The 72,089-nt window shown below is 42.9% G+C and overlaps 3 pseudogenes; 1 reads left to right on the top strand and 2 right to left on the bottom strand.

The window, feature by feature from the left end:
- Positions 1-13,494: 13,494 nt before the first annotated feature.
- On the top strand, positions 13,495-16,168 carry LOC100357465 (AN1-type zinc finger protein 5 pseudogene; annotated as a pseudogene).
- Positions 16,169-40,823: 24,655 nt separating this feature from the next.
- Positions 40,824-41,801, bottom strand: LOC138845065 (high mobility group protein B2 pseudogene; annotated as a pseudogene).
- Positions 41,802-54,644: 12,843 nt separating this feature from the next.
- LOC138845110 (U6 spliceosomal RNA) lies at positions 54,645-54,708 on the bottom strand (annotated as a pseudogene).
- Positions 54,709-72,089: the final 17,381 nt, after the last annotated feature.

Genomic DNA, 72,089 nt, shown 5'->3' with positions numbered 1-72,089 from the left:
GAAAAAAATGCTTCAGGACATTGGATTGAGTAAGTATTTGAAGGATACGACAACAAAGCACTAGAAGAAAAAAGCAAAAATAGTCAAATGGACTTTTTTATTTATTTAACAGGTAGAGTTATAGACAGTGAGAGACAGAGACAAAGAGAAAGGTCTTCCTTCCATTGGTTCACTCCCCAAATGGCCACTATGGCTGGCGCCGTGCCAGGAGCAAAGCCAGGAGCAAGGTGTTTCCTTGTGGTCTCCCATATGGGTGCAGGGCCCAAGCACTTGGGCCATCCTCCACTGCCATTCTGGGATGCAGCAGAGAGCTGGACTGGAAGAGGAGCAACTGGGACTAGAACCCAGTGCCCATATGGAATGCCGGCACTGCAGCAAGTGAGCCACGGCACTGGCCCTGGAATTTTACCAAATTAAAAAACTTCTGCAAAGCAAACAAAATAATCAACATAACAAAGAGACAATATGAAATTGGAGAAAATATTTAGAAAATGTACACCTATTAAGGTGTATACACCCTTTAAGACATTTTAAAAACTCAATGAAAAATGAACAGATTTTAAAATTGGCATTAGATCTAAATGCTCATTTGTCAAAGAAAGGCATACAAATGGCCAAGAAGTACATGAAAAATGTTCAGCATCACTAATTAACAGGGAAATACAAATACAAATCAAAACCACAATTAGACACCAAGTTACTCCAGTTAGAATGCCTATTATCAAAGGCAAAACAGTGGCTGGTATTGTCACACAGCAGGTTAAGCCATGCTCTGTGACACTGGCATCCCATATGAGCACTAGTTCAACTCCACATCCCATCCAGCTCCCTGCTAATGTGTCTGGGGAAGCAGCAGAAGGTGACCCAAGTGCTTGGGCCCCTGTCATCCACATGGGAGACCCAGATGGAGTTCCAGGCTTCTGGCTTCAGTCTGGCACAGACCAGCCATTGTGGTCATTTTTAGAGTGAACCAGTGATGAAAGATCTGTCTCTCTGCCTCACTATGTGTCTCCCTCTTTGTAACTGTTCCTTTCAAATAAATAAATTAATCTTATAAAAAAGAAAAATACACACTTGAAGGAATTGTATGCAAATTTAACAAAAACTTGGAGAACTCAGTAACAGGAAAATAAATGCCTTCAAATTTAACTACTGCCAGAATACATAGAGACACACGTAAAATGCATAATAAAATAAACATATACGGGGCTGGCACCATGGCTCACTTGGTTAATCCTCCACTTGTAGTGCTGGCATCCCATATGGGCACAGGGTTCTAGTCCCAGTTGCTCCTCTTCCAGTCCAGCTCTCTGTTGTGGCCTGGGAGTGCAGTGGAGGATGGCCCAAGTGCTTGGGCTCTGCACCCACATCAGAGACCAGGAGGAAGCACCTGGCTCCTGGCTTCGGATCAGCATAGTTCCAGCCATTGTGGCCATTGGAGGATGCACCAATGGAAGGAAGACCTTTCTCTCTGTCTCTCTCTTTCTTTCTCACTGTCTAACTCTATCTGTCAAATAAATAAAAAAGCATATAAACCAATCTGAATATTAGAGAATTCTGAGAAAAAGAAATGTACTGTACATAAAGGAAGAGCACATTTAGACAGCAACAAGATGGATACACTGTGTATCAGGATGGTTACACTTAAAAACACACATTAAAAATGCTTTCAAAGATAGAGTAGCAGGACATCTCATTCATTCCTGGTGAGAATGCATCATGGGGTAGATGCTTTATCAGACATCTTGGCATGTTATTAGGAATCCAACACCGTGTCATACACCATACATGTTCTAATATATTTACAGAGCTGGTGTGAAAACGTATGCCTTGATAAAAGCTGACATGAAAATATATATAGCAGCTTTATTCACAATGGCTAAATCTCATAGAAAACCACATTGTTCCTCAACAGTTAACCACATAACCAAACCTTCAAAGTGCATGGAGACCCTGGGAAGAGAACAGGAGATGAAGACACATGAGATGTTTAGGGTGCAGGCATTTAGCATGGGGACACAAGAAAAAAGCCGAGGCTGAAGTCATAGGGGATCTAGAAGCCCAAGGAAGACAATGACTTCAAGCAAAGGGCAGAGAGGTATCTGAAGGCTGCCATGAGCTGAAGGCTCAGGCTATGAAGTCACTCCAGGGTAGCAGGATAATACTCCGGAGTAGAGATGCAGATAACTGATGGGAGATCACGGCTTCATGCAGAGGGGCTGGAGGACCTGACAGCTGGCTTGGGATGCAGGCACAGATGGACACTCAAGGAAAGATGTGATGGAGGGTCTGGCATTGTGGTGCAGTGGGTTACACCACTACCTATAATGTTGGCATTCCATATGGGTGCTGGTTTGTATGCTGGCTGTTCCCGTTCAGATCCAGCTCCCTGCCAAAGACCTGGGAAAGCAGTGGAAGATGGCCTTACTGTTTTGTCCTCTGCCACCCACGTAGGAGACCCAGAAGAAGCTCCAAAGGCCTGACTCCTGGCTTCAGATGGGCCCAACCCTGGCCATTGCAACCAATTGGGGAGTGAGCCAGAGGATGGAAGCCCTTTCTGTCTCTCTATGCCTCTGTCTCTCCCTCTATGTGATAAGGAAATAACTTGAGATATTAAATTTCATGGGGTTTTTTTGGACAGAGTTAGGCAGCGACAGAGAGATAAAGATCTTCCTTCCATTGATTCACACCCCAAATGGTTGCCACGGCCAGTGCATAGTGGCAATCCAAAGCCAGGAGCCAGGTGTTCCCTCCTGGTCTCCATGCGGGTGCAGGGTCCAAGTAAGTTGAGCCATCCTCCACTGCCTTCCCGGGCCACAGCAGAGAAATGGACTGGAAGAGGAGCAACCAGGACTAGAACCTAGAGTGCCAGTGCCACAGCCAGAGGATTAGCCTAGTGAGCCATGGCACTGGCCCTCTATGTAATTTTCAAATAAATCTTTTTTAAAAAGAGGTGCTGGAGACACAGGGGATGGAGACTTATGAAGGCACATGGAATAAGACTGTGTCTAGGGAGGCCATTCAGGCATCAGAATTCTACTTCTCCACTGTCTGTTTGTCATGATAAAGCCTCCCTTTGAGCAACCACCATTTAAAGATGCCACGTGACAGACTCCTTGTCTCTGAGGCTAATATGTGTCCGTAAAGCCTACTTTAGAAGTAAGAAGTACAGATAATCATAACAAAATCTGTGACTGCCTCTGGAAGACTGAGGGACCAGGGGGTGTGGAAAAACACAAAATTGGGGCCAGTGCCATGGCTCACTTGGTTAATCCTCCACATGTAGTGCCAGCATCTTATATGGGCACCGGGTTCTAGTCCTGGCTGCTCCTCTTGCAGTCCAGCTCTCTGCTGTGGCCTGGGAAGGCAGTGGAAGATGGCCGAACTGCCTGGGCCCTGCACCCATATGAGAGACCATGAGGAGGTATCTGGCAGCTGGATTTGGATCAGTGCTGCACACTGGCTGTAGCAGCCATTTGGGGGGTGAACCAATGGAAGGAAGATTTTTCTGTCTCTCTCTCACTGTCTAACTTTGCCAAAAAATAAAAATAAAAAACACAAAATTTAATATCTCAATTTATTTCCTATCCCTTCTTTTTTTTTTAATTTTCACAGCAATGTCTTGCAATCACTTGGAAACAGGTAACAACATAGGGACCTAACATATAGACTGAAAGGATTGCAGACTCAAAACACAAACCTGGTTATTCACATCGAATGCACCTTTGCTCTAGAATGACACTGACTGCTGACTGTGAGTTTCCAGCAGTTCTTAGGATGCCAAGTCTTCTGAAAACACTTTGAAACCTGTCTTCCCAGACTGAGAACCCATGGATAACAGGACTGGAGAGAGCAGTGCTCTAAGACTAGCTCAGCATCTGCTTCCACCCTTGGCAGGCACACTGAGGGGGAGTAGCTGCATTCTCTGTGCCCTCCAGCAGGCGTGTGTACTAGGGTTCACTCCCAGCCCTGGGGCCTCCAGAAACCCTGCAGCCAGCCTTCCTCCACAGCCATGTGGTGGGGTCATGGGTTGGCTCCCACAGGGTGCACGGGGCACCTGGTGGCCCTCACCCCCCACCATTCCCTGACCTCTGGTCTGGTGCCCCCACCTCCGGGTTGGAAAAATCCCAGAATCAGTTGAGAGCCACAGATAAGAAGGGAGGATTGGCACAGCACTGGCTGGGAGAGACCCTGAGGGGCCCTGTGGCACCCATGGGTTGGCCTCAAGGTCCCAGGGTGGCTGCAGCAGGGCCTGCACAGGTCACCCCTGCACTCTCCCCAGACCCAGCTATCTGGAGTTCGCAAGTACAGAGATCCTGCATCCTTCAGTGCTGGGAGCACACTTCCTCAGGGTCTCCCACAGCCAGAAGTTCACAAAGGGCCACCACTTCCTCCTGTGCATCCATTTCCTCACTCCTGAGTCAGCACCATCCATTTATGCTGAGTCATCATGAAATTTCTGCTGGGTCATCATTACCATACCTTCTGAGTCATCATGAAATTTCTGCTGACTCATCATTACCACCTACCTGGTCCCCACATGTTCTCTTTAGAAACCTGAGCCCTGTCAAGGGGTCCTGAGAGATAGGGTGGTCCCCAGCAGCTCCATCCTGGTCTCTAGCAGGTATACATTGCCCCATCTGGGTCTCCAGGCCTCCAGTCAGGTCCCCAGGTCCTCCATCCAGGCACCGGGGCCTCCATCCAGGTCTCTAGGGCTCCATCCGGGTCTCTAGCAGGTGCACAGGGATCCATACAGTCTCTAGGAGCCTCATCTGGGTTTCCATGGCTCCATCTGGTTCTCCAGTGCTCCATCTGGGTCTCCAGAGCTCAATTTGGGTTCCCAGGGGCTCCATCCTGGTTTCCAGCAGGTGCATGGGGTCCTCAGGACCTCCATCCAGTCCCAGCAGGTGCAAGGGGCCCCTCCTTCCTTCCTTGCAACCTTGGGTTAGATTTAGGGGTAGAAGCATGACTCAGCTGGCCTGGTGCCATGACTCAGCAGGTTAGGTTTGATGTCAAGGTTAGGGTGGGGATGGGATTCAGGTTAGGGTTCATGTTTGAAGCATGACTCACCAAGTTTAGAAGCACGACTCAGGAGGTCTGGAAGCATGATTCGGCAATTTTAGAAGTGCGACTCACTGGCCTAAGAGTATGACTTGGCAGGTGTAGTTGTCTACCTTTGTGGGTAAGGATGCCTGGTAGGTAATAATGACTCAGCAGGTATAAAATGGTGACTCAGCAGAAGTTTCTCAATGACTCACCAGGTCTGGGATAATGAGGATTAAGTGGGTATGTATAATGATGGCTCACGAGGTGTGTGCTAGTGATGATTCAGCAGAATTTCCTGATGACTCAGCAGGAGTCTCAGCATGACTCATCCCTTCCTTCCTTCCCTCCCCTCTTTGCATTCATTTCTGGTCCACTTTCAATTTCCTAAACCCACTTCTGGTCATTCTAGACCCACTTCCAGTCCACTTCTGCATTCCCAGAGTCAATTCCAGTCAACTTCCCGATTCCTACAGTCACTAACTTCCAGCTAATTTATGTCACTTCGGGGTTCTCAGACTCACTTTAGTCTACTTCTGGGTTCCTAAGTCACTTCCGGTCCACTTCCGGCCATTGTATACCCATTTTCAGTCACTTTGGTTCTGTTTATACCCATTTTTGGGTACTTCTGGTGTACTTCCAGGTTCTTATAGTCACTTCCCAGAGGGTCTCTGTTGGTCCCTGGGGGTCTCTGTGGGTCCCAGTTGTCTCTGGGGTTCTCTCAGTGTCTTTCAGCATCTCTGGGGGTCTCTGAGGGTCTCTGGGGGTCCCAGGGCTCTTGGCGGGGACACCTGTCCATCACCCAATCACCCTTGTCCATCACTCAGAAACCTGTCCATCACTCAGAATAGACCTGTCACTCAGGAAAAACATTTTAATTCTCATACAAGTTTCTGTCAGCAAATTGGTCCTGGGTCTGAAAGACACCTTTTCTTACAGGGACTCCCTTGAGTTTTTGTCAGAGAAAATTTGTCAGGATCCAATATGGCTATAGCTCCTGTCAAAACAATTGCCAGAATCCAAGATGGCCACCACTGACATCAGAAAACACACTGCCAGACTCCAACATGGCTGCCACTCCTGTCAGAAAAATTTGCCAGCCTCCAAGATGCCTGTCATTCCTGTCATAATGAGAATTTGCCAGGATCCAACATTCTGCTGCTGATGTCAGAACGAGAATTTGCCAGACTCCAATATGGCTGTCATCAGAAAATCTAAAAATACATTTCTTAAAAATTTCATTTAAAAATTCATTAAAAATTAAAAATTAAGTAAAAATTAAAAATGTAAAAAGACATTCAAATTCCATTTAAAAATTCATTAAAATTGGCCGGCACCGTGGCACACTAGGCTGATCCTCTGCCTTTCAGCACCAGCACACCGGGTTCTAGTCCCAGTCGGGGCACCGGATTCTGTCCCAGTTGCCCCTCTTCCAGTCCATCTCTCTGCTGTGGCCCAGGAGTGCAGTGGAGGATGGCCCAAGTGCTTGGGCCCTGCACCCCATGGGAGACCAGGAGAAGTACCTGGCACCTGCCATCGGATCAGCGTGGTGCGCCGGCCGCAGCGCGCTGGCGGCAGCAGCCATTGGAGGGTGAACCAATGGCAAAGGAAGACCTTTCTCTCTGTCTCGCTCTCTCACTGCCCACTCTGCCTGTCAAAAAATTTAAAAAAAAATTCATTAAAATTCTTTTAAAATTAATTTAAAAAATAATTAAATAATTAGTGTGCATGAGTGGGATTGCCTAGCAACTTGCTTAAGCCAGAGGCCCTGAATGCACCTTTGAGGGATTGCCTAGCAACTGGGTTAAGCCCCGCAGCCCCGGGCAAGCCTGCACGGGGTTGCCTAGCAACGAGAGAAAGCCAGAGGCGTGGAGGATGCCTTCATGGAGTTGCCTAGCCATGTTCCCACAGTCTCTGCATTTTCCACGGTTCTGGCCCAGGGGCCTTGGGGGTCCCCAGCTTTGGGGGGAGGGTTCCAGCTGGACTGGAAATGGAGCTCCTGGGGGCCCTGGGCACCTGCTGGGGACCTGGATGAAGCCCTGGGGACCCAGATGGAGGCCCGGTGCACTTGCTAGAGACCTGGATGCAACCCCTGGAGACCCAATGGAGCCCTGGAGACCTGTATGGAGCCCCTAGATACCCAGATGGAGCCCCTGGAGACCTGGATGGAGCCCTAAAGACCTGGAAGGAGCTCCTGGGAGGCCCCGGCACCTGCTAGAGACCCAGATGGAGCCTCTAGAGACCCAGATGGAGCCCCTAGAGATATGGGTAGAGCCTTGGGGACCCAGATGGAGCCTTAGAGACCTGGATGAATCCCTGGAGACCCAGATGGAGCTCCTGCAGACTCGGATGGAGCCTTAAAGACCTGGATGGAGCTCCTGGGAGCCCCAGGCACTTGCTAGAGACCCAGATGGAGCCCTAGAGACCTGGATGGAGCTCCTTGGGGCCCAATGCACCTGTTAGAGATCTGGATGGAGCCCCTAGAGACCCAGATTGAGCCCCTAGAGATATGGGTAGAGCCTTGGGGACCCAGATGGAGCCTTAGAGACCTGGATGGATCCCTGGAGACCCAGATGGAGCCCCTAGAGACTCAGATGGAGCCCCTGTGCACTTGTTAGAGACCCAGATGCAGCCCCTGGAGACCCAGATGGAGCCCTAAAGACCCAGATGGGGCTCCTGGGAGCCCCAGGCACCTGCTAGAGACTCAGATGGAGCCTCTAGAGATATGGATGGAGCCATGGGGACCCGGATGGAGCCCTGTGCACCTGTTAGAGAACTGGTTGTAGCCCCCGAGACCCAGATGGAGCCCTAGAGACCTGGATGGAGCTCCTGGTGGGCCCATGCACCTGCTAGAGACCTGGATGGAGCCTTAGAGATCTGGATGGAGCCCCTGGAGATATGGATGGAGCCATGGGGACTTGGATAGAGCTCTGGAGACCCGGATGAAGCCCTAGAGACCCGTATGGAGCCCCTGGGGACCCATATGGAGCCTTTGAGACCCAGATGGAGACCTGTATGGAGCTTTAGAGACACCAATGCAGCCCCTGGTGCAGGCTTGGGGCCTGGAAATGGGGAGGGCTATGGTGATTGATAGTCCTGATCCCCAACCCCATGTTCCCACAAGGTGTGGGTGGTGGGGAAGATGGCTCTGGAGTAGGGGACCTAGGGGTTTCTGGGAGCCAGAAGTGAGGGCGTGGCTTCTCCCAGGGGATTCTGAGCCAGACATGGGGGCCCCAAGGGCCTCTGGGAGCCAGATGTGGGAGCATTCCAGAGAGACCACAGAATCCACAGTCGTGTGCAATCAGTTTATGACATCAATGAGAAAGAGAAACTGAGAGCGAGCTGGGGACAGAGGCTTATGGGACATTCCAGAACATTCTGGAACATTCTGAAAACATCCCAGAACATTCCAGAAGCTTCCAGCAGAGATTGCAAGTGAGGGGCAGGGAGACGTTGGCTTTTTACCTGTTGGGGATGAGAAAAAAATGTGGAGCATTCTGGAAATGTCGCAGAATGCTCTGGAATGTTCCAGAATATTCCTGTTGCCTGAACATCTAGAACATTCTGGGATATTTCGGAAACACTCTAGAATGTTCCCCTGGGAAGGTGTGAGGACTGGCTGGCACCACACTGCTCACCTGGGCGTCAGCATCATCACTGGGGACAGGTGTCTGTCAGGGAGGAGAAATTGGCTGAGTCAGCACAGGATGGCCTGGTGGCTCCATGGAACATTCTAGAGTTTTCTAGATTTTTCTGGAACCCCCTGGAATGTTCCACCCAGGCCACACCCACCAGTTCATTCCCCTCCACCCAGACCACACCTGATTCTCATCCATGTCAGCCATGCCCCCAGCTCACAGCCATGCCTCCACCCTGGCCACACCCCTGGCTCACTCATGACAGCCATGCCCATCCTGGCCATGAACCCTCCACACTGGCCACACCCCCAGCTCACCCATGCTGGCCACACACTCCATGTTCTCCCGGGGATCCCGTTCTCCTTCATTAACACCAAGAACTGTGCCAGGTGCTCATCGCTCAGCTCCTGGTCCTGGGCTGTGGGTGGCGCCAGCTGTATACACTTGCCCTGTCTAGTGGGCGCTGACTGTATACAGCCAGCCAGATGCACCTCAGGCAGCATGGGCTCCGTGCTGTGTACACCGAGGGTGCCTCTGTCTAGAGGGTGCCCACTAACTACCACTGGGTCTGCACCAACTGTATACAGTCACAGTCAGGATGGCTCCTTCTAGTGTGTGATGACTGTATACAGTCAACCAAAATCACCCAGGATAGGATGGGGCTGGGATGGTTCTGTTCAGTAAGCACTGACTGTATACATTCAGCAAAACCTGCCCCAGATATCTAGTAGGTGCTGACTGTATGTGCTTGCCCCATCTAGTGGGTGCTGACTGTATACAGTCAGCCAAGCCCACCCCGGACAGGATGGGATCTACTTAGTATGCACTGACTGTATACAGCTGGCCGAGTCCCCCTCTAGGGTGTGCTGGGGTTGAGGATCTTGTATTTAGTAGGTGCTGCCTGAACACAGCCAGGGTCAGGCTCTCTCTCTAGTGTGTGCCACCAGTATACAGCTGGCCAAGCCCCTCTAGGATGCACCAGGGTCAAAGTTATTCTGCATAGTAGGCACTGACTGTATACGGTCACGGTCAGAATGTATCTCTCTCTAGTGGGTGCTAACTGTATACGGCAGGGTCAGGCTTTCAGGTTGCAATGTGTGTCTCTAGTAGGAGCCGACTGTATACACTCAGGATCCATGTATACAGTCAGGGTCAAGCTCTGGACTGGCTGCATACACTCAGGGTCTGTGTATACAGTCAGGGTCAGACTCTCTTTCTAGCAGGTGCTGGCTGTATCCACATGTGTGTGCAGGGGGCTCACCAGCAGTAAGGGTGACGCAGGTGGCAGTGCCATCGGTGCCCACATTCTGATTGAGAAAGAAGATGTGGCCATTCTCCTGCACCAGGAACTTGAAGTAGTTCTGGCCTTCAACTTCAGGGGGAGAGGTGGGCATTCAGGGTGTGCCAGGGCATGCTGGAACATGTGGAATGTTTCAGGGCATTGTGGAGCATGCTGGGACATCCTGGGGCATGCTGGGAAGTTCCAGAAGCATTTTCTAGAACATTCTGGAACATTCTAGAACATTATGGAATTTTTCTGGAACACTCTGGATGCTTCCCTAGGGCCTGCTAGAGTCTACTGGGACTGTCTGTAACATTCCGGAATGTTCTGTAATATTCTGGGGGAGAGATTCTAGAACATTCCAGAACATCCTAGAATTGTTAGAAACAAAATTGGATAGATTCTGGAACATTCTAGAACATTGTGGAATTGTCTGGATGTGTTCTAGAACATCCTGGAATATTCTGGAACATTCCAGTTGCTCCCGTAGGGCCTGCTAGAGAGTCTATTGCAATCATCTGGAACATTCTGGAACATTCTAGGACATTATGGAACATTGCACAAATGATGCGAGTGATTGATACCTGGGCACAGGCCACGCCCACCACAAGGGCAAGAATGAGAGCCTTCATCATCGTCTTTTCGTCGTCTGGAACCGGCTGCTACCAGGCATCTCTTTATAGCCAGGCCTTGGGAGAAGTGGGCAGGGCTGAGGTTGTGCAAACATCCAGGTTGGCACTGGGATGGGATGAGGTCCCGGGGCATTCCAGAATGTTCCAGGAGCTTCCAGGAGCTTCCATTATGGATTCTCTGGGGCTAGGGATTTTCCAGAATTTTCTAGAATGTTTCAAGGACACTAGGCAAGTGTTTCTCAGGTCTTAGAATATTCTAGAATTTTATGGAGTTTTTTTTAGAACTTTCTAGAATGTTCTTAGAACTTTTTCTAGAATACCTGCTGAGTGTCTTCAGGGGTCATAGAATTTACTAAAACGTTCTAGAATACACTCAGAATTTTCAAGAATGCTCTCAGAAATTTTTCCAGAATGTTTCCAGAATGTTCTTGGAATTTTTCCTGAACACCAGGTAGGCATCATTGGGGTTTTAGAAATGTTCTAGAAACAATGGTGAATATTCTCAGAATTTTCTAGAATGTTCCCAGAACATGCAGTGAAAGTCTTTGGGGGTCCTGGAATTTTTTAGAATGTTCTCAGTATTTCTAGATTTTTGTAGAATGTCCTAGAACATTCCAGATTGCCCGGTGACCATCTTGGGGGGCCGAGGACCTCTTCTGATGGGCTGGAAATTACTACGGCCCCCAGAGATCAGCACAGGATGTCCTGGAGTGGCCACACCCCATTGACTCTCCTCCCATGTGTGCAGGTGCTTAGGCTATGTGTGCTGTGTAAATGTCAGCCGGGCTGGGCACAGCACCAGGACACCCGCCGCACCTGGCTGGGGAATTTCCACTCAGACCTGCATCCCAGAATAACCCTAGGATCATTAGGTGGCATTTTGGAACATTCTGGAACATCCTACAAAATCTCTAGGACATTCTGGGAAAATTCTAGAATATTCTAGAATGCTCCAGAAGATTCCAGAATCTGGATTTTTTTTTTTCCAACTTTTTCCCTGCCAGGTGTCCAGGCATGGTCTTGTGAGCTCCGGGGAGGTCATTCTGGGTCTCTGTCTCTCAGTGAAAAAACTGGCTTGGAGCAGTTTTGCAGCATGAAATCCTTTAATCCCATTTCCTACTCCAATGACCCCAGGGTTCTGGCTGGCTCCAGCCAAAACAAACTGCCCAGGGGAACCACAGGAGTTTGTGGGGGCCCCCCTGAGAACAGGCAGTGCCGAATCTGGAAGATGCTATGGTGTTCTGGCTTGTACTCTCTTGTACAAAAGTGGTTAAAAGACATCCTCATACTTAAGAATGAGGTATGCCTCCTAAGTAGTGGTTTACCCTGCTGCACCACAATGCTCATCCTTGGCATTTTATCTGATGTTTCCCTGGCATTTGGACTTGATTACCTAAGTTCATTTGTTGGAGCCAGTGTTGTGATGCATTAGGATAATCTGTTGCCACTGATGCTGGCATCCCATATGGCCACTGTTTGTGTCTCAGCTGCTGTACTTCCCATCCAACTCTCTGCCAATGCATCTGAGAAAGCAGCAGACAACCCAAGTTCTTGAGTCCCTGCCACCCATGAGGGAGACTTGGGTGGAGTTCCAGATCCTGGCTTTGATCTGACGCAGTCCCAGCCATTGTGAGTATTTGGTGGGTTGACCTGCAGATGGAAGATCTCTCTCTCCCCCTCCCTGTCTCTCCTTCTTTATAACTCCGTCTTCCAGATAAATAAATCCTTTTCACATATTTGTTTTTCAACATTTTTTCTCCTTACTTGCTAGTATAGCATTCTCCCTTGGTGCTGCTGCTCTCTGTGGACTTGTCCTCCTCAGCCTCTGACTAGAGCACAGCCACCTCTCCAATGCTGACATCCTCTGACACATGTTTCACTCTTCTGTTCTCTCTAAACTGCAGACTCTTGGGCAACCTAAGTAACTCTCATGCATAAACTTGCATAGACACACACACTTGAGGACTACTTAGTCTTGGATTTCAGGTTGTAATTAACTTTAATTTTCAGAGGACTGGTGAAAAAACAAGTCTGGAAGCCAGGGTGCAGCCTTATGGTTCAGATGTCTGTGTCCCACATTGGAGTTTTTGGGTTTGATTCCCTGACTCCAACTTTCAGATAATGTAGACCCTGGTAGCTAGCAAGTGATGGTTCAGATTATTAGGTTCCCTGCTCCTGGGCCAGCCCTGACTGCTGTGGACATTTCAGCAGTTAACTAGAGGGTGAATACCACTTCTCTGTCTACTTGTTCATTTCTTTGCATCTCAAAGTAAAAAACAAAACAAGTATGTTTGCATGATCCATTAAAATAACTTCCTCAATGGAAAAAGTAGTGTCATTGTTATTTTTGGGGAAAAATAATGCTTCTTGGTTGTAAATGATATTTGAATAATGCATAAGTGTACATCAAACTTCCATTGTGGACAAGGAAGAGAAAGATGGAAGCAATAATTTTTACTTCTGGCTTTGGTACTTGTCATGTAACCTTGAAAAATTCATTTAAACTCATGGGGCCTGAGCGTCCTTAAAATTACAGGCTCATCTAGTTGAGGCAGGTGGTGTAAGGGGAGGTGGCAGGAAGCTGAGAGCTTTCCTTGTTTCTGTGCCAACAGAGCTAAGTGACATTAGCAAGTCATTTGACCCCTCTGGATCTTCCTCCCTTGTGAGATAAGATTGTCTTTGTAGTTAAAGGATTTATTCTACACAGTCCTATCTTATGGTAAGGTTCACATGACTGTGAAGTGTTTTATAAACTGGCAGTGTAAAAATCAAGTTGGCACCGAAGATTAAATGTTAAACAGCATAGAACTTCTAAGGCTTGTAGTTCTATTAGGAGCTACACAGAAACATTCAAGTTCAGGGGCATTTTTAAATTTAAAAACAGAAACATTGGGTCGGCCGGACCGCACAGCTGCGTGCACGGCGTCCGTGGGCTCGCTCGCTGCCGGCAGCCGCGCAGCCTCGCGGGCGGTGGCGGTGAGCGACAGGCAGCGCCATCCGCGGGCCCTCTCGGCGCCCGCCCCTCGCTGCGCTCGCCCCCTTCGTCGGCCCGGCCGGTCTCCCCGGGAGGCGTGAGGCGACGACAGGCGAGCGCCGTGAGCAGCGATCGCCGCCGCGGCCTGTGGTCCTCCCTCCGCCTCCTCCTCGGCCCCCCCCTCGCCTCCCTCCTCCTCCTCCTCCTCCTCCTCCCACTTCCCGAGCTCCGGCGTGTCCCGGCCACGCTCGGCGCTGCTGCAGGAACAAAGGAGGATCCCGCGGCGGCGGCGGCGGCGCCACCTCCGCCTGCGGCTCCAACCCGCTCCCGGCCTGCGGCGGCGGCGGCTCCAGAGCAACCCGGAAGGCTCCCTTTCCCGGCGGCCTCGACCCGGCCTCCCCGCGCCGGCGTCGCGCGCGAGCCCGGCTGCTGCGTTCGGACCCCCCGCAAGCAGGAAAATATGGCTCAGGAGACTAACCAGACTCCAGGGCCTATGCTGTGTAGCACAGGATGTGGCTTTTATGGGAATCCTAGGACAAATGGAATGTGTTCTGTTTGCTACAAAGAGCATCTTCAGAGACAGCAGAATAGTGGCAGAATGAGCCCAATGGGGACAGCTAGTGGTTCCAACAGTCCTACCTCAGACTCTGCATCTGTACAAAGAGCAGACGCTAGCTTAAACAACTGTGAAAGTGCTGCTGGTAGCACATCTGAAAAATCAAGAAATGTGCCTGTGGCTGCCTTGCCTGTAACTCAGCAAATGACAGAAATGAGCATTTCAAGAGAGGACAAAATAACTACCCCGAAAACAGAGGTGTCAGAGCCAGTTGTCACTCAGCCCAGTCCATCAGTTTCTCAGCCCAGTACTTCTCAAAGTGAAGAAAAAGCTCCTGAGTTACCCAAACCAAAGAAGAACAGATGTTTCATGTGTAGAAAGAAAGTTGGCCTTACAGGGTTTGACTGCCGATGTGGAAATTTGTTTTGTGGACTTCACCGTTATTCTGACAAGCACAACTGTCCTTATGATTATAAAGCAAAAGCTGCAGCAAAAATCAGGAAAGAGAATCCAGTTGTTGTGGCTGAAAAAATCCAGAGAATATAAATTACTACTTGTGAAGAGACTGAAACTTTGTTTTTATTTTAATATATCGTAGGAAAACATTAAAGAGCAGATGCATGGCCATTTTTCTTTGATGTTCTCCAGAGTTTTACTTTACACTTGTCTGTCTTATAATTAATATTTTAGGATGTTTGGGTGTTTGTTGCAGGCAGAATTGGATAGATACAGCCCTACAAAATGTATATGCCCTCCCTTGAATAGAATTGGATGAAAATCTACACAGCAAAATGATACACACAGATAATAGGGACAAAATTTAGTTCCCGTGTGCCAAACAACATTAACAAAATCTCTGCATGTTTGCAGCATATCTGCCTTTTGGGAATGTAATCAAGGTATAGTCTTTGGCTAGTGTTATGTGCCTGTATTTTTTAAAAAATGGTACACCAGAAAAGGACTGGCAGTCTACTTCTACCATAGTTCTACTTCACCCTCTTAATTTCCACATGTTCTTTGGAAGCAGGAAGAAAACAAGAGGATCAGACTTTGCTTTCTGTGAAACCTGTATTTGGTGCCATATGTAAGCCCGGTTAAATTGGTCTTCTAAAAGCTGTCAAATAAGACATTCTGTAAAAGGTAAACATCGCAAGTGCTTACAAGTAAAACATCAGCCAATAGCAGGGTCTTGAGATACTCTTTGAAGCTTATCGTGCTGGCTCGCACTAGAAGATGTCTGCATTCTTCTCATTGCTAAAAATGTGTAGCACTGAACTGCAGTAGGATTAATTTAATTACAAGAAGAAATTAAACCTGTTTGGTTTTCACATACAGCAGCTCTATTGAGTAACATGCATCTGAATTTTTTTAAGTTGCAAAGGTATCTGAGCAGTTAATTTTCATGTGCATCTTTTGTTGAATGTTTTGGTTCAAGAAAGAATGTTTAAAGCTTTTTTAAAGACTTCAGTTCTTAATGTAACTGTACCCTTCTGCATGGAAAATCATAACCAACATGGCTGCAATAGACTTCTTAGTGGTATCCAGCACCACTTGCAGAGGGCTGCTTTATCATATTAATTGTACTTGGGTGTAGGACTCTAGTGTTCTTGGGTGTATTGCATGGGCTGCATTATCTACAGCATTGTACAATAACAACTAGAAAAGGCAGTATACTTCACTGATGCTTGTCTGGTAATACCACTTCTGTGTTACAATGGAAGGTTTTTTGTGATGTATGAAACTTGTGTTTTTTATATATAAATGAGTATAGTTAGATTAGTGTTGTGGTAATGCCTGTTTTCATCTGTAAATAGTTAAGTATGTACACAAGGCACTACTTCTGATTTATTGCAGTGTTCAGTCCTAGTTTTTATTAAAGCATTCAATTTTGCTTTCAATTTTATGTATCTTAGTTTGGAGTTAGATCTACAGATGTGTACAGATAGTTCATATTTATGTATTGCACATAATCATGCTATTCAGCATTGATGCTCTATTGTATTATGTAAATAATAAAAGCCATGTACAGAGGGAAAAAAAAAACAGAAACATTGAATCACTGTTCAGAATCAGTATAGTTGCTAAAATTCTTATTTATAATCACTGAGATTGGTAGTGTAATTACTGATAGCATACTCCTAGTGTTGTATATTTTAGTTTATACAATACTTAGACTATATAAAATATAGGTAGCATGGGAAGTGCGATACACAGCAGTCTTGTAGAATGGCAGATGTCCTAAACAGCACTCTGGCCTCAGAATCAGCCCTTAAGGCACTCAGATCTGGCTGAAGAGCCCATGAGAGTATTTTAGGTATGGAAAGCTGTGGGGAGCAACTCGGACTATACTGTTACTGGAATTAAGACTTATTCTATGCATCTGCTCTCCCACAATGTGGTGCTGGGAGAGGAGCGTACAGCTTCTACCCAGCTGCCCCTTACCAACTTGATAAGCTGCAAGAGCCGCTCCTGATTGGAGGAGAGCGGCGCGCTCGGCGTGTGAGTAGCAGAGCACGGATTGGTGGAGAGGACTATATAGGAGGAGAGAGATGGCATGGTGGTGTGGGTTGGTTGGAGAGTGCGTTGGAGAGTTCACAGGGAAGTTCGTTACTTCATTCTTTCTCACTTCTCTCTACTCATTCTTGCTTTGGGAGTTTGCTGTTTACTTATTCTTACTTTACTATAGAAAGGACTTGTAAAAAAAGGGAACAACAAGCGTCCAGTCCGGTGTGGCTCCTCCGTGTGCGGAGGAGCAGCAAATGGTGCCGTGACTCAGATAGGAAACCTAGGAGGGAAAAAATGGGAAGAAGTGGGAAATTACCGGAGAGAGAGACTAGCAAAGAGCCTAGGGGAAGGCCGGACAGAAAGAGTGCCGGTGAAAAGCTAGTTAGAACCCAGGAAAAAAGCCATGGGGGAAGAAAATTAGAAGCTAGGAAAGAGGTATTAACTGGGAACGTCTGGGAGACTCAGTCTTCCATTACGCCCACCGCTCCAACATGTCACAGACGGTACAGACAATGGAGTTCTTTGGCTACTCTTTGCCCACTGGCTACCTCTTCCTCCTGCTAGGCACCATTCTCTATTTCTCCCTAAAGATCATCCATTGTGGGCTGAATGTGGTTTCTCTCTCTTCCTACTCCCCACCTCCTCACAGCTTTTCTTCTAAGCGAGGGAAACGAGGGGGCAGGAAAATTCATGCATTCGTAAGAGCAGTCGTGGAGACGTCCCCCTGGTTTCTACAGCAGTGGAGGCAGGTGGGACAGAAATTACGTGAGGCTGGGGAATCGATAGAAGTGCTGAAGCTGTGGCAACTCGTTGATCAGGTGCTTCAGGACCCCATGGAAGGGATCGAGTTGTTGCTTAATGAGGGGAGTGAATTGCAGGAAGAATTATGGCAGGGCAGCCAGGCGAGTAGCTATTGTAACAAACAGGTGAGAAGAAAATCAAAGAAGGATTTAGAGAGCCAGGAAGCTTACGTGGGGGAGAAGGAAGCTGAAGAGGGAACCTTGCCCCCGAGAGAGATGCCAAGAATATATCCTGGCCCTACAAGGCTGGCAAATTCAACCATAAAGGATGAATCACCACCCCGGTATCGCCCATTAGTACTACCAAAGTTTCCTCCTGTAAAGAAAAGCCCCTTTTTTCCACATGAGATTGAAGAAGAGTGGGAGGAGGAAAAAGGAGTGATGGAGGGAGTAGGTATGCAGGAGGAGATAGAAAGGCCGAGAACCGAAAGCAAGCAAAGGGGAGCTGTTTATAGAAAACCTGCTTGGGAGCAGTACCAGGAACCAGGCCAGGTGTTTCCTGTAATTCAGGATCAACAGGGAAACAGGGGTTGGACGCCTCTTGACCATAAATTACTTAAAGAGTTGCAACAATCAGTACAATTGTATGGGCCCCATGCAAGTTACACTCAGGCAATCCTTGATAACATTGGGCAGCAAGGCCTAATACCCGAGGATTGGAGAAACTTAGTAAAGGCGGTGTTGGGCGGGGGTGACTTCCTCTTATGGTTAGCTGCTTATAAAGAATTCACGCGAGAATATTCAAAGCAGAACTATCAAGCAGGGAATCAAGCATGGGATGAGGAAATGTTAAATGGAGAAGGGCGATTTGCCAATCCCGATGAGCAGGCCCGATTACCAACAGCTGTCCTCTTACAAGTGAGAGAGATAGCAAGAAGAGCCTGGAAGGTGATACCCAGAAAAGGAGAAATAAGACACAGCCTAACTAAGATAGTACAGGGCCCTACTGAACCTTATGCGACTTCGTGAACAGATTTTAATGGAAGCAGCAGGAAACATTTTTGAAACTGTGGAAGAAGCAATGCCCTTAGTCAGAAGATTGGCGTATGAACAGGCCAATAAAACATGTCGTGAAGCTCTTAGAAAATGGCAGCATAAAGACATCCCTACCTTTTTGAAAATCTGTAGGGATGTCATGGATGATGTAGCTTCTGGATCACATGCTGCAGTAGCTGTAACCCGACAATTTAGACAGAAAATGAGGGGACGAAAATGCTTTAGATGTGGTCGAGAAGGGCATCTAATGAGGGAATGTAGGGCGAAATTTCCAGCCCAAGATCGGCAGGGCATAGAGAACTCGAGAAGACCAGGCCTTTGCCCACGCTGTAGAAGAGGGAATCATTGGGTCAGTGAATGTTACTTTAAAATGAATAGCGCAGGCAATCCCCTGAAGATGCCAAATGAGCCGGGCCCCATAAGAAGATCATGTGTATATGGACAACAGCAAAAAAATGGAATGTGGGCCCCTGCACCCTGGGGCCAAAACAATCGGTGGGTGCCACGGTCCCAACAATACAAAAACCAAATATTTACTGCGCAGAGTTACGAGCCACCGAATATTCGGTACTAACACCTCAAATGGGGCCACAAGCCATAGAGGTGAGGGCAGAAACAATTTCAGCGGAGCATAAGGGACTTGGAATAATCATAGGAAAAGAAACAAATGCTTTAAGAGGCCTAATGGTCATTACCGGAGTCATTCAATTACCTTTTGATAAGTTAAAAGTGCTAATACAATCTACAAAGGGTATTATTCAAATCAAGCCAGAAGAACCTGTGGCTCAAATGCTGATCATGATTGGAGCACAGGATGTTCATGGACCCCAAGGGGAGAAATTTGCAGCCTTGTCCCTATCTTTAGCAGATCGACCTCTGTGGACCTTAACCATTAGAGGAAAGTCGATTCAGGGCCTGCTAGATACAGGTGCAGATGTAAGTATAATTTCAGAAAATGATTGGCCGAAGTCATGGCCCCTTCAGCCAGGAGATAATACTTTAGTAGGCCTAGGTGCGGCCATGACACCATCAAGAAGTGCTCAGGTGCTTCATTGGCAGGATCAAGAAGGGAACAAGGGAAATGTGCAACCTTATGTTAGTGCACTCCCCATCACATTATGGGGAAGAGACATTTTAGAACAATTGGGACTGACATTAACAAATGAGGACCAATTGGAGAGTTCTACAGGACGGCGTATTATGTATAAAAAGGGATATCAGGAGAGAGGATTAGGCTCCAGAGAAGGCAGAAGGGACCTAGCCCAGCCCAAAGGCGATTTTAAAAGATAGGACACGGGTTTTTCGTGGGGGCCACTGAGATGCAGCCGCTGCCATTGTCATGGCTGGACAACAAGCCAAAGTGGATACCACAGTGGCCCCTTACCCAGGAAAAGTTGGCTGCGGTAAATGATATAGTGTTACAACAATTAGAGGCAGGCCATTTGCAACCATCAACCTCCCCATGGAATACGCCAATATTCGTGATAAAGAAAAAATCAGGGAAATACCGGTTGTTGCATGATTTACAGGCTGTTAATCAGCAGATGCAACCCATGGGGGCATTACAACCCGGACTCCCGGTTCCTACTATGATCCCAAAGCATTGGCCATTAATAGTACTCGATCTGAAGGACTGCTTTTTTAGCATACCTCTACATGAACAAGACATTCAGAGGTTTGCTTTCACCGTACCTTCCATTAATCATCAAGGTCCCGACAAAAGATATGAATGGAAGGTGCTTCCCCAAGGAATGACTAACAGTCCTGCCATATGCCAGCTATATGTTGACCAGGCAGTAGAGCCGGTTCGACAACAGTGCCCAAAAGCACAAATTTTACACTACATGGATGATTTGTTAATAACGGCTGAAAGTGAAAGTCACCTTATGGAAGCATATAAGCTGCTGCTATTATATTTGGAAAAAGTTGGGTTACAAGTAGCGCCAGAGAAGATACAAAAAGGGGAAGTAGTACAGTACTTAGGGCTTTAAGCAACTTCTGAAAAGGTGACCCCATTAGAATTTGAAATTTCAATAGATGGGTTGCAGACCCTTAATGACTTCCAAAAATTATGTGGCAATTTAAATTGGTTGAGGCCCTATTGTAAATTAACCACCGAAGATATGATGCCATTATTCAATATTTTAGAAGGAGATGCCCAGCTTGATTCCCCTCGTAGATTGACAAAAGAAGCCCACTTGGCGTTACAGAAAATCGAAAAACAAATTAAAGCAATGCAGATTGAAAGATGTGATCCACAACAAGCCCTAGAAATATTAATTTTTATAGAACAGCTGTATCCCTTCGCAGTCATTTGGCAAGGAGGACCCTTGTTGTTTGTATACCCACATTCACATGCACCGCGTATACTATACACCCAAGGCATAGCGGTGGCTGATTTGATATTAACAGCAATAAAAAAGGTGACAGAAATGGTGGGGAAGACTCCAAAGCGATGTGTAGTTCCCTTTGCTCAAGAGGCAGTAGAAGCCTTTACAAGGGAATGCTGGCAATGGGCATACATAGTTCTCATTCTACAAATAGAGATTGACAATCACTACCCTCGCCATCCATTTGTTAACTTCTGCACACAGGTTTCAATAAAACGGGTGCAGAAGGTGCGAAGGGATCCAATTCAAGGGGCAGTTACCATATTTACGGATGGAGCTAAAGGCGGAACAGGAGCAGCTATATTTAACAATCAACGATATTTTGTCTTAACAGCATCCCCTTCTCCACAACATGCAGAATTAGCTATTATCGCAACAGTATTACACAGAGAGCGCACCCATGAATATTTTGTCTGATAGTGCATATGTGGTGAATGCAGTTCAGATGCTTGCTACACAGTGCCTTATTCTTAAATCCTCCTCAGTCTATTCTTATTTAAGTGAAAATCAGGGGTTATTAAATCAAAGAGAGCGCCGGCGCCGTGGCTCAATAGGCTAATCCTCCACCTTGCGGCGCCGGCACACCGGGTTCTAGTCCCGGTTGGGGCGCCGGATTCTGTCCCGGTCGCCCCTCTTCCAGGCCAGCTCTCTGCTATGGCCAGGGAGTGCAGTGGAGGATGGCCCAGGTGCTTGGGCCCTGCACCCCATGGGAGACCAGGAAAAGCACCTGGCTCCTGGCTCCTGCCAGGATCAGCGCGGTGCGCCGGCTGCAGCGGCGGCCATTGGAGGGTGAACCAACGGCAAAAGGAAGACCTTTCTCTCTGTCTCTCTCTCTCTCACTGTCCACTCTGCCTGTCAAAAAAAAAAAAAAAATAAATCAAAGAGAGCATGCTATTTACATAGGCCACATAAGAGCTCATTCTAATTTACCTGGCCCACTTACTCGAGGAAACATGATGGCAGATCATTATTCAAGATTCTTGCTTGCATGCACCGCTTTGGAACAAGCTAAAGAATATCACTCTAAATGGCATGTTAACACCCACACTTTAAGTTTTAAATTTAATATTCCCCACAAGCAAGCAGAAGATATTATTAGATCCTGTGAAAAGTGCGTTGTTACCATAGTTCCAAAGATTCCTGCGGGAGCCAATCCCCGTGGCCTTAAACCAGGACATATCTGGCAGATGGACGTTACACATATCCCCTCTTTTGGGCGACAAAGCTGTGTTCACGTCACTGTAGATACATATTCAGGTGTAGTTATGGCCACAGCCATGAATAAAGAAGGAGTACACAAGTAATCCAACACTGCTTGCAGGCTTTTGCAGCCTGGGGAGTTCCTCATGTGATCAAAATGGATAACGGCCCAGCATATACATCAACTCGTTTTGCTGCATTTTTGAAAGAATTCGGAATCTCCCATATTACCGGTATTCCATACAATCCACAAGGGCAAGCTGTGGTAGAACGCACTCACTTATATTTAAAAAATTTAATAATTAAACAAAAAGGGGGAATAGGGGAAATGGCCACATCCAACAAGGATGCCTTGGCCCTAGCTCTTTATACAATTAATTTTTTGAACAAGAAAAAGAACGGTAAAACACCTGCAGAAATGCATGCTCAATCAGCTGATAAGGAATCAATACAGTGGGTAATGTGGAAGGATTTACAGGACAACCAATGGAAAGGCCCATTCCCCTTACTCAGAAGAATACGAGGCGCCGTTTGTTTTTTTCCACAGGGTGCGGCACAACCAATATGGACCCCTGAGAGAAGAATTCGGTTGGTAAACCTACCAGCAGAAGAGCTAGAAGAAAAAAAACTCTATTTGAGGAAGAAAAACAATGAATAACCAATCCCTGGGATCTTGAATATGGGACATTTTTCAACGAACTCTGAAGTAGCACGACAAACAAGACAGTCAATAGCATGAAGATCACGCTGAACTTTACACAGGCGCGTATCAACGCCAAAAAAATAAAAAGAAAGGGGGATCTGTGGGGAGCAACTCGGACTATACTGTTACTGGAATTAAGACTTATTCTATGCATCTGCTCTCCCACAATGTGGTGCTGGGAGAGGAGCGTACAGCTTCTACCCAGCTGCCCCTTACCAACTTGATAAGCTGCAAGAGCCGCTCCTGATTGGAGGAGAGCGGCGCGCTTGGCGTGTGGGTAGCAGAGCACGGATTGGTGGAGAGGACTATATAGGAGGAGAGAGACAGCATGGTGGTGTGGGTTGGTTGGAGAGTGCGTTGGAGAGTCGTGGGGAAGTTCGTTACTTTGTTCTTTCTCACTTCTCTCTACTCATTCTTGCTTTGGGAGTTTGCTGTTTACTTATTCTTACTTTACTATAGAAAGGACTTGTAAAAAAAGGGAACAACAATCATCCGGTCCGGTGTGGCTCCTCCGCGTGCGGAGGAGCAGCAGAAAGCCACTCTGGCAAAAAAGAAAAAAAAAAGGACCTAAATAAAAGATCTCTGTGAGTGAGATCCCAGTAGAAAGAACAGGCCATCAAAGAAGGAGGTACCTTTCTCTGAAGGGAGGAGAGAACTTCCACTTTGACTATGACCTTGTCTAAGTAAGATCGAACTCAGTGAACTCAAGAGGCTTCCATAGCCTTGGCAACTCATGACTAGAGCCCAGGGAGATTTCTGATGCCATAAACAAGAGTGTCAGATTGTTAAGTCAACAACAGGAATAACTGTGTGCTTACTCCTTATGTGGGATCTCTGTCCTTAATGTGTTGTCCAATGTGAAGTAATGCTATAACTAGTACTCAAACAGTATTTTACACTTTATGTTCTGTGTGCTGCAAACTGATGAAATCTTAACTTAATATAAACTAAATCGATCTTCTGTGTATAAAGATAATTGAAAATTAATCTTGATATGAATGGAATGGGAGAGGGAGTGGGAAATGGGAGGGGTGCTGGTGGGAGGGAAGTTATGGGGGGGAAGCCTTTGTAATCCATAAACTGTACTTTGGAAAATTATATTTACTAAATAAAAGTTTAAAAAATTAAAAAAAATAAAAAATAAATAAAAATATAGGTAGCAATATTTAATGCTTCTCTTACTGTTCCTGGATTGGATTATAGTATATGTTAATAAACCCTTTTTAAAGATTTATTTATTAATTTGAAAGACAGAATTATAGAGAGAGACACAGAAATAGACAGAGATGTTCTGTCTGCTGTTTTACTCCCCACATGGCTGCAAGCAGCTGGAGCTGGGCTAATCCAAAGCCAGATGCTTCTTCCAGTTCTCCCACATGGATTCAGGGGCCCAAGTATTTGGGCCATCTCCTGCTGCTTTCCCCGGCACATTAGCAGGGAGCTAGATTAGAAGCAGAGCAGCTGGGACATGAACCAGTGCCCATAGGGGATGCCAGCACTGCAGGTGGTGGCTTCACCTTATATGCCACAGCACCAGCTACAGCCTATTCATTTTAAATTAATAACTAAAGATTATCTGCTGTTCAGCCTCCAGGCTTTGGCTTGGCCCAGCCTCTGCTGTTGTGGACATTTGGGGAGTGAACCAGAGGTTGAAAGATCTCTTTTCTTATGTCTCTCCCTCTCTAACCTTGCCTTTCAAATAAATAAATGAGTCTTTGAAATAAAAATACATACACACACACACACACACACAGTACCAACACAGTGGGTAAAGCCATGGCCTGCTGTGCCAGCATCCCATATGGGTGCTGATTCAAGTCCCAGCTGCTCCACTTCCAATCTAGCTCCCTGCTAATGTGCCTGGGAAAGCATCAGAAGGTGGCCCAAGTGCTTGAACTACTGCATTCATGTGGGAGGCCTGGAAGAAGCACCTGGCTTTAGATTGGCTCAGCTGAGGCCAATTTGGGAAGTGAACCAGCAGATGGAAGATCTGTCTCTACCACTTCTCTGTAACTCTGCATTTCAAATAAATAATAGATTTTTAAAATGGGGGAAAAGGGCAGTTTTGTTGCCTTCCCTTTACCTAGAGTAACATAATCAAAATCTGTTAGGCAAATGAATAAGGGAAATTCTGAGATCATGTATTTACCACAGAAGAGAATGGATTCCTTGTGCATTTTCTGCAAGCCCATGCTAGTTAGAACCAAGGGAAGCATAACAAAAAAGGGGAGGCCTATATCCCTCTTATTTGTCTTCTTTGTTCATTGGAGCAGTGGAGAGTTGAGTAATGTAATATTGGTGTTTGTCTCCATACAGTTCACTTCTATTTAGCTAGTTCTTTTTATTTTTGCATTTCTTTTTTATTTATTTTAAGAGATTTATTTGAAAGGCATAGAGACAGGGGTCTTCCATCTGCTGGTTTGATCCCCCAATGTTTGGGTGAGGTTGAAGGCCGATGAGCCCCCTTCCAGTTCTCCCATGTGGTGTGGGGTCCAAGCACCTGTCCATCACCACTGCACCTGTTGGCTGGAGTGGGACAGGAATTTGGGCGGCAAGGACTTCAATCAGCAACTGTGATGCAGGCCCTGCAGTTCTGGTTGCACCCCCAAACCATGGTGCCAGCCTTGATAAACTTTTCTTTAAAGTGGAATTAGGGGTAAAAACGATCTGAGGTGCATGTGCGGTTCCATTGTGAGAGGGGCTGAGGCCCCACGGGTGACCAGGGGCCAATAGGAACACCTGCAGCCTTGGCCCACAGGTCCCAGGCATCTCCCCTCTCCTTCTGCCCCACTGACAGCAGCCCGGCCCAGGCCCAGTCGTGCCTTAGGGATTTCCACCCCAAACTGGTCAATTCAGGTCACTTTGTGATCCCTGAACAGATTCAGTAATGCATGCTTCTTCTCTACTACAAAGATCTTATGTTGGTCATATTTCCAGTTACCAAAATCAAATCAACTCACACCTGGACTCTGAGTATTCAATGACATTAGTTATCAAAATAAATGTATTCAAATATTCAAAGACCACTTCAAAGCTTAACTGCCTTCAAGAGTTTTTGGCACTGCAACAGCCACTGTGGTTTTCTACACATGAGCACTCACTATTTTATATACCATTTAACAATTCAAACATCACTTCAGGTTCAGCAATACACAACAATAGAATGGATGATTCTACATAATAAACATGTTACATTAGTTTGGACTTAAAACCTAGAATTAAAACCATGTGGTAATGTGGATGGATTTAAGGAAAGATGTAGAGCTAGGTAGCTAAGGCCACAGAATCCCAGACCTATTGATTTTAAGTGAGTCTAGAACAACAGCATTCCATTGCATTATCTTCCATCTCAGATTCCTGCTTTTCCAGTGAGACCCACCCCAAATAGACCACGTATTTCCTGCCTATGTCTTCACGGTGGTGGAAGCTGTTCTGATACAGGCATCTCCTGGACAGTCACCAGCTTCCTGATTTACTACCTGAACTGGAATCCCCAGTTGCGACGTATATTTCCCAAACACCCAGGCTGAACTGAATGTTTGTCTCTGGCAGTCAAAAACTTCTGCCTTAGGAAACAGAACATGTCCTCTACTCTGGGGCTCCTTTTTCTTCTCATGGGGTTCTGTGGTGATCTCTGGTTTTCAACACAAGTCCTGGGAGCATTCTGACTCAAAAGAAAGACCAGGGAAAAGAGTTCTTTCTGGGGGCTGGTGTTGTGGCATAGCAAGTTACACTGCTGCCTGCAGCACTAACATCCCACATGGATGCCAGTTTGACTCCCAGCTGCTCTACTTCTTCCCTAGCTCCTTGCTGGGTAAAGCAGCAGAGAATGGCCCAAGCACTTGGTCCTCTGCCCCCACATGGGAGACCTGGAGGAAGCTGCTGGCTTCAGCCTGGCCCAGCCCTGGCCATTGTGGCCATTTAGGGAGTGAGTCAGCAGATGGACCTCTGTCTTTCCCTCTCTTTTTCTCTCTGTAACTATGCCTTGCAAATAAATACAACTTCAGAAAGTTATTCTCCATCAAGCAATACACCCTTTTCCAGGCAGTTGTAAAGCTGGGAGTCATAGCTTCTCTTATATTTTGGATAATAAGAGTTTTGGTTTGAAAGCATGTTCATCTGAGACAAAGATCACTCATTATCCTTTGTTAGAGAAGGGGGCTCTGCTCTTGGAAAGTGAAAATTAGAAGCGGTAATGTGTGATGAGCTCCACCTGCCAGGTCTGGGGAGACTTATTTGAAAGACAGGACACCAGGAGAGGAAGCTTTTCAGATTCCCTGGCCCTTGCTTTAGTCTTATGTCTTTACTTCTTTTGCTGCATCTTGATGTCAAGAGTGTACTCTTTATGCTGAAATGAGGAATTGTGTCTTACCTCTTTTGGGCCTTTTTCTAAGAAGAGTGTATATATTTTTCTTGCATATAAGGATGGTTCTGCGGTGGGTGGATCATTTTTGGAAGTTTTCACAAGCCAGCCAGTAGCCTATATTTGCTTCACAGAATTCAGTTTTTAGAAAAGCCTCCAATACAGCCAGACCATCTGTATGTAGGGAAGAGAAGGTAGAAAAATAAAAAGAAACATGAGGAATATGAGGAAGCTAATGATCAAATAATCCCTTGTGCTTTTCTAGTACTAGGATTAGCTATTCTCTAATTTTTACTCAACCCTGTAATCCTGCAGATTTAGCTCTTTAAAGACAAAGATGCCTGTAGGTAAAATACTTCAGTTGGTTCCATAGTACTAAAACAGAAATACTTCAGTTTGTTTTAATGCCAAAAATGTATTTACAGGAGAGGCATAAATCCTCAGGGAACTAAGTCTCTTGCAAACACTGCATGCAATGAAAAGCATCCTCAGCCTCAACCAAGAGCACTGCCATTGCAGAGCTGAAGGCTGATTTATCTTCCCCACCTGGTGTGAATATGCTGCAAAATAAATGGAGATAAACAGACCTTCTAGGTTAAGTCAAATTCTCCCTGGTGAGCTGCTGATTTGAGGACACAGCCTTTCTGCACTCTTGTGATACTTGCAATGGATTCAATTCAAGCCTAATTCACAATTGCTGGCCAGCAGCTCCTGGAATGCTTCTGACCACAACAGTGCTTCCTTAGGGGAAGGTCTGCAAGAGCAGTTCTCTAATGAGTTGTGCTCAGAGCAGTTCCCCTCCCAGCTCAGCAGTGAGCTCTTCAGATTGCAAACACAGGAATCTCAACTTACTTGATGAAAGCTTGCTACCTGCTTTTCTTGCCAATTGTGGCCTTCCCAGGAATGGTGGAGTTTTGCCATAGGTAGCTCAACCTGGTCTTCAATACTCTTATTCTTAAAAAAAAGACAATTCACTAAGTGGTTATCCTTGAATACACTACTGAGCCTGAATGCATTTTTACCAAATAAAGTTGCCCAATAGCTATAAACCAAAAGCCAACAACAGGCTTGCCCATCTAATATTACACTCAGCCCCGAAGTACTGAGCAGTTTCTTCAGTTCCTCAGAATGTAACTACGCTCTGAGGACTAAAGATAGGACTGCCCAAATTTTAATTATCAATACACTGCACAGCTAATAAAGCAGATGCTGTCTCTGGCCCACAAAAGGAGACAATTTCCCTGCAAGGTTAACCGCAATCAGGAGACATTTTGCACCTGATGGAACCCACAGCAGAACTGCCTTGAGCCGGCTCCTCTCCTTTCCTTTCCACCTTCGGTCCTGGATGGGCCAGAGACCATGCACAGGAGGTGCCATTGGTCACCCGTTGCCCCCTGTCTACCTGCAATGCTCCTGGTAGGAAGATGCTGCAGAACAGTGATTTGTCCCATGATTGTCACTGTGTGAGATCAGCCCATCATGAGAAAATGACCATGGATTCCAATGAGATATGAACCGCAGAAGCACTTCCCCCAGCATCAGTGCAGGAGGGTGGATGATGGAAGGCACAGCATGGCCAGGACTCTAGGGACCCTGCAGGACTCTGCTGCCCTGGATGCCTATAGCAGGCAGCTGCATGCGGCCCAGTGTGCCAACAGCGCCCTCCTACGAAACCTTTCCCCCTGTCTGCCCATGCAGACCACACAGATGCTGTGTCAGTGAGTAAATTAGCGCTGTGCACTAGGTTGTCCTGCTGAGACTTGGCCTTCATTACTTCCCCATGTGCAGCACGTGCTGCAAGCCTCAGCCAGCAGGGCCGGTGGGAGAGGTGGGCGGTCGCACTCACCAGGTCTGTCTCTTCTTCTCCTGACCCTCCTGACTCTGGGGCCTCCACCTGCATTCTAGCCCCAAAGTACAAAACAGCCAAGAAGCTAAACAACCCACATCACCGGCCTACACCGCAACTACCAGCTGCCCAACAATGACCACCGCCTTTATAGCCAGCCTACATGGGGCGGGTCTGGCAGCACTGGTCCTGCCCCAGGGCAGGAAGGATTGGCCCGAAGTTCCCCCGCTGGGCGGAGCCTGAGCTGTCCTGCAGCAGATTCTGGAAGCAAGAGAGCTGCTGATGGCTGAGGCCCTGGCTCAGAGCACACTTAGTGAGACCCCATGACCGGCAAGGGCGCTGGGGCCCTGGACTTTCCCAGGCTGCAGTCCTAGGGTGGAGGCTGACTCGGCCCTCCTTCCCCAGCCCTGCCCACAGGTGGAGCGGGGTTCCCATGGGGCATCTTCCTTCATGGGAGCATGAGTGAACCCCAAATGCCGCGACTCCCAGTTCTGAGTGCTGGCCCACAGCCTTCCGGGAGGGAGTAGGATACAGAGACTTTGTGGGGAGGTGACACTTGAGCTGGGCCTGTATTTTGGGTTTGCTCTGGATGCACAACCCAGTGCGCCTGGACCTGCAGGTCTGCTGCAGGCCTCCTGGAGGCTCTGGGAGCCGGGCGTCCTGGTGGCAAGGGCAGGAGGGTGGGAGGTCGAGGCGCTGAGCTCCCACTGGGTGCACCAGGCACTTTGGAGCTGTTCAGAGTAAGGAGTTGAGGTCACCTCCTGAACCACTGCTGGTCCCAAACTCCTGGTTTGGGATTTGCCAGAACCCTGAAGTAGGGGTGTGGTGGGGGTGGTAGTGGTTGGCTTCAATGCACTGTATTTGTGAATTCTTCAAACACAGCTTCTCCCTACTCCTGCAGGCTATCAGGTGATTGACGAGGACAGAGTCCCTCCGCTGCAAAGTGACTGAAGTTTGGAAACTACGTCCAGAACATCACAGTGTGTATTCAGCTGATCATCCTTCAGGCCTGCAGGTGGACAGCAAGAGCAACAGTAAGATATTAACTACTGTAGATACTCTCCTTTCTTTCCGGTAGACCCACCAAAAGAGAATGGGAGATGAGTACTTGAACATTGGAACCAGTCAGCATGCTAGGGTGAGCTGCCAGTACTTGGAGCTCAGGAGTGGACATGGAGAGCAAAACATGCATTGTTACTAAAGAGGACAGTTAGGCATTTTACTGTGAAAAGGGAAATCATTTAGATGTGAACAAGACACCTTAAGAAAAGGTCTGTATAGTTATTTTTGTTTATTTGCAAGGCAGAGAGAGCCCTTCCATTTATTGCTCATTCCTCAAATGTCTGCACCAACCAGAGCTGGGTCAGGCTGAAGCCAGGAACTCAGTGTGGGTCTCCCACACAGGTGGCAGGGACTCAAGTACTTGAGCCATCAGCTGCTGCCTCCCAGGGTTCTGTTAGCAGGAAGCCAGAAGCAGAAGCAGGGCTAGGGCTTGAGCCCTGGGCATTCTGACTGGGATGTGGAAGGCTTTACCACTATGCCAAACACATGCTCCAGTAAGGTGTTTCAACAGGTTTGCAAAATGTAAGAATGTGGTTTTAAATATATGCTCTTCATCTTAAAAATTTGCATAATCTTATATTCAGTTTCATGATTCAATACTTATTATTAAATACAAGTAACATTTAGATACATGCTTTACTCACCAATACAAACCTCAGTAACTTTTTCACTTAGAACCTTGAATAATAGCATTCATTCAGACTGAAGTTCACTCATAAGCTGGGAATTCTGACAAAGAGACAGTAGGGAAAAAATCTAGATGTGTATCTGATACCTAAGAAGGTTCTGAACCTGATTGACAGAATCTGAATAACTGTTCGGAGAGTCACTTCATACCTCTCCCCTCTGTAATGAGAAGACTGTGTCCTTTGGCCACTTTCACATGATGTTATGTAAATCTAACCTGAAAAGCCTTTTATAAATTCTGAAGTACCATACAGAAGCATATTATGCATTTCCATATGTGTGAAAAAAGGCAATGCCAAAGGCATAGCTATTCCAGAGAGAAGTTAGGAGGATTAGCTCAGTTTTTAAGTGTGTAAGTACCATTAAATATCAACATATTTAAAATAGATTTATATAGAGAGTGTGGAGTTCATGATAGATATTGAATAAATGCACTCTGGATAATAAGCAAATATCAGAAATAATGCCACACCCATCAGTGTTTAAACTCTTCAGACAGCTCCATGCCAGGGAAGTGCAGTGATCCCTGTAAATTAACAAAAATCAATCTGTGTATACCCATGGAAGCCACTGGTTTATATGCAGCCTATACTAGAGGTTTTTGTGTTTAGTTAAATTACTTGATTTTTTAATGAATGCTTTCAGACTGATACCTGATGCTGAGTGGCAGACAATTTTTTCTGAAAAGTATGTGGTTGAGAAATATAAATATAAATCAGTTTATAATTTTTGTGTCTGAATATTTTTATGCATTCAGACAGTACCTGCAATAATCAGAAGACTTTCCCTCAAAAGGTTATTACATTGATGCATCTTCATTTATGTATGTAATGTATGTTTAGGTAAAAGGAAGAGAGAGAGAGAGAGGGAGAGAGAGATCTCTATCTTTCATCTGCTGGCTCACTTCCAGATGGCCACAATAGCTGGGGTGAGCCAGGCCAAAGCCAGGACCCTGGAACTCTGTCCCAGTCCCCCATGTGGGTGCAGGAACCCAAACTCTTGGGCAATCTTTGCTGCTTTCCCAAGCAAAGAGCTGGACGAGAAGTGAAGGAGGTGAGTCTCAAAGCAGTGCCATAAGGCATCCTGCTGTTGCAGTTGGCAACTTACTCCTTTGTGCCACAATGCTGGCCCTGGATTGATGACGTATTGAAGTGCTGCCACTGGCTTTTGGCTAAATAGGATGACTTAACATGTTTTCCACTCTGTGGAAGAGGAACAAATAAGGCAGTTGGTTGTAAAAGTTGCCCATGGAAACCACAGCCTGAGAAAGATGAATCAACTCACCTTGCATTTTCCACCTTGCATCTACACCACCCTTTTCTGGACAAACATCTGATTGTATGCCCTTGTGATGGAGGTTCTCAGGGTGCTGGAACTTTTTGTAATTTTTTTAAAAATATAGATTAAGAAGAAGGCAAATAAACAAAAAATTACAAACTGCTGCCAATACCAAGAAGAGATTATTGAGAGTAAAAGGTCACCTGTTGGAGCCAGCACTGTGGCACATCAGGTTAAAGCCCTGGCCTGAAATACAGGCATCCCATATGAGTGCTGGTAGAGTCCCAGCTGCTCCACTTCCAGTCCAGCCTCCTGCTAATGCACCTGGGAAAACAGTAGAGGATGGCCCAAGTCCTTGGGCCCTTTTGCTCATGTGGGTGACCCAGAAAAATCTCCTGGCTCCTGGCTTCTGATCAGCTCACTCTCTACCTCTCCATATAACTTTTTCAAACGAATAAAATATTTTTTTAAAAAAGGTATCCTGCCATACTTCTTTCTTCCCTGTTAATTCCTAGGAATTAAAAATTGTTACGGGGCAAGCACTGTGGCAAAATGGGTTATAGCAACACCTGCAGCACTGGCATCCTCTATGGGCCCCATTGCATGTTCTACTTCTGATGCAGGTATCTGAAAACATACTGGGAAAGCAGTAGAATATGGTAGAAATCCTTGAGTCTTGCACCCAAGTGAGAGACCTGGATGAAATTTCCCTGACCCCTGGCTTTTTTTTTAAAGATTTGTTTATTTATTTGAAAGAGTTACAAACACCTACCCACACACAGAGAGAGAGAGAGAGAGAGAGAGAGGTCTTCCATCTGATGGTTTACTCCCCAGCTGGTTGCAATTGCTGGAGCTGCCCTGATCTGAAGCCAGGAGCTAAGAGCTTCAAGTTCTCCCATGCATGTGCATGGGCCCAAGCACTTGGGCCATTTTCTACTGCTTTCCCAGGCCATAGCCAGGAGCTAGATCAGAAGTGGAGCAGCAAGGACTCCAACCAGTGCCCATATGGGATGGCCATAATGTTTTCTTTAATTGGAGAAATGTTCCTTTGATAGAATGAGCGTATGACCCCACAATATTCTCTACTTACTCATAATAGGGTCTGAGATGTAAAAGTCATGATTAATTTCTTAGAAGAAAATTTACATACCCAGAAGCAAAGAGAGAAAATTAACCTTTTGTTTTTCTCATGAATGAATCAGAGTTTCAAAACTAATACTTAACTTGTATTTTAGAGGAGTTAATGACTTAACCATCTCTTCTATTAGAAATACTACGTTGTGGCCAGTGCTGTGGCACAGCAGGTTAAAGCACTGTCCTGAAGTGCCAGCATCCCATATGGGCTCCGGTTCTAGTCCCAGCTGCTCCTCTTCTGATCCAGCTCTCTGCTATGGCCTGGGAAAGCAATAGATGGCCCACATCTTTGGGCTGTTCTGAGGCTCTTAGCATAGTGAACATATATTAGATTCTCATTATTGAAATCTTTAGGAATGTCAGAAAGCATGTAACTTTCTTTAACGATCTGAAACAGAGATGAGATCCATAAGGGCAGAACTGCTCAGCAGCCACACTGCAGGAATATGTATCTTTCTGACGATATCTTCATCTGCTTCTTGCAGTTGCAGCTAGTCTATGAGCTCTTGGTCTGTTTTCTGCCCTTGGGAGGGCCTAGGGTGCTCTATATTGTCTGTAAGGATTCAAAATTTGTTGTATATTAGTGTCTAATCATAAAATTTCCAAAGTGAAAACTTGGATGTAATAAACTATTCCAGACTGCAAAAAAAAAAAAAAAAAAAAACAAGAAAATACAAACATAGTGTACTGTCTATAAAGTACAGCGGTAAATCTCTATTATAGAGATACACATGTCTACACAATTCTCTGTTTCTTTCCCTCTGAAAGTCTACATTCAGCTCTCGATAGTACGATTACTTAGGAATAGATTTCATATACTTAGTTTCATAGTCAGTGAACTCGGAATTATTATTGTAGTATTGAGGATTGTACTGACTAAAACACTATGTTTATTCCATGTTAAATAACATCATCGTATCTTTGGATTCCATTTATCCTGCTACTGATGTATTCACAGGAGAGGGGAGGTGGGAGGAAAACCCAAGATCCATCAGGGTGGAGGAGGAATGTCAGAGGCTGTGGTTCTATTGTACTGCAGCTTGGGTTCTGGAAGAACACATTAATGGACCCAGATGGTGTGAAGCTAACTGAAGGGCTATGTTCTGTACAATTGTCTGTGGTACTGCATTTTCATTTATGTAAAATTTATTTCCTTCAAGTAATATATTAATTTGGATGAAAATGAAGTTGTTAAGGAATTTTCAGAATGGGTCTGTTTAACCCTCATTGGCTTTGTTTTTAGGCACTTAACTCAGAAAAGAAAAGATAGAAAAATACATTTTGGGTTCTCTTCATCTGTACCACGGCAGTCTTTGGTTAAGATTTGTCATTTTGTCATATTTGATTCTCTAGACTCCCTGAAAAATCCCCTACTTCATTAGATGGAGTCCGTGTCTCACCATGGCAGTGAAAAGTTTAAAATGTTCCAGCTTTGCATTTAGCTAGGCCGTGGACACATGCCATGACACTTGCCAGCCAATTGTGTCAGGGGCATCATCTGAATCAGAATTACTTGCATGAAAACAAGGAGTTGCAGATTCTTCCAGTGAAAGTGGAGAGGAGCAAGAGCTGCAGAACATTGCCAGGGTTGAATGTGCCATGGGATGCTATGTGGTGGCTGGTGTCTGGGGTGCTGGTTCTGCAGAAGATAGGGCTTATGGGGGCTGGTGCTGTGATATAGCAGGTAAGGCTGCCTCCTGCAGTGCCAGCATCCCATATGGTCACCGGTTGGAGTCCAGCCTGCTCCACTTCCAATCCAGGTGTGCTGTGGCCTGAGAAAGCAGTAGAAAATGGCCCATGTCCTTGGACCCCTGAACCCACATGGGAGACCTGGAAGAAGCTCCTAGCTCCTGGCTTTGGATCAGCTCAGCTCTGGCCATTGCATCCAATTGGGGAGTAAACCAGCAGATGGAAGATTCTCTCTCTCTCTCTCTCTCTCTCTCTCTCTCTCTCTGCCTCTCCTCTCTCTGTAATTCTGACTTTCAAATAAATAAATCTTTTTTTTAAAAAAGCTTATGCTTAAGGGTAGTGTTCATGGAAAATGTGTGGGACATTTGGCAGCAAGATTTTAGATGAATTTTCCAACCCCTGAACCTCCTAGAGATTAGAATAGACTTCTAATGCACAACTTCCACTTATGCTTAATTAGGTTTTTGTTTTGAATTGTTTTTGATGAAACAGCAAGGAATTCTGAGTTATAGACTTCCTATTTCAGAGACAGGAGAACAGTGATGCCTGCATTTTAATTAAATAATGCCTATCACCCTTTCTTAAGCAACAAATGATCACAGATTCTCTCTTTGCTGCTAAGTAATGAGCATGGTGATTCTTCCCACCATAACCACCTTCCCACCTACACTCCCTCCCCTCTTCCTCCTTCCTCTCCTATTGACATGGAATGCCTTACATAGCTAGGCTGAACTTTTAATCCACTTGGCCCTAGGTGTTCATACACTTCAACTCTGTGTGATTATTCATATGCCCTTTTTATGACAAGGCTTATGTCAGAATGACAAATTATATATTCACCTAATACTGAGAGTCATCAAATTGATTTCTATTTTCTTCTCTCTTAGGCAGTTCTTGAGGGGCAGAAATATTTATTATGTATATCATGTATTTATTCAACTAAAAGACTGACTGTCAAGATGCTGAGTTTTAGTGTCAAAGCAAATATGTTTCTAGACCCCATGAAGTTTACAGTCTGGCAAGAAAGAGCCATCTACCCAAAGAATATTGTTTAACATAGTAAATGCTGGTGTGAAGTCAGTGGATAAAGATTGAAGCATTCTTAATCTAGCACCAACTCTAATCCCATGATCTCTAATTGAGAGAAGTAATCAGAAACACAGAACTCCATGTTACCCAGTTATCTCTTTGAATTTCTGATTAAAAAATAAAACATATCAAACAACACACAAATACCTAGGAGTGCATAATATTTATATACTATCTTGATATTAAAAATAAGAAAAAATAACCATGAAATAATAGCAACTTTGAATCTCCTTTGTTTTCTAGACAAGTTATAATCCTATGTGGTTCTTTATAGTAAAATATTACAGTAAATTACAGTACATCATTACAGTAAATTATTACAGTAAATAATTACAGTAAATTATTTTTGTAGGTACTCTTCATCTCACTCACATTTTTTCCTTTTGATAAATCAGATTTTAAAAACTGAGACCCAAGAGAAAAGATTTTTAAGCTAGTGTTATATGTTGATTGGCACTCTAAAAAAGATTTATTTATTTATTTGAAAGTCAGAGTTACACAGAGTAGAAGGGGAGAGAGAGACAGAGAGACATCTTCCATCTTTTGGTTCACCCACCAATTGGTCACAATGGCTCGAGCTGTACTGATCTGATGCCAGCAGCCAGGAGCTTCTTCTGGGTCTCCCACACAGATGCAGCTGCCCAAGGAATTGGGCCATCTTCCACCGCTTTCCCTGGCCATAGCAGAGAGTTGGATCCAAAGCAGAGTAGCCGGGTTCAACCTCCACCCATATGGAATGTCAATGCTTTACATGCTATGCCACAGTGCTGGCCCCTTGATTGGCCCTTAACTTAGACTTTTTTATGATATTAAAAAACACCATGCTTTTCTAAGCTCTTTCCATTCAGTTTCTATTTTGTAAACTCCAGATAATACTGTCCCCAGAATTAATCTAAGGTATAAATGCTATGATATAAGGCATTTAACCCCTTAACCTGTCTCTGAATACGCAGCTATGTTAGCTCTGTGTCCATTCTTCTGTCTCTGTACTAGATGAATAAAAAGACAGTTTAAAATGATTTGAAAAGAACTATAAGGGGTCAGTGCTGTGCTGCTGCTGCCAATTGGGGAGTGAACCAGCAGATGGTAAACCTCTCTCTCTCTCTCTCTCTCTGTCTCTGCCTCTCCTTCTCTGTAACTCTGACTTCCAAATAAATCAATAAATCTTAAAAGAACTATAAACATCAATAAAACACAAATGAAAATTGTATTCTCAAAACTGGATATTAAACCATGCCTTCTACACCTCTGTTAAAAGCTACATTCTATCATAGTCATTTATGATTTCTAGGGCCAAAGTAGTAAATAAGATTTTTCTGGAAGAGACAGAAGTTATGAGGGAGCCAGGATTTGGGGTCAGTTAGCAGCAGTGAGTGTCACTCTTTCAGATTTGATTCAGGAAAGGAAGAAAGCAACTGATCCCTGAGATTTTGGTGGGGGGAAGGAAAGGAAGGAGGGACTGAATAAAAGCAAAGGCCCTCTGGTTGTGGGCACCCAGCCCTGACTACAGCCTTTGGGAGGGTCAGCTGGTGTCTCTAGGGATGCTGCGGCCTGTACTCCATTTCCCAGAGTTCCCAGGAGCTCGGATGTATTATGCCTTCTGAATGCCTGTGCACATGCGTGTGCTGCTGCCATTCCCTGGGGCCTGAGTTGGAACAGAGGGAGTTCATTCCCTGATCAGGGTCAGCCCTGGGGGCTGTGCTTCTCCTTCTCTGGCATTTACTCCATTTCCTGCTCTGCACGTGCGATCCCAGGCAGTTTCCAAGTGCTCACCCTAAGCCTGCCTCCTGCTGCGTCTTCCCTCTTCATCCTCCACCTGTGGGTCCCACTTACCAGGGAGTCTCTTCCCGCCACTCCCCGAATCGCTCCCCGCGTGTCCGGAAGAAAGGGTACCTGCTCCAGGGACTTTCTGCTGCAGGTTTGGCATGCAGGAAGGGGCGGGGACATGTGTGGGAGAAGGGTGGGTGCCAGGGTGCCATCGATCATGGCAGCTTCCCCCGAGGTCAGGACTGGGACCCGGGCTGTTCTGTCTCCCACCTCCACTTCCCAGCCTCCCAGTGCCTGGAATCTCTCCTGCAGGACCTCACCCAAACTGTCCCTAATGTGCTTTATTTAGTGGTTACAGGAGAGAGGGGGCAGCATTCTGGGAACATGCACACGCAGGGAAGGAAGGCAGAAAGACTCCGGCTCTCCACAGTTAAATAAGCTGGGTTCCCACTGTGGGTGGTCTCAGAATGCAGTCTGGCCAGGCCTCTTGATGTTTCCTGGGCTGGTTCCTGCAGGGTGGGGCTGGGTGGCCTTCAGCAGGGAGCCTGGGGCAGCAGAGGGGTGGGAAGGAGGATCTGACTAGGATCTGCCCCACTGCTCTCATCTTGCACCTCATCTTCCTGGTGGGGAGCAGTGTGAAGTGTGCATTGATCCCTCTCATATTAATTATCAGATTTTTCCAATGTGGAATTTGAAGCTGTTCCAGAAACCTGGGGTGGGAAAACTCCCTTCTTTCAAACAGGCACAGAGACAGTGGAGGATCCAAGGAGTTTCTATTAATGGACCTAGGCTCAGCTGGAATGATTTCCTGAGAACTGAGCATCAAATTCAAGTTTCTTAGCTGTTACAGCATTGGTGGGTTTAAATGGCAGCCTTCATGACTTAGGTCCACATTTCCAATGGTCAGGGGGTCCAGTATGTTTGTAAAAGAGATGCCAGGGACAGATTTATTAGGATAGCTTTATGACTGGAGTTTACAGAAGCAGAACTTAGGACATCTTCCCTCCCTAGATAAGATTTCAGTGGGCAGCTGTTTCACTCGTTAATTGTGAGCATCCACTTTTAAAGGTTTGTGTTGGATGGGGTCCACTTCTCTTTCTTTGATGATGTATTTGGCTGCTTTTCATATTCTGTCTTCAGCTATTTCTTCTCCTGTTAGCAAGGCTCTCAACTGTTTTGACCTGCCACTGATCCCTTTGCAAAATAAGAAGAGAACTAAAATTAATGCAAGTCTACTGTGTTGTCAATAACTGGAGCTACTTTTTTAAAGATTTATTTATTCATTTGAAAGAGTTACACAGAGAGAGGAGAGAGAGAGAAACAGAGAGAGACGTCTTCTGTCCGATGGTTCACTCCCCAATTGGCAGGAACAGCTGGAGCTGTGCCAGTCTGAAGCCAGGAGCTTCTTCTGGGATGAAGCTGGTTTTTAAAATAATTATTTATTTATCTGAAAGGCAGAGTTACAGAGTGGTAGAAGCAGAGATGGATGGCTGGAGCTGTTTGGATCCAAAGCCAGAAGCCAGGAGCTTTGTCCAGGTCTCATAGGTGGGTGCAGGAGATGAGGGATTTGGGCCATCTTCTACTGTTTTCCCAGGCCACAGCAGAGAGCTGGATGGGAAGTGCAGCAGCCAGGATCCCAACCGGCACCCATATAGGATGCTGACACTGCAGGCAGTAGCTTTACCCACTATGCAACAGTGTTGCCCACTAACTGGAGCCCTTTTAATCTGAGTTTGCATAAAGTGGAGAATTACAACATCATAAATACAGATAAGTAACATCTTTTTCTCTGCCCAGTACTTTACAGTTACCCAGTGATCCACTGAGAATCTTACATTCCACACTGTGTAATTAAGAAGGCCAGTTACTTGTCTTATTTTGGGTTCTGTGGTTAAACCCATGACATTTTTGAAATGGGAGGATATTAGTTCTACAATTTCATAAAGACTGCTCTGTGGAAGCATCAATAGAAGTTATAACTGTGAGAGTGGTAAGAAAGAAGAATGGAAGAAATAAGTACCCCTTACGCCACACAGAGATGTCCACAAATGGAGTAGAAGATGTGCCCTTGAAAACTATGGCTGACTTTCTGGGACAAACTGTGTTTGAGTGCTTCACATGTTCTGATAGAAAGGTGTTGCCACCAGGTTATTAGTATATTTATTTAGTTAGTTTTTAAAGATTTATTTATTTATTTGAAAATCAGAGCTACACAGAGAGAGAAGGAGAGACAGAGAGAGAGAGAGAGAGAGAGAGAGAGAGATGTCTTCCATCAGGTTCATTTCCCCAATGGCTACATCACTGTGAACTTTGCTCAGTTCCTGACCTATACCTTTCCTTTAACCTAGTACTTTGCCATGTAGTAGCCCATGAAAACTGCAGACTGCATAAATGAATGAATATTTGGAGGGTTGTGATTTCTTAGAGGAACATCATGAGACAGAAGGAATAAAACAAAACAAAAGTATCCTCCGTATATAGAAGATATACTGTTTTTGCAAGCTATAGAGAAGAGGAAGAAGAAGGAAAGTAGTGAGACTGGAAAGGGTGTGGCAAAGGTAATAGGCACTAGTCAAGAATTCAACAAGCCCATTAGGAAAGTATTAAGGATTCTTTACTTCCATGTAGACTCTGCCCTCTAATGGTGAACAGGGTCCTCTAAACCCACTTGTTGCACAAATGAAAACCCAAGCATTGTCTTCTCCCACAGATGGAGTCTGCTATTGGTTTTGATTTACATTTCCCTAATGGCTAGTGATATTGGGCATGTTCATCTATGTCTTGACCATTGAGATTTCTTCTTCTGAGAAACATCTATTCTGATCATTGCCCATTTCTTACGTGTACATTTTGCTTCTTGTTTGGAGTTTTTCCAGTTCTATATATGTATGTTCTGGCTATCAATGTTTTGTCATAGTCAGAGTTTTCAATGTTTCCTGCCATTCTGTCCATTGTATCTTCACTCTGTTGATTACTTTGTTATGAAGATGTATCTTAATTTGATATGCTCAAATTTCTATATTTTATTTTGTTACTTGTGCTTTTGGAATCTGACCCAAAACTGTTGTCTATGCTAATGTTTTACAGTTTCTCATATGTTTACTTAGGTTTTGGGTTTTTTTTAACATACATAATTTTATTACAAATTTTTTTAAAAAAAAACAACACAGAATGCAACATCCTAACAAAAAATCCAAATTTACAAATGATACTAATTCCTACAACTTTGCTGTGCTACCATACACAAGTCAAGAAATTAAAGAAACCATTAAATATTTAGGAACATTCAACATCAGAAGCTTTAAAATCTAACTGTATGTAGTAGCCCCTCAAAAAGCTACAACCTGCATTTTTTAAAAAAAGTATTTTCTCTACAAAGAATCTTATCAGCTATACAAAAATCTGTACAGTTTTTTTATACTGAAGCTAATATTGAGCTGCACTTGAATTCACATTCTTAGCAAAACAACTGCCTGAGCACACACGCACACTCCACACTCATCATTACAGGATAGCCATTTATTCTTCATCTTCATCCTCTTCCTCATCATCTTCATCTTCTTCCTCTTCCTCTTCTTCCTCCTCATCTTCGGGTTCATTCTTCTTCTTTGAGCCTGTGGGCCTACCAGGGCCCTTCTTTCCCGCTTCACTTTTGCCCTTGGCACGGTATGCAGCAATATCCTTTTCATATTTCTCCTTTAGCTTAGCTGCTTTCTGTTCATATGGTTGTTTATCTTTGGCTGACTGTTCAGACCACATCTCACCCAATTTTTTTGCAGTGTCCCCAATGGACAGGCCAGGGTGTTCACTTTTGATCTCTGGGCGATGTTCAGAGCAAAAGAGAAAGAAGGCAGATGGTGGTCTTTTAGGAGCATTAGGATCCTTTTTCTTTCCCTTCTTAGCACCCTTGGGAGGAACGTAATTTTTCATCTCCCTGTCATAACGAGCTTTATCACTTTTTGCCATATTTTCAAACTTGGACTTTTCCTTTGCAGACATGGTCTTCCATCTCTCCGAGCATTTCTTAGAGAATTCTGTGAAACTGACCGAAGAGTCAGGGTGTTTCTTCTTGTGCTCTTCCCGGCACATCTGCACGAAGAAGGCATAGGAGGACATTTTGTCCCTCGGCTTGTTGGGGTCTCCTTTACCCATGACAACGGAACGGCGGCCACCTGGTGCGAGTTGTTCCTCAGACTCCCGCAGAGCGGCCAGATCCGACTGCATTGCTTCCTTCCCTCAGCTCCGGCATGAACTCAGGATGTGAGGGCGATCTGGCTGCGACATCTGTCACCCCATTGATCGCCAGGGTTGCTTCGGCTGATCTGGCTGGCTAGGCGGGTGTCCCCTTCCTCCCTCACCAATCCACGTGCATCCCTCCCGAAGCTGTGTGCTCGGTCGAAGAGGACGACCTTCCCCGCTAGAGGAGGACCGGTCTTCGGTCAAGGGTATACGAGTAGCTGCGCTCCCCTGCTAGAACCTCAAAACAAGCTCTCAAGGTTTTGGTTTTATATTTAGACTTTTAATTTACCTTGAGTTGCTTTTACATAGTGTATGAGGTGTTGGGGTATCTTTTCAGGCTTCTACATATGGATAATCACTTTCCTTTAAACCATTTGCTAAAGGGATTCTTCTTTCTCCTGTGTGTTTTATTTCCTTTATTAAATAGGGGTTGGCTGTAGAAAAGTCAGTTTATTTCAGCTGCCTATTTTTTCCATTGAACTATGTGTCTGTTTTTCCAACAGTGCTAACACTGCTTCTATTTTTTTAAGATTTCTTTATTTGAAAGGCCAGATGCTTCTTCCAAGTCTCTCATGTGGGTGCCAGCACCCAAGAACATGGTCCATCTTCCACCAATTTCCCAGGTGCATTAGTAGGGAGCTGGATTGGAAGTGGAGAACCTGGTCTTCTAGCAACAACATATGGGATGCATGCACAGCAGGACAAGGCATTAACCTACTACACCACAGCATCAAACCCTTCCTTATTTACTTCTGCTGTGATCTTTCATTATTCACTTTTCTACTGCCCCACAACTTGACTCATTCCTTTTTTTTTTCTGGGTCCTGGAGGATGTTAGTAGGTTGCTTCTGGGATATCTTTTTTATGTTAGTAGATACTTGGTAATCTAAAATCATAGTTTTTACTTTCTATATTTCTCTGCTAATCACAAGGACCTTCTAGATGACAGCAGAAAATGCTAGCAGAAATGAGGATATATTAATTTGCTAAGAAAATACCACAGAGAATATGATTTAAATCATGGAATTTTACTTCTCAGAGTTGTAGAGTTTGAAAATATCAGATCAAGATGCTAATAGGCTCGATTTTTCCAGAAGCCCTTCTCTGATGTGACAGACACATCTATCATTTGATCTGCTTAAAAGCACTTTCTTCAGGTAGAGTTATGTTGGTGGTTAGCACTTCAGTGTTTGAGTTTTAGGGAGGCACATTTCAGTCCACAACAGCAAAGGGGCCCTGTGGTCTACTTCAATGACAGCCATCTCTGCAGAGGACAGAAAGTTTGAAATCAGCATTAGGAGTTCTCACAGTATTACTGTCAGTGCTATCTCCATCAAATGTGCATTCATGTACACACAAACAAAACTACCTGTACACATAAACACATTCAACAGTGGAAATGCCTGATGGTTGTGTACAGGTAACATCAATATAATAATCCATAAGATGGCCTATTAGCAGACATTAAAAGAGAATTAGAAAGAATGACAACAAAATCTGCAGTTACCTATATTTATGTCTATATGTATGATATTCAGTATTTATAGTTGCTAAAAGATGAATACTGATGTGTGGAAATAAAAGCTAAACCTTACCTTGCAATATTGCAGCCTAGTCTACATGAAAGATGTCTTCCTAAAACCTTTCCCTGGGCCCACTCTGTGGCATAGTAGATTAAGCATCCACCTGCAGCACCAGCATCCCACATGGGCACCAGTTTGAGTCCCTGCTCCTGCACTTCCAATCCAGCTCTTTGCTAATGGCCTAGGAATGCAGTGGAATATGCCCTGAGTGCTTGGGCCCCTGCACCCATGTGAGAGACCTGGAGGAAGCTGCTGACTCCTGGCTTCTGGCACCTGGCTTCAGATCGGCCCAGCTCCAGCCATTCTGGCCATTTAGGGGTGAACCAGTGGATAGCAGACCTCTCTTTCTCTTCCTCTCTATATCTGTCACTCTGCCTCACAATAAATAAATACATCTTTTAAAAATCTTTCCCTTTTTAAATTTCTTAATTGTTTTAAAGATTTATTTATTTATTTATTTACAAGTTGAGTTACAGACAGAGAGGAGAGCCAGAGAGAAAGAGAGAGGTCTTCCATCTGATGTTCACTCCCTAATTGATTGCAACTGCCAGAGCTGTGCTGATCCGAAGCCAGGAGCCAGGAGCTAGTTCCAGGTCTCCCAGATCGGTACAGGGGCCCAAGGACTTGGGCCATCTTCTACTACTTTTCCAGGCCATAGCAGAGAGCAGGATCAGAAGTGGAGCAGCTGAGTATTGAACCGGCCCCCATATGGGATGCTGGAGCTTCAGGCCAGGGTGTTAACCTGCTCCACCACAGCACCAGTCCAACATTTTAAATTTCTGATACTCTAAAGTAGCAAAGGACTGCATTACATCTAGGAAAGATGTATTTAAAAATTATAAATCTAGTGCATTTTAGCAGAAGTCCTAACAAATACTTCTGATTTTCTCAACATTATGTATAAATAAATGATAGAATCAGTCATTGTCAGATTAATAGAAGTAGTTTGAGAGGATTGTCTCTCTTTCAATTGTGTTGAATAGTTTGAGAAGCATTAGTTCTTTAAAAGACTTGTAGAATTCAATAGTGAGGCTGTCTGATCCTGGACTTTTCTTTCTTGGGAGGGTCTTTATTACTCATCCAATCTCTGTCTTGGTTTTTGATTTGTTTAGCTTTTCTATGTGTCTTCATGACTCAATTTTGGTATATTGTGTATGTCCAGGAATCTGTTGATTTTTCCTCTAGGTTTTCCAATTTGTTAGCCATCACAACAGATGCCCGCATCATATATTGCAGTGCTAATCTGAGTTTTGGGTACTCCACTTCCAAATCAGTTTCATGTTAATATCCCTGGGAAGAAATGGATAATAGCTCAAATTCTTTCCTTCTTGTCATCTAATTTGGAGAACTGTAACCTCAATGGGGACTTGAAATCTGGTCTTGCACAGTTGTAGCCATATAGAAAGTGAACCAGCAGATGGGATATCTCTCTGCTTCTCTTTCCTTCTCTCTTTGTCTCTGTGTCTCTCTGCCTTTTTTATCATATTAAAATATTTAATTACTTACTTGAAAGAGTTACAGAGAGAGGGAGAGACAGAAATCTTCCACCACCTAATTCATTTTTGAGATGACTTTAATAGCCAGAGTGTGGCCAGGTTGAAGCCAGGAGCTTTCCCTCCGATGTGCGTGGCAGCATCCCAGCACTTGGGCCAACTTTCCCTGCTTTTTCAGTCCATTGGTAAGGAGCTGGATCAGAAATGGAATAGCTGGTACTTGAACTGGTGCACATACAGGATGGCAATGTAACAGATAGCAACTTTGTCCACTGCACCACGACCACCAGCTCCTCTTTCTGGCTTTCCAATAAATAAATCTTTTGAAAAAGAATTTAAGGTAGTAAAAGTCATCATGACTGAGCACTGGCAAATTTATTGATGTGATCGACTTTCTTAAAGGTCTATTTATGAATTTGAAAGGCAGCACTAGAAAGAGAGAGTGGGAGAGATGGATCTTCCTCCTGGTTTGTTCACTCCTCAAATGGCTGCAATGACTGTGGCTAGGACAGACTGATATCAGGAGCCAGGGGCTTCTTCCAGGTCTCTCACATGGGTGCAGGAGCCCCAATATTTGAGTCACCCTGTGCTGCTTTTCCAGACACATTAGCAGGGAACTGGATCCGTTTGGAGCATTAATGTCTATGATACTCTCCTTGCAGTTGAAGGATTTAGAATCCATTTTGATTATGGGTGGGCTAAGTACAACAGCTCCCAATTGTCCAAGGTTTGGATTAGATGGGTTCTGAGAAATTTTGTTAAAATAGTTATTAATCATAACTCTGAGCTTAAGCTTTTCTTACCAAATTTTCATGTTTGCTGATGTTTATATCTGTGGGAAAATTGGGTCTCTGGATTGCAACCAATGAAAGCATCCAGACTAACAGTAATAAGGTCAACAGTCAGCAGAATGATGTCCAGCTGAACTGAAATAGCTTTTCTTATTTGGTAGAGGGGTTACCTCCTGCATTATACTGACATACTGACATAGACAGTAGATATTGGAGCCTGTCTCTTCTGCCAAATGGAGAATGCCGCATTTTGATCCATCGTATATATATTTATATATTATAATATATATTATATATTTCTATACATAATATGGAATTACATATAATTATCATAAATATATAATATATAATTATATATAAATATTATATATGAATTTATTTATATATAAATATATAATTATTTCTGATCCAGCTCCATACCAATGGATTGAAAAAGCAGTGAAAGATGGTCCAAGTGCCTGGGTTGCTGCCACACACATTGGAGGAGGAGCTCCTGGCTTCAACCTGGCCACACTCTGGCTACTGAAGTCATCTCAATAATATATATATATATAATATATATAATAGTTATAGTAAATTATATAATATTATCTGTTTATAATTATTATATATTATATAATATATTATATGATAAAGCATAATATATTTTATATATGAATATATTTATATACATAAATATATATAAATAAATGTAAATATATATATATAGAATTTATTTACGTATTTGACAGGTGTACTTACAGACAGTGAGAGGAAGAGACAGAGAGAAAGGTCTTCCATATGCTCATTTACTCCCCTAATGACTGCAATGTCTGCAGCTGGGCCAATCTGAGCTAGGAGCTTCCAGGTCTCCCACATTTTGGCAGGGACCAAAGCACTTGGAACAGCTTCTACTGCTTTCCCAGGCTATTGCAGAGAGCTGGATGGGAAAAGGAGAAATGGGGACTAGAACTGGTGCTCATATGGGGTGCCAGCACTGCAGGTAAAGGATTACACCACTGCACCACAGTGCTGGCCCCAGTCTATCCTTTATTAAGGAGATCTCAGTAATCATGTTCAGGTATTGCTGTCCTATATTCATGGCCAAAGTCCTAGCAGGCAACATGGTTTGGAGAATCGTAAGCACAAGGTGTGTAGGAGACTTCATTTCTCATACAGCACAGTTAATAACAAGGTTCCAAGAGGGGAAATTACTTGCATCATAGTCTTTGAGAACTAATGGACATCACAGGTGATCTAAAGAATTTAGAAGGTTTGTGAGCCCCTAGAGTGAAAAAGTCACAGGGAGCACAAGGACAGTGCCTAGAGTTTATTTTGATGGATTTTAGCCCCTTTCATTGGAGGGAGGCCCGAAGAAGCTGGACTGATTAGTAAACCTCAGAAGTGTCTTTTCAATATGAAGGCAAACTGAGACTGAGGGGTTTTTGGAAAAACGTTGAACAAAAGACATTTCCCACACTTGGTTAAAACACATCATTTATCTACTGATTTTCATCAAATCTGTTAACATTAGGTATAAGGTACAGTGGACATGGTGGATGGCATATAGCAATATGATTTTAGTAATATATCATGAGGTGCTTTTTTTAAATGGATTTAGCAGGTAAAATTGGGCTACCTAATGGGATGTAGCTGGAATAATCACCTTTTTGTTAAATAAATCTGAGGTAATAAATGTTAGTGTATGAAGACATTGAGTTTTCTGTTATTGGGCCTTCTTGGTTATTTTAATCTGGGATCTGCGAATTCTCATTTTCTTTATTTTATTCCTCATCATGTCGGACCAACTCTGCTGCTTTGGGGATTTTTTTAGTACATCTGACATTTGGAAATTAAGCAATAGTATAGTTAAAATGAGATGTACCAAGTAAAGTATTTATTTTTATTCTGATACATATTTTGGAATTCTTCTAAAATTCCTATTGAGTATCCTTGTTAAATTTAGTTGCATCCCAGGTTAAGACTTATTGGAGGCAGGTGCCATGGCTCAATAAGCTAATCCTCCACCTGCGGTGCAGGCACACCAAGTTCTAGTCCTGCTGGGAGAGCCAGATTCTGTCCCAGTTGCTCCTCTTCCAGTCCAGCTCTCTGCTATGGCCCAGGAGTGCAATGGAGGATGGCCAAAGTGCTTGGGCCCCGTACCTGCATGGGAGACCAGGAGGAAGCACTTGGCTCCTGGCTTTGGATCAGCGCCATGTGCCAGCCGCAGCACACTGGCGGCAGCGGTCACTAGGGGGTAAACCAACAGAAAAAGGAAGACCTTTCTCTCTGTCTCTCTCACTGTCCACTCTGCCTGTCAAAATAAAAAATAATTTTTATAAAAAGACTTATTGGAGCCACTTTAGTGATTATACCCATGAAACTTTGTTAATAAATGCAAATAGAACCTGGGAAAATTGATGTATATCTTATGCTGTAGAGACTTAAGATTGAACATCTTTTTTTTAATCTTTTTTAATTATATAATTTAAAAACAAATTTGAGATTTTTTTTTTTACTTTACTAAGTCACAGCTCTGGCCCCATTAATATGACTTAACAATGTTTTTTCCTCTCAGACTTATCTCTATTGTTTCAGTTAACTGCATGCCTTTTCTTTACATTCAGATTCCCTCAGCTCTCAAAGCTTATTCATCTTAATTCTGTTGTTCCTATTTCCCTCCCTTTTATTCTGTCCCTAGGCTAATTGAGGTCATGATTCTCCATTCCTTCTGTGTGGTGTCACAGTAGGCTTGAAGTGTTCTTTTTCTCTTCTGATTTCTAAAGAAAGAAATTATGTATTCCCCCAGTTTAGATATTTTAATAATGCACTCTAAAACAAAGGTTAAATGTTCTTAATTTGACAAGAATTTTCAGGGCCAGTGGTGTGGCATAGTGGGTAGAGCCACCACTTGCAGTGCTGGCAGCTCATATGGATCCAGATCTCTGCTAAAGCCTGGGAAAGCAGTAGAAGATGGCCCAAGTCCTGGGCCCCTGCACCCATGTGGGAGACCTGGAAGAAGCTCCTTGCTCCTGGCTTTGGATTGGCACAACTCTGGCCATTGCAGCCAACTGGGGAGAGAACCAGTGGATGGAAGACCCCTCTCTCTTCTCTGCCTCTCTCTGTGCAACTCTGACTTTAAAATAAATAAATAAATCTTTAAAAAAAGAATTTTTTCTAATTTTAGATTTGTTCTACTTCATTGCCACTTCAGGGTGTGTGTAAGGAGTGCATATCCAGTTTTTCTATTTTGGAATTTTGGGATTTTGTATTAGCTCTGCTGTGTATTCATTTTTCTTGAGCATTGGTGATATCTTCTCCTTAGTTGTATTAAGAGAGAGAGCAATAGCCCTCATGTCTTTTTAGGTAAGTAAGACATATTAAAAACAGAGCATTCAGTATACATTCATAGTATTTTGACTTGTTCAATTGATTTTCCTGACCTCCCTTGGATATTCTTGGTCTTTGCTGTACAACTTTCTATACTCATTAATTCTTTGATATTCCCAAATCCAGAAAATGAATGACTCAACAGCTGTGTTCCTGTATTTGCTGGGACTCAGGGTAAGAAGCAAAGTGGAGGTGTTCAGGAATCTAAAGGTACATGCTACATAGCAAAGCACATCATTTCCTATACAAAGTGACTGGGAAATCCAGAATCTTTTGCACACATATTGGATCCTGAACTATTACTGGACTATTCAGTAAGATTTTAATGTATTTATTTTCTGTGTGTGTGTTTGTATTTCTAAATAAACTCTGCTGGGCTACTTAACATTAACATGTATTGCAGAATTCTTTCATCAGTTTTTACTTTTAAAAAGTTTCTTTTTCAGTTTTATGGGAGAGGGTAGAAGTTTTCTGCTATGTAACTGAAAATTTATTCATTCATTAAACTTAAAAATATTTGTTGCAAATGGGTGGAATACTATTAATTCTTGTGTGATTTTCATGAAACTAAATACATTCTCTATTTTGTTTTGCTTAAAATTTCTGCATGTGTGGACTTCTTTTTTCCTTCTTGCCCCAAATCCCTTTGTGTATTGGGATGGCAAATGGGTTTTACACTGGATAAAACATGTTATTTTGGCAAAGAAGTACTTAGCGTTCCTGCTTCAAGTATTCAAATATTGCATTGGAAATCAGTATATTTGTTTACTGTACAAATGTCCTTCATACAATTTTGTAATCTTCTGGGATGGGAGAGGAAGCAGGAAATAGGAGGATTATGGGTGGGAGGGATGTTTTGGGGAGGGGAAGCCACTGTAATCCAAAAGCTGTACTTTGGAAATTTATATTTATTAAAAAAATTAAACAATTTTGTAATCTTCATCTTCCTTTTTATTTCATCCTTTTTAAAAAAAGATTCATTTATTTTACTTGAAAGTCAGAGTTACACAGAGAAGGAGAGAGAGAGAGGGAGAGCAGTCTTCCAACCACTGGTTCACTCCCCATTTGGCCACAATGGCTGGAGCTCTGCCAATACAAAGCCAGGAGCCAGCAGCTTCTTTTGGGTCTCCTATGCAGGTGCAGGAGCCCAAGGGCCTGGGCCATCCTCTACTGCTGGATAGTAAGTCTTACTTGCCTAAAAAGATGGATAGTAATTTGAGTAGCCAGGACTTGAACTGGCACCCAATTGGAATGTCAGCACTGCAAGCCACAGCTCTACTTGCTACTCCACAGCATCGGCCCCCTAAATTCTTATGAGTATTGCTACACGATTGGAATTTATAATTGATAATGCTGAACAATTGAAACTGTCTTATTTACAATTGTAGGACTGGATATGGCAGTTTTACTTGAAGTACAGTATGTAGCCTGCTTATTGTATGATTTTCGGAAAAGCATGTATTTATATATAACAGCAGATCTGTTAATCATTTAAAAGTGAATTGTCATGATTACCCAGATGTAAAGAATGCAATATGTGCTAATGAGTTAGCAGTCACAGACATTTAGAATTAGAGGGATTTTAGAACTTTTTCAATACTGCAGTTTTTATGAAAAACTAATAATTTTTTTATTTGACAGGTAGAGTTATAGACAGTGAGAAAGACAGAAAGGTCTTCCTTCCATTGGTTCAGTCCCCAAATGGCTGCCACAGTTGGAGCTGTGCCCATCCAAAGCCAGGAGTCAGGTGCTTTCTCCTGGTCTCCCATCCGGGTGCAGGGCCCAAGCACTTGGGCAATCCTCCACTGCCTTCCTGGGCCATAGCAGAAAGCTGGACTGAAAGAGGAGCAACCAGGACTAGAACACTTTGCCCATAAGGGATACCAGCACCACAGGTGGAGAATTAACCAAGTGAGCCACGGAGCTGGCCCCCTATAAATTTACTCTTAACAAAATATCAAAATATCTTATTTAGTATAAAGTTAGTAGTGAAAAGAGACTACCTTGTTGAACACAGAAATTTGAGATTATATTTCTTGGTATTAATTTGCATCTTAAGGCTTATTGCCTAGTTTATTTCAACATTTCCATCTAATATTACTAATAATATCTTGTACTTAGTGGTTCACTGTGTGCCAGACAATATTCTTTTGATTTTTTAAAAGATTTATTTATTTATTTATTTGGAAGTCAGAGTTACACAGATAGTGAACAAGAGGAAGAGAGAGAGAGAGAGAGGTCCTCCATCTGCTGGTTCACTCCCCAGATGGCCTAAAAGGTCAGAGATATGCCAATCTGAAACCAGGAGCCAGGACCTCTTCAGGGTCTCCCATGCAGATTCAGGGGCCCAAGGACTTGGGCCAACTTCCTACTGCTCTCCCAGGCTATAGCAGACAGCTGAATGGAAAGTGGAGCAGCCTGGACTTGAACCGGCCTCCATATGGGATGCCCCCACTGCATGCAGTGGCTTTACTAGGTACACCACAGCACTGGCCTCAAGACAATGCTCTAAAATGATGCATTAATTATTCCCAAATATTGAAAAGTGGCATGGTACACATTTGAATGTGTTGTTTTGTACTAGTTGTAGAAACAGTTTAAAATATATTTATATTTAAAAATGTAAGCTTTGATCTAAAGGTTTACTTTCCCTTAAGGTGCCTGTTCGGAAACTGAGAGATCGTTGAAGTCTCAAGATAGAGTACAACTGATATTATCCAAGCCTCCTTTATCACATGAGGATGCTAAATGCCAAGCCCAGAGAAGTTAAGTGAACTGTTCAAGGTCACATAGGTAAGTTGTGGCAGGGATAATTCTGTATTAGCATTAGGTATCCTGATACATAGGCCACTGTTCTGTCAATTTTGTACTCCTTCTGGAGTTAAAGATTCTAAGTTGTGGAAAATTGAATTTGGAAATTTAGTGGTTGCTATGTTGTTATGGTGAGAAATTTCTGTGTATAGCTATGAGTTGCTTAAATTTTATTCAATATATTTTTCTAGTATGTTTGCTATTTATTTGAAATGTATAACAAGTAGCTTCATCTATTTGCCAAAAGAATTTTTTGAAGATTTATTTATATTATTTGAAAGTCAGAATTACACAGAGAGAGAAGGACAGGCAGAGAGAGTGGTCTTCCATTCACTGGTTCACTCCACAGTTGGCCTCCATGGCTGGAGCTGTGCTGACTGGAAGGCAGGAGCCAGGAGCCTCTTCCTGGTCTCCTATACAGGTGCAGGGGCCCAAGGACTTGGACCATTTTATAATGCTTTCCCAGGCCATAGCAGAGAGCTGGATAGGAAGTGGAGCAGCCAGGTCTTGAACTGATGCCCCTATGGAATACCAGCACTGCAGGTGGCAGCCTCACCCACTATGGCACAGTGCCAGCCCTTGCCAAAAGAATTTATAGAAGCTATTCCATATATACACTTCACAATTATTTAGTTACTTGACACGAACTATCCCTGCATATTTGAAAATTTTGAATGGTATCACTTGGGTTTTAAGAATGTTATATTTTAGGTCTCTTAATATTTTTAGTGATGATGTTTTAAAGGCCCTTTCTGTTTTATGAAAAATGATAAGGATTTTGTTTTACAATGGCCATAGTATTACTACTTAAAGCAATAGATTAAATAACACTTTTAAACAAAGTCATTTAATACTGAATTCTAACACACTGGTATATTTTAAAGTGAGAAACCGGATTTCTTTCAGATATTCTAAAGAAGAATGATAATCAAAATTGAAGACATCTACAGTTTTTAATCACTTGTTTTAAATATTGGTCATAATGGTCCAATTTTGAGTTTAATTTTAATTAGCTTTTAAATGATTCAATATGTTTTATAGAAAAAATTCGGAGAACATAATTATATACTCAACCTCCCTCCCTTCTTTTTCCTTCTTTGTCATTTTTTTTAGCTTATGAAATGACATTTTCAGTTTACATTACATTAAAAAGGGTTGTTGAGTCAAGGGACAAGTTTAACAGGCAAAAAGCAAAAAGATCCTAATTTAGAGGGAATACAGACAATGGCTCTAAACAATATTTGAATATCACATCTAAACAATATTTGAATAAATTGATAAATATTTTAATTTCTCCTACTAAAATGCTCAAAGTCTTTAATGATTTATCAAATATTAGTGCAAAATTATGGATTTAAATGATCCCAAAAAGTGATGAATTTTTGTGTAATAAAGTCCAATTTTTGTCAAGGCTTTTTGACAGTCTCACAGAAAACTTATGTTTGTGAATGGGAAGAATAATACCAAAATATCCATACTACCAAAAGCAATTTGCAAATTCAATGCAATCCCAATCAACATACCAACGATGTTCTCAGAGCTAGAAAAAATGATGCTAAAATTCACATAGAAACATGAGAGATGCTTAACATCTAAAGCAATATTATAAAGCAAAAAAAAGCTGGAGACATCACACCATATTTTAAGACATATTACAGGGGTCAGCACTATGACAAAGCAGGTAAAGTCACTGTCTGCAGTGCCGGCATCTCATATGGGTGCCAGTATGTTTCCCAGCTGCTCCACTTCTTATACCCCTCTCTGGTATAGCCTGAGAAAAAAGTAGAAAATGGCCAAAGTCTTTGGGCCCCTGCACCTGCATAGAGACCTGGAAGAAGCTCCTGACACTTGGATTCAGATCAACAGAGCTCCGGCCATTGTGGCCATTTGGGGAGTAAACCAGTGGATGGAAGACCTCTCTCTCTCTCTGCCTCTACCTCTCTGTAACTCTGCCTTTCAAATAAATAAACTGCAAAAAAAAAAAAGAAGAAGTGTTAGCACTGATATAATAACAGACACATAGTTCAATGGAAAAGACTTGGTAGCATAGAAATAAACCCAAATTTCTACCAGCAACTCATATTTAACAAAGGAACTAAAATGAACTGGAGAAAGAAGAATCTCTTTCACAAGTGGTGCAGAGGAACTTGATTATCCATATGTAGAAGCCTGAAAAGAGACTCCAACATCTCTTACACTATGTGAAAGTGAACTCATAGTGAATTAAAATGTAATCATAAGATCCAAACCCAAGTAAACATAGGGGAACTCTAAATATTGTCAACACACAATAGCTTTTGGGTAAGATTCCAATAGCAATAGTCACAAAAATAAAAACAGAGACATTTGAGTATATCCAACTAAGATACTTCTTCACAACAAAGTAAACATCAGAGTGTAGATACAATGAACAGATGGCAGGAAAAATTAAAACTCTGAATGTTTACAGATTTCCAGAACATTTACATGAATTGGAAAAACTCCAAAAAATACAGTGAAGAAACATCTGAATAGACATTTCTCAGAAGAAATGTAAATGGTCAAAACATGTGAATATGCCCGATGTCACTAGCCATTATGTAAATATAAATCAGAGCACCATATCAGTCTCCAACACCTGTGGGAGAATACAACACTCAGGTGTTTGTGTGTGCAGCAAGTGGGTTTAGAGGACCCTGTTCACCTCTGGAGAGCAGAGTCTACAGGGAGGTAAAGAAACCTTACTGCGCAGGGGCATGCTAATCTTCTCTGTATCGTTCCAATTTTAGTATATGTGCTGCCGAAGCGAGAAAGAGATGAAAAGAATTTATCTCAGCTAGCCACTAATATTCAAGAAACAAGGTCTTCAGGAAAGCCAACTCAACTGACATTTTCATGTCATTGTTAAATAAAGGAAAAATTATCTAGGTTCAGCAATACGTAGTTTATAAGAGAAAGACTACAGAGTAATTTCCTTGGCATAGAAATAACTTTGTCTTTTTTTTTTATCTATGAGGGCTTGGTATCACCACCACACACCCACATCCCATATACAAATGCCTGGCTTGAGTGGTAGCTTCTCTGCTTTGAGGCAAGTTTCTGCTAGTGTGCACCCTGGGAGGAGACGGAGGATGGCAGAAGTGCTTGGGTCCTTGCACCCAAATGGGACATCCAGAATGAATTCCCAGTTCCTGGTTTTGGCTTGGTCAAGCTTTGGCTATTGCAAGTGTCTGGGGAGTGAAACAGTGGTTCCCTCTTCCTGTCACTCTGCCTTTCAAATCAATAACTGTTGTTGGTAATGACTAATAATGATATTCACTGATTGTCAAATTTTGAATCTATTAATTATAGACAATTTCTCTTTGTAATTTTAAACTTTCATAATGTTCTGTTGCCAATTTCATCACTAGAAATAAAAACTTTTCCTCAAAAAAAAAGAAACCTTACTGCTTTCCTAATGTGCTTATTAAGTTCTTGACCAGCGCCTGTTAGTCTTGCTACAAACTTTCTAGTCTTACTACTTTCCTTCTTCTTCCTCTTCTCTGTGACTTGTAAAATAGTATACATTCTATATACTGTGGATACTTTTGATTTATTTTATTCCTTCAGTCTCCTATGAAGTTCCTCCACAAAAGCACAGCCCTTAAGATATTCATTCATTTATGCAGTCTGCAGATTTCATGAGCTACTAAATTCCAAGTAGTATGTTAAAGGCAAGATCTGGGCCTAAGAGAAAAGTGGTCTAAATTCTGTGCCTAGAAGAGGATTTGGGACATAGTAGAACTTCAGTGAAGTGCTATGTGAATGACATGCACTCATTAAATGAGTAATCTAAAGCATACACTTCATTTAAGCAACACAGCAGCCCTACTCACCTCAGGTAGAGCAATTGAGAGGAATAATGTGAACAAAAATAAGACATCAATAAGTTGAATAATAACAGAGAAAAAACAAAATGAGATAGATGCCAACATTACTGAGCTATTTTTGAGGAATTAAATTGATAGAGGGGCTGGCATTGTGGCCAAGTGGGGAAAGCTGCAATCTGTGAGGCCAGCATAACATCTGAGTTCCACTTTGAGTTTAGGAATCTCCACTTCCAATTTAGCTCACTGCTAAACACCTGGGAAACCAGCAGAAGATGGACGAAGGACTTGGGTCCTTGCCACTGATGTGGGAGACTTGGATGAAGCTCCTGACTCCAGCATGCCCCAGGCTCAACTGTTGAAACTCTCTGGGGTGTGAGCCAGCAGATGAAAGCTATCTATGTCTTTCCCTCTCTCTCTAAATCCACCTTTCAAATAATAAAGATTTAATAAACAAATTAACTGATTTCAAAATACACAAAAACGTGAACAATACTATATCATTTTTATGCCAAACTGATAAAAAATAACAAATGCTAGAGAGCACATGGGAAAAGAAAACCGTCATATATGGTGGGTGAAAACACAAGTTAGTACAGATGTTATGCAGAACAGTATGGTCATTCCTTAAAAAGGATAAAAATTGGGCCGGCGCTGTTGTGCAGTGAGTTAAAGCCCTGGCCTGAAGGGCCAGCATCCCATTTGGGTGTCAGTTCTAGTTCCAGCTGCTCTTCTTCCAATACAGCTCTCTGCTATCTCCTGGGATAGCAGTAGAAGATGGCCCAAGTCCTTGGGCCCATGCACCCATGTGGGAGACCCAGAGGAAGCTCCTGTCTCCAGGTTTCAGAATGGCATAACTCTGGCCTTTGTAGTCATCTGTAGAGTGAACCAGCTGATGGAGGACCTCTCTGTGTCTCTACCTCTATTGTAACTCTTTCAAATAAATAACAAAAATTTCAAATAAGATAAAAATTGACCTACCATGTGAGAGTTATCTTGCTCTTGGCTATATATAATAAGGAAATTTTATTAGAAGGAAAGGAGGAGAGCATATCAAAGATACAGCAATTTTCCCATAACACAGCCACTATAACACAGTTCACTGCAGCCAGGATTTGAAACCAATCTAGCTGTCCATCAGTGAAAAACAATGGACAGGGCAACCTCTTTTAGATACAAAAAAAGAACAAAATATTATTAAATTAATTGAAATAAGCCAGAAGCAGGAACACAAATGTCACCTGGTCCTTGTCACATGTGGAAGTGAAAGAAAATAATGGATCTGAACACAGAACTGTGATTACTAGAGGCTGAGAAGGGAAGCAGCTAGGGATAGAGGGGGATTGGATAATAGGTATCAAAAATCAAAGAGGCAGAAAGAACTTCTGGTGTTCCATAATATAATGAGATGACTACATTCAACCATATTAGGTTCTGTGTAAAGAACTGAAGGAGAGGAGCTGGTAGTCTCAAATCATGGAGAAGAATTAGAAACTGTAGTTGCTTGGGGGCCAGCATTGTGGCACAGTGGGCTAACACCCTGGCCTGAAGCACTAGCATCCCATGTGGGTACCAGTTCTAGTCCTGGCTGCTCCTCTTCTGATCCAACTCTCTGCTATGGCCTGGGAAAGCAGTAGAAGATGGCCCAAGTCCTTGGGTCCCTGCACCCAAGTGGGAGATCTGGAAGAAGCTCCTGGTTCCTGGCATCAGATTGGCAGAGCTCCGGCCATTGTGGCCATCTGGGGAGTGAACCAGCAGAGGAAGACCTCTCTCTCTCTCTGCTGCTACTTCTCTCTGTAACTCTGTCTTTCAAATAAATAACTCTTTAAAAACTTAATAAAACTGTAGTTGCTTAGCTTGATCACTTTTTACTGCATAAATGTGTGCAAATATTGCACTACACCCTGTAATAATGCATGACTAGGACACATTCATCACAAATTATTTCAATGAAATTTTAAAAATTAGAAGCATTTCTTTATATTAACAATGAACTATTTGAAAATGAAATTAGAGAAACATTTCCATGCATAGCAGCATAAGAACCAGGAACCAATGTCTTCAATGTTATCAGTGATGAATCAGATTCACAGACCCCAGCACTCAGTTTTTGCCATATACCTTACCATGGCAATTGTGGGCATATAGTAGTAAATCAATGGACAGGAATCCTTTGTCTCTAAATCTGCTAAATAAATAAACATGGAATTCATCAAAGAAAAAGAGATATCAATTTGGATGCCAGGCACAAAAACACATGCACTTGAGCTATCCTCCAGTTTGTGATGCCAACAAATCTTTCAGACATGTTACATTTTCAGAGACTTTTCTGTAATCTTGCTAAGCTTTCTGGAAATCTGCCTTATAGCAAAGGGTTTCCCAATTCCATTACACTCATGATTTTTCTTTTGTGTGATATATTAGTTTACCATCTAGAGATAATTTATGGTACAAAACTTTTCTATGCATGCATGTTTTCTCATTTGTGAGTCTATTCATGGGAATTGAAGACTGATTTATAACAGAAATACATTTTCCAAATTCATTGCATAGACTTTTGTTCCTTATGAATTCTCTGAAGTCTGTTGATGTCTAATTTCTGGCTAAAGGTTTTATTGTATTTACAGCATGCAAAGACTATCACCTTTTGTGAATTCTGTATCTATACAAGCCTGAAATAAAGAAAATGTTTTTGCACAATCAGTATATGCCTAAGAAACCACCTGTGTCAATTCTCTGATGTACCATTGACTTCTGACTCTAATAATATTTATAAGCTTTCTCCTTTACATGAGTCTCTGTTGGATAGGATGTGATTTCCAGCAAAAGGTTTTGTCACAATACTTACATGAATTTTGGAGAAAAGCTCTTCCACATTCATTATATTGTTAAGGTCTCTCCCTTGTTCAAATTCCATGATGGATTATGAGGCATTAGCTATGTGAAATGACTTTCTCACATTTATTTCATTCATTAGATATATATGTTGTGCATTCTGATATAAGGAGAGATTTGGGCAGAGCTTTCCAACACTCATTACACCCATAAGGTTTCTCTCCCACGTGAATTCCCTGTTGTCGTATGAGGTATGGCTTCTAATTAAAGGGATTTTACTTTCAAAGGAGTTTTTCCCTATATGAATTTGATGATGTACAATGAGGGCTGAATTATGGTAAAAGGCTCTGAGTCATTACATTCATAAAATTGCTCCCCATGAGAATTCTTTTATGTTTGATGAGGTCTGATTTGCACCACAAAGGCTATTCACATGTATTACATTCATGCATTTCTCCCCTTGGTGAATTCTCTAATATTTCATGAGATATAACTTGCACAAAAAGGTCAAGTAGAAAATTCCCTGTGTGGATTCTCTGATATCTTATGAGTTATGAAGTACAGCAAAGAGGCTTTCCACCATCCTTCCATCCATAAAACCTACCTAAATTGAGCAACAAAGATATAGAAAACCTAAACACACACATAACCAGATGGAAATGATATCAGTAATAAAGACCCTCGCCGCCAAGAAAACCCCAGGACTGGATGGCTTCACTGCTGAATTCTAACAGACATTTAAAGCACTAACTGCAATTCTTCTCAAGTTATTCAAAACAATTGAGAGAGAGGCGATTCTCCCAAATTCTTTCTATGAAGCCAACATCACCTTCATTCCTAAACTTGAAAAAAGTGCAACAAAGAAAGTAATTATAGACCAATTTCCCTGATGAACATACATGCAAAGATCTGCAACAGAATTCTGGCCAATTGAATCCAACAATGCATCAGAAAGATCATCCACCCAGACCAAGTGGGATTTATCCTTGGTATGCAAGGATGGAACCAAAGGCTTTTCCACAGTCATTTCATTTATAAGCTTTCTCCATGGTGTGAAGGCTCTGATACTTTCTGAGGTTTGACTTCTCAGCAAAGGTTTTTCCACAGTCGTTGCAATCATAAGGTTTCCCCCAGTACAATTTGTCTGATGCTTTGTGAGCTTTGATTTCTCAGCAAAGGCTTTTCCACAATGATTGCATTCATAAGGTTTCTCCCCTCTGTGAATTCTCTGATGATTTATGAGTTTTTCCTTCAGGCCAAAGGATTTTCCATAGTCATTGCATTCATAAGGTTTCTCACCTGTGTGAATTCTCTGATGATTTATGAGGTGTTTCTTCTGGCCAAAGAACTTCCCACAGTCATTACATTTGTAAGATTTCAACCCTGTGTGAATTCTCTGATGTCTAATGAGATCTGACTTCTGGTGAGTGGTTTCCACACAATCATTACACACATGAGGGTTTTCCACAATATGAGTGCTGTGATGGAGGGTATGGCAGAATTTAATACTGAATGACTTCCCACAAGGTTTACATGCATAGGATTTCTTCCCTATATTTGGTCTATGATTCAGTCTAACATGTGATTGGTAAATGACAGGTTCCACAGTCCCAATATACTTATAAATGTTCTCTCTTTTCAGGTGAATACAATCAGAATTCCACAGTCAGTCAGCTGGGAGGGGTGGATGAATCCGGAAACAGCTGGTTTCCTTGTACTAAAACAAGCGCCATATCACAAAGGACTCTTACATTTCTTTTTCTTTTTTGCATTTTTCACATTTTCTTATTTATCATGGTTTGTAATAAATTTTCTGATGTGGGTTGTGGTTTTCAGGCTGGCTTAAGGAGTTCAGGGAACCAGAGGAATGGTCTTTTTCAATTAGGGCACAGCTGTTGGCTCTCTCCAATTCTGGCTTTCTGTCATTGCTTTGGGTGCCTCAGCCAATTTTTCGTTTTGAGCAACTTTTTCCTAAATGTTTTGTTGGTCTGAGTTGGTTTTGCCTTTTTCCTTTTCAAATTGTGTATTCTGATGCAATACAAACAAGGGTTTAGAACGAGGATCCATTATGAAATTGAAAAACAGAACATACTGGGTTTTGATGATTAGAAATCATAGGCAACATGACCAAGATGAGTTTTTGGGTTTTGGAAAATGACATAGAACCCTTCCACTGAGGGGCAGATATTAATTTCCTCCAAATCGAGAGTGAGTGCGATTTTCAGGTGAATTCAATCAGAATTCCACAGCCAGTCAGCTAGGAGGGGTGGATGAATCCGGAAACAGCTGGTTTCCTTGTGTCTAAATCCAGCCAAATATCACAAAGGACTCTTGCATTTCTTTGACTTTTTTCTCATTTTTCTTTTTTTCATGGTTTGTAATGAATTTTCTGATGTGAGCTTTGGTTTTGAGGCTGCAATATAGAGTTCAGGGCACCGGAGGAATGGTCTTTTTGAAACACGGCACAGCTGTTGGCGTGCTCCAATTCTGGCTTTTGTCATTGTTTTGGGTGCCTCAGCTAACTTTTGGTTTCTTGAGTGGCAATTTCCTAAATGATTTCTGGGTCTCAGTCGGTTTTGCCTTCTTATTCCCAAATTTTGTATTCTGATGCAATACAAGCAAGATTTTGGAGAGTAGCCATTATGAAAGAAAAAAAAAAAACACAGCGCATTGCCCTTTCAGGATTAGAAATCTATAGGCAACACGATCAAGATGAGTATCTGTGTTTTGGAAAATGGCATGGAAAGCTTCTGCTGAGGGGACAGATTCTAATTCCCTCCAAATTGAGTGTGAGAGCGATTTTGAGGTGAATTCAATCAGAATTCCAAAGTCAGTCTCTGGAAGGGGGGGATGAATCTGGTAACAGCCAGTTTCCTTGTGTCTAAATCCAGCCAAATATCAAAAAGGACTCTTGCATTTCTTTGGCTTTTTCACATTTCCCTTATTTATCATGCTTTGTAATGAATTTTACGATGTTAGGTTTGGTTTTGTGGCTGCAATATGCAGTTCAGGGCACTGGAGGAATGGTCTTTTTCAAACAGGGCACAGCTGTTGGCTTGCTCCACTTGTGGCTTGCTGTCATTGTTTTGGGTGCCTCAGCTGAAATTTGGTTTCTTGAGTTTCACTGTGATTTTCAGGATAATTCAGTCAGATTTCCACAGGCAGTCAGCTTGAGGGGTGGACGAATCTGGGAACAGCCAGTTTCCTTGCAACTAAATCAAGCCCAATATCATTATGGATTCTTGCATTTCTTTGGCTTTTTTCTCTTTTTTCTTTTTTTCATGGTTTGTAATGAATTTTCTGATGTGAGCTTTGGTTTTGAGGCTGCAATATGGAGTTCAGGGCACAAGAGGAAGGTTCTTTTTCAATCAGGGCACAGCTGTTGGCTTGCTCCACTTCTGGCTTGCTGTCATTGTTTTGGGTGCCTCAGCTGATTTGTGGTTTCTTGTGTGGCAATTTCCCAAATGTTTTCTGGGTCTGAGTTGGTTTTGCCTTCTTCCTTCCCAATTTTGTATTCTGATGCAATGCAAAGAAGAGTTTGGACAGAGTAGCCATTATGAAATAAAAAACAGAGCAAATAGGCATTTGAAGCTTATAAATCTATAGGTAACATGACCAAGGTGAGTTTTTGTGTTTTGGAAAATACAGTGGAACACTTTGGCTGAGGTGACAGATATTAATTGCCTCCAAACTGAGTTTCACTCTGATTTTCAGGTTAATTCAGTCAGAATTCCACAGGCAGTCAGCTGGAGGGGTGGATGAATCCGGGAACAGCTGGTTTCCTTGCGAATAAATCAAGCCCAATATCATTATGGATTCTTGCATTTCTTTGGCTTTTTTCTCTTTTTTTCTTATTTATCATGGTTTGTAATGAATTTTCTGATGTCAGCTTTGGTTTTGAGGCTGGCATATTGAGTTCAGGGCACAAGAGGAAGGTTATTTTTCAATCAGGGCACAGCTGTTGGCGTGCTCCAATTCTGGCTTGCTGTCATTGTTTTGGGTGCTTCAGCTGACTTTTGGTTTCTTGAGCAGCAATTTCTAAAATGATTTCTGAGTCTGAGTCGGTTTTGCTTCTTATTCCCAAATTTTGTATTCTGATGAAATACAAGCAAGACTTTGGACAGAGTAGCCATTATGAAAGAAAAAAAAAAAACACAGCAAATTGCCCTTTCAGGATTAGAAATCTATAGGCAACACAACCAAGATGATTTTCTGTGTTTTTAAAAACAGCATGGAACGCTTCTGCTGAGGTGACAGATTCTAATTCTCTCCATATTGAGTGTGAGTGCGATTTTGAGGTGAATTCAATCAGAATTCCAAAGTCAGTCTGTGGAAGGGGGGGATGAATCTGGAAACAGCCAGTTTCCTTGTGTCTAAATCCTTTCAAATATCACAAAGGAGTCTTGCATTTCTTTGGCTTTTTCACATTTCCCTTATTTATCATGGTTTGTAATGAATTTTCTGATGTGAGCTTTGGTTTTGAGGCTGCAATATGGAGTTCAGGGCACTGGAGGAATGGTCTTTTTCAAAAAGGGTACAGCTGTTGGCTTGCTCCAACAATTCTGGCTTGCTGTCATTCTTTTGGGTGCCTCAGCTGATTTGTGGTTTCTTGTGTGGCAATTTCCTAAATGTGTTCTGGGTCTGGGTTGGCTTTGCCTTCTTCCTTCCCAAATTTTGTATTCTGACGCAATACAAACAAGAGTTTGGACAGAGTAGCCATTATGAAATTAAAAAACACAACAAATCGGCGTTTGAAGCTTAGAAATCTACAGGTAACATGACCAAGGTGAGTTTTTGTGTTTATGAAAATAAAATGGAACACTTTGGCTGAGGTGACAGATATTAATTGCCTCCAAACTGAGTTTCACTGCGATTTTCAGGTTAATTCAGTCAGAATTCCACAGGCAGTCAGCTGGAGGGGTGGATGAATCCGGGAACAGCTGGTTTTCTTGTGAATAAATCCAGCCCAATATCATTATGGATTCTTGAAATTTTTTGGCTTTTTTCACTTTTTTCTTATTTTTCATGGTTTGTAATGAATTTTCTGATGTGAGCTTTGGTTTTGAGGCTGCAATATGGAGTTCAGGGTACAAGAGGAAGGTTCTTTTTCAATCAGGGCACAGCTGTTGGCTTGCTCAAATTCTGGCTTGCTGTCATTGTTTTGGGTGTTTCAGCTGACTTTTGGTTTCTTGAGCAGGAATTTCCAAAATGTTTTCTGGGTCTGAGTCGGTTTTGCCTTCTTATTCCCAAATTTTGTATTCTGATGCAATACAAGCAAGATTTTGGACAGAGTAGCCATTATGAAAGAAAAAAAAAAAAAACACAGCGCATTGCCCTTTCAGGATTAGAAATCCATAGGCAACACAACCAAGATGAGATTCTGTGTTTTGGAAAATGACATGGAACGCTTCTGCTGAGGTGACAGATTCTAATTCCCTCCAAATGGAGTGTGAGAGTGATTTTGAGGTGAATACAATCAGAATTCCAAAGTCAGTCTGTGGAATGGGGGATGAATCTGGAAACAGCCAGTTTCTTTGTGTCTAAATCCATTCAAATATCACAAAGGAGTCTTGCATTTCTTTGGCTTTTTCACATTTCCCTTATTTATCATGGTTTGTAATGAATTTTCTGATGTGAGCTTTGGATTTGAGGCTGGCATATTGAGTTCAGGGCACAAGAGGATGGTTCTTTTTCAATCAGGGCACAGCTGTTGGCTTGCTCCACTTCTGGCTTGCTGTCATTGTTTTGAGTGCCTCAGCCGATTTGTGGTTTCTTGTGTGGCAATTTCCCAAATGTTTTCAGGGTCTGAGTTGGCTTTGCCTTCTTCCTTCCCAAATTTTGTATTCTGATGCAATGCAAAGAAGAGTTTGTACAGAATAGCCATTATGAAATAAAAAACACAACAAATCGGCGTTTGAAGCTTAGAAATCTATAGGTAACATGACCAAGGTGAGTTTTTGTGTTTATGAAAATAAAATGGAACACTTTGACTGAGGTGACAGATATTAATTGCCTCCAAACTGAGTTTCACTGCGATTTTCAGGTTAATTCAGTCAGAATTCCACAGGCAGTCAGCTGGAGGGGTGGATGAATCCGGGAACAGCCGGTTTCCTAGCGACTAAATCAAGCCCTACATCATTATGGATTCTTGCATTTTTTTGGCTTTTTTCTCTTTTTTCTTATTTATCATGGTTTGTAATGAATTTTCTGATGTGAGCTTTGGTTTTGAGGCTGCAATATGGAGTTCAGGGCACAAGAGGAAGGTTCTTTTTCAATCAGGGCACAGCTGTTGGCTTGCTCCAATTCTGGCTTTCTGTCATGGTTTTGGGTGCCTCAGCCGAGTTTTGGTTTCTTGAGCGGCAATTTCCTAAATGATTTCTGGGTCTGAGTTGGTTTTGCCTTCTTCCTTCCCAAATTTTGTATTCTGATGCAATACAAGCAAGATTTTGGACAGAGTAGCCATTATGAAAGAAAAAAAAAAACACAGCGCATTGCCCTTTCAGGATTAGAAATCCATGGGCAACACAACCAAGATGAGATTCTGTGTTTTGGACAATGACATGGAACGCTTCTGGTGATGTGACAGATTCTATTTCCCTCCAAATGGAGTGTTACAGCGATTTTGAGGTGAATTCAATCAGAATTCCAAAGTCAGTCTGTGGAAGGGGGTATGAATCTGGAAACAGCCAGTTTCTTTGTGTCTAAATCCTGCCAAATATCACAAAGGAGTCTTGCATTTCTTTGGCTTTTTCACATTTCCCTTATTTATCATGGTTTGTAATGAATTTTCTGATGTGAGCTTTGGTTTTGTGGCTGCAGTATGGAGTTCAGGGTACTGGAGGAACGGTGTTTTTCAAAGAGGGTACAGTTGTTGGCTTGCTGCAATTCTGGCTTGCTGTCATTGTTTTGGGTGCCTCAGCCGATCTGTGGTTTCTTGTGTGGCAATTTCCTAAATGTTCTCTGGTTCTGAGTCGGCTTTGCCTTCTTCCTTCCCAAATTTTGTATTCTGATGCAATACAAGCAAGATTTTGGACAGAGTAGCCATTATGAAATAAAAAACACAACAAATAGGTGTTTGAAGCTTGCAAATCTACAGGTAACATGACCAAGGTGAGTTTTTGTGTTTTGGAAAATAAAATGGAACACTTTGGCTGAGGTGACAGATATTAATTGCCTCCAAACTGAGTTTCACTGCGATTTTCAGGTTAATTCAGTTAATTCAGTTAGGATTCCACAGGCTTGCATTTCTTTGGCTTTTTCACATTTCCCTTATTTATCATGGTTTGTAATGAATTTTCTGATGTGAGCTTTGGTTTTGAGGCTGCAATATGGAGTTCAGGGTACTGGAGGAATGGTCTTTTTCAAACAAGGCACAGCTGTTGGCTTGCTCCAATTCTGGCTTGCTGTCATTGTTTTGGGTGCCTCAGCTGAAATTTGGTTTCTTGAGTTTCACTACGATTGTCAGGTTAATTCAGTCAGAAATCCACAGGCAGTCAGCTTTAGTGGTGGATGAATCTGGGAACAGCCAGTTTCCTTGCAACTAAATCAAGCCCAATATCATTATGGATTCTTGCATTTCTTTGGCTTTTTTCTCTTTTTTCTTTTTTTCATGGTTTGTAATGAATTTTCTGATGTGAGCTTTGGTTTTGAGGCTGGCATATTGAGTTCAGGGCACAAGAGGATGGTTCTTTTTCAATCAGGGTACAGCTGTTGGCTTGCTCCACTTCTGGCTTGCTGTCATTGTTTTGGGTGCCTCAGCCGATTTGTGGTTTCTTGTGTGGCAATTTCCCAAATGTTTTCAGGGTCTGAGTTGGCTTTGCCTTCTTCCTTCCCAAATTTTGTATTCAGATGCAATGCAAAGAACAGTTTGGACAGAGTAGCCATTATGAAATAAAAAACAGAGCAAATAGGCATTTGAAGCTTATAAATCTATAGGTAACATGACCAAGGTGAGTTTTTGTGTTTTGGAAAATACAATGGAACACTTTGACTGAGGTGACAGATATTAATTGCCTCCAAACTGAGTTTCACTGCGATTTTCAGGTTAATTCAGTCAGAATTCCACAGGCAGTCAGCTGGAGGGGTGGATGAATCCGGGAACAGCTGGTTTCCTTGCGAATAAATCAAGCCCAATATCATTATGGATTCTTGAAATTTTTTGGCTTTTTTCACTTTTTTCTTATTTCTCATGGTTTGTAATGAATTTTCTGATGTGAGCTTTGGTTTTGTGGCTGCAATATGGAGTTCAGGGCACAAGAGGAAGGTTCTTTTTCAATCAGGGCACAGCTGTTGGCGTGCTCAAATTCTGGCTTGCTGTCATTGTTTTGGGTGTTTCAGCTGACTTTTGGTTTCTTGAGCAGGAATTTCCAAAATGTTTTCTGGGTCTGAGTCGGTTTTGCCTTCTTATTCCCAAATTTTGTATTCTGATGCAATACAAGCAAGATTTTGGACAGAGTAGCCATTTTGAAAGAAAAAAAAAAAAAACCACAGCGCATTGCCCTTTCAGGATTACAAATCCATAGGCAACACAACCAAGATGAGATTCTGTGTTTTGGAAAATGACATGGAACGCTTCTGGTGAGGTGACAGATTCTATTTCCCTCCAAATGGAGTGTGAGAGCGATTTTGAGGTGAATACAATCAGAATTCCAAAGTCAGTCTGTGGAAGGGGGGGATGAATCTGGAAACAGCCAGTTTCTTTGTGTCTAAATCCTTTCAAATATCACAAAGGCCTCTTGCATTTCTTTGGCTTTTTCATATTTCCCTTATTTATCATTTTTTGTAATGAATTTTCTGATGTGAGGTTTGGTTTTGAGGCTGGCATATTGAGTTCAGGGCACAAGGGGAAGGTTCTTTTTCAATCAGGGCACGGCTGTTGGCTTGCTCCACTTCTGGCTTGCTGTCATTGTTTTGAGTGCCCCAGCCGATTTGTGGTTTCTTGAGCGGCAATTTCCTAAATGTTTTCTGGGTCTGAGTTGGTTTTGCCTTCTTCCTTCCCAAATTTTGTATTCTGATGCAATGCAAAGAAGAGTTTGTAAAGAATAGCCATTGTGAAATAAAAAACACAACTAATAGGCGTTTGAAGCTTAGAAATCTACAGGTAACATGACCAAGGTGAATTTTTGTGTTTTGGAAAATAAAATGGAACACTTTGGCTGAGGTGACAGATATTAATTGCCTCCAAACTGAGTTTCACTGCGATTTTCAGGTTAATTCAGTCAGAATTCCACAGGCAGTCAGCTGGAGGGGTGGATGCATCCTGTAACAGCAGGTTTCCTAGCGACTAAATCAAGCCCTATAACATTATGTATTCTTGCATTTTTTGGCTTTTTTCTCTTTTTTCTTATTTATCATGGTTTGTAATGAATTTTCTGATGTGAGCTTTGGTTTTGAGGCTGGCATATTGAGTTCAGGGCACAAGAGGAAGGTTCTTTTTCAATCAGGGCACAGCTGTTGGCTTGCTCCACTTCTGGCTTGCTGTCATTGTTTTGGGTGCCTCAGCTGATTTGTGGTTTCTTGAGCGGCAATTTCCTAAATGTTTTCTGGGTCTCAGTTGGTTTTGCCTTCTTCCTTCCCAAATTTTGTATTCTGATGCAATACAAGCAAGATTTTGGACAGAGAGCCAGTATGAAAGAAAAAAAAAAACACAGCAAATTGCCTTTTCAGGATTAGAAATCCATGAGCAACACAACCAAGATGAGATTCTGTGTTTTGGAAAATGACATGGAACGCTTCTGCTGAGGTGACAGATTCTAATTCCCTCCAAATGGAGTGTGAGAGCGATTTTGAGGTGAATTCAATCAGAATTCCAAAGTCAGTCTGTGGAAGGGGGTATGAATCTGGAAACAGCCAGTTTCTTTGTGTCTAAATCCTGCCAAATATCACAAAGGACTCTTGCATTTCTTTTGCTTTTTCACATTTCCCTTATTTATCATGGTTTGTAATGAATTTTCTGATGTGAGCTTTGGTTTTGAGGCTGGCATATTGAGTTCAGGGCACAAGGGGAAGGTTCTTTTTCAATCAGGGCACAGCGGTTGGCTTGCTCCACTTCTGGCTTGCTGTCATTGTTTTGGGTGCCTCAGCTGATTTGTGGTTTCTTGAGCGGCAATTTCCTAAATGTTTTCTGGGTCTGAGTTGGTTTTGCCTTCTTCCTTCCCAAATTTTGTATTCTGATGCAATACAAGCAAGATTTTGGACAGAGTAGCCATTATGAAAGAAAAGAAAAAAAAAACACAGCAAATTGCCCTTTCAGGATTAGAAATCCATAGGCAACACAACCAAGATGACATTCTGTGTTTTGGAAAATGACATGGAACGCTTCTGCTGAGGTGACAGATTCTAATTCCCTCCAAATGGAGTGTGAGAGCGATTTTGAGGTGAATTCAATCAGAATTCCAAAGTCAGTCTGTGGAAGGGGGTATGAATCTGGAAACAGCCAGCTTCTTTGTGTCTAAATCCTGCCAAATATCACAAAGGACTCTTGCATTTCTTTGGCTTTTTCACATTTCCCTTATTTATCATGGTTTGTAATGAATTTTCTGATGTGAGCTTTGGTTTTGTGGCTGCAGTATGGAGTTCAGGGTACTGGAGGAACGGTGTTTTTCAAAGAGGGTACAGTTGTTGGCTTGCTGCAATTCTGGCTTGCTGTCATTGTTTTGGGTGCCTCAGCCGATCTGTGGTTTCTTGTGTGGCAATTTCCCAAATGTTTTCAGGGTCTGAGTCGGCTTTGCCTTCTTCCTTCCCAAATTTTGTATTCTGATGCAATACAAGCAAGATTTTGGACAGAGTAGCCATTATGAAATAAAAAACACAACAAATAGGTGGTGAAGCTTGCAAATCTACAGGTAACATGACCAAGGTGAGTTTTTGTGTTTTGGAAAATAAAATGGAACACTTTGGCTGAGGTGACAGATATTAATTGCCTCCAAACTGAGTTTCACTGCGATTTTCAGGTTAATTCAGTTAATTCAGTTAGGATTCCACAGGCTTGCATTTCTTTGGCTTTTTCACATTTCCCTTATTTATCATGGTTTGTAATGAATTTTCTGATGTGAGCTTTGGTTTTGAGGCTGCAATATGGAGTTCAGGGTACTGGAGGAATGGTCTTTTTCAAACAGGGCACAGCTGTTGGCTTGCTCCAATTCTGGCTTGCTGTCATTGTTTTGGGTGCCTCAGCTGAAATTTGGTTTCTTGAGTTTCACTACGATTGTCAGGTTAATTCAGTCAGAAATCCACAGGCAGTCAGCTTTAGTGGTGGATGAATCTGGGAACAGCCAGTTTCCTTGCAACTAAATCAAGCCCAATATCATTATGGATTCTTGCATTTCTTTGGCTTTTTTCTCTTTTTTCTTTTTTTCATGGTTTGTTATGAATTTTCTGATGTGAGCTTTGGTTTTGAGGCTGGCATATTGAGTTCAGGGCACAAGAGGAAGGTTCTTTTTCAATCAGGGCACAGCTGTTGGCTTGCTCCAATTCTGGCTTTCTGTCATGGTTTTGGGTGCCTCAGCTGATTTGTGGTTTCTTGTGTGGCCATTTTCTAAATGTTTTCTGGGTCTGAGTTGGTTTTGCCTTCTTCCTTCCCAAATTTTGTATTCTGATGCAATACAAGCAAGATTTTGGACAGAGAGCCAGTATGAAAGAAAAAAAAAAAACATAGCAAATTGCCTTTTCAGGATTAGAAATCCATGAGCAACACAACCAAGATGAGATTCTGTGTTTTGGAAAATGACATGGAACGCTTCTGCTGAGGTGACAGATTCTAATTCCCTCCAAATGGAGTGTGAGAGCGATTTTGAGGTGAATTCAATCAGAATTCCAAAGTCAGTCTGTGGAAGGGGGTATGAATCTGGAAACAGCCAGTTTCTTTGTGTCTAAATCCACCCAAATATCACAAAGGACTCTTGCATTTCTTTGGCTTTTTCACATTTCCCTTATTTATCATGGTTTGTAATGAATTTTCTGATGTGAGCTTTGGTTTTGAGGCTGGCATATTGAGTTCAGGGCACAAGGGGAAGGTTCTTTTTCAATCAGGGCACAGCGGTTGGCTTGCTCCACTTCTGGCTTGCTGTCATTGTTTTGGGTGCCTCAGCTGATTTGTGGTTTCTTGAGCGGCAATTTCCTAAATGTTTTCTGGGTCTGAGTTGGCTTTGCCTTCTTCCTTCCCAAATTTTGTATTCTGATGCAATACAAGCAAGATTTTGGACAGAGTAGCCATTATGAAAGAAAAGAAAAAAAAAACACAGCAAATTGCCCTTTCAGGATTAGAAATCCATAGGCAACACAACCAAGATGACATTCTGTGTTTTGGAAAATGACATGGAACGCTTCTGCTGAGGTGACAGATTCTAATTCCCTCCAAATGGAGTGTGAGAGCGATTTTGAGGTGAATTCAATCAGAATTCCAAAGTCAGTCTGTGGAAGGGGGTATGAATCTGGAAACAGCCAGCTTCTTTGTGTCTAAATCCTGCCAAATATCACAAAGGACTCTTGCATTTCTTTGGCTTTTTCACATTTCCCTTATTTATCATGGTTTGTAATGAATTTTCTGATGTGAGCTTTGGTTTTGTGGCTGCAGTATGGAGTTCAGGGTACTGGAGGAACGGTGTTTTTCAAAGAGGGTACAGTTGTTGGCTTGCTGCAATTCTGGCTTGCTGTCATTGTTTTGGGTGCCTCAGCCGATCTGTGGTTTCTTGTGTGGCAATTTCCCAAATGTTTTCAGGGTCTGAGTCGGCTTTGCCTTCTTCCTTCCCAAATTTTGTATTCTGATGCAATACAAGCAAGATTTTGGACAGAGTAGCCATTATGAAATAAAAAACACAACAAATAGGTGGTGAAGCTTGCAAATCTACAGGTAACATGACCAAGGTGAGTTTTTGTGTTTTGGAAAATAAAATGGAACACTTTGGCTGAGGTGACAGATATTAATTGCCTCCAAACTGAGTTTCACTGCGATTTTCAGGTTAATTCAGTTAATTCAGTTAGGATTCCACAGGCTTGCATTTCTTTGGCTTTTTCACATTTCCCTTATTTATCATGGTTTGTAATGAATTTTCTGATGTGAGCTTTGGTTTTGAGGCTGCAATATGGAGTTCAGGGTACTGGAGGAATGGTCTTTTTCAAACAGGGCACAGCTGTTGGCTTGCTCCAATTCTGGCTTGCTGTCATTGTTTTGGGTGCCTCAGCTGAAATTTGGTTTCTTGAGTTTCACTACGATTGTCAGGTTAATTCAGTCAGAAATCCACAGGCAGTCAGCTTTAGTGGTGGATGAATCTGGGAACAGCCAGTTTCCTTGCAACTAAATCAAGCCCAATGTCATTATGGATTCTTGCATTTCTTTGGCTTTTTTCTCTTTTTTCTTTTTTTCATGGTTTGTTATGAATTTTCTGATGTGAGCTTTGGTTTTGAGGCTGGCATATTGAGTTCAGGGCACAAGAGGAAGGTTCTTTTTCAATCAGGGCACAGCTGTTGGCTTGCTCAAATTCTGGCTTGC

Source organism: Oryctolagus cuniculus, chromosome 13, assembly GCF_964237555.1.
Source record: "Oryctolagus cuniculus chromosome 13, mOryCun1.1, whole genome shotgun sequence".
NCBI lineage: Eukaryota > Metazoa > Chordata > Mammalia > Lagomorpha > Leporidae > Oryctolagus > Oryctolagus cuniculus.
The sequence above is the reverse complement of the archived record's forward strand: the minus strand, read 5'-3'. Positions and strand labels throughout refer to the sequence as shown.